General features: G+C 48.0%; 2 protein-coding genes across 2 annotated transcripts; one reads left to right on the forward strand and one right to left on the reverse strand.

Annotated features, from left to right (window-relative positions):
- Positions 1-9,477: 9,477 nt before the first annotated feature.
- Positions 9,478-22,850, reverse strand: LOC144152735 (uncharacterized). Its single transcript, XM_077684148.1, has 3 exons — positions 22,542-22,850; positions 21,367-21,647; positions 9,478-10,325 (listed from the first exon to the last, which is right to left on the reverse strand). The coding sequence occupies exons 1-3, from the start codon at positions 22,770-22,772 to the stop codon at positions 9,596-9,598; spliced, it is 1,242 nt and encodes a 413-aa protein (XP_077540274.1). The 5' UTR covers positions 22,773-22,850; the 3' UTR covers positions 9,478-9,595.
- Positions 22,851-30,910: 8,060 nt separating this feature from the next.
- LOC144151579 (kinesin-like protein KIFC1) lies at positions 30,911-57,262 on the forward strand. The gene is made up of 15 exons (XM_077682685.1): positions 30,911-31,059; positions 33,718-33,752; positions 34,339-34,449; positions 35,167-35,311; positions 38,077-38,243; positions 38,955-39,052; positions 41,598-41,754; positions 43,995-44,162; positions 46,478-46,597; positions 47,683-47,958; positions 48,717-48,887; positions 52,901-53,039; positions 54,331-54,470; positions 54,908-55,057; positions 57,033-57,262. The coding sequence occupies exons 1-15, from the start codon at positions 31,050-31,052 to the stop codon at positions 57,072-57,074; spliced, it is 1,929 nt and encodes a 642-aa protein (XP_077538811.1). The 5' UTR covers positions 30,911-31,049; the 3' UTR covers positions 57,075-57,262.
- The last annotated feature ends 357 nt before the right edge of the window (positions 57,263-57,619 follow it).

A 57,619-nucleotide genomic window follows, 5' to 3' on the forward strand; every position in this document is an offset into this window, starting at 1 on the left:
CGGAGGTACGACTGTCGTTCAGTCAGGAACTGACGGATGTACCTTTAAGCATTATACCCACAGTTCGTTTGAGAGAGATGGGTAAGAATGATTTTGTGGGTAACGTTATCAAAAGCCCCCTTAAGATCTAAGGTGAGGACTACCCTATCATTACTTGGATGCTCGATCGTCCCAATGACGTCACGATGGAGTTGTAGGAGAATGTGCTGAGCAGAGCGATGTGCACGAAAGCCGTGCATAGTGTCGGCAAAAGTGTGCTGAACCTCGAGATAATCGGAGAGCCTATCTCTTACCATTGTTTCCATATGCTTCCCCACACACGAGTTAAACGAAATGGGGCGTAGATTTTCGATGTTGATAGACTTGCCCGGTTTGGGAATAAAAGTTACCAGAGCCGTTTTCCAATCAATTAGTAGCTGTTCGTGCCCCTCCCAAATTTGATTGAGTAGTCGAGGAGGTGAAGGTATGCTGTGCCTGGGAGGTTGGCTAGAAGCTTAACCATCACTTGATCCCGACTCGGCGCCGTTCCTCGCTTCATGTTCGACAGGGCCGCCTTCAGATCGTGTTGTTCAAAGCAACGATCCAAGTCTGCGTTCTCCGAGCCTGCATATGAAAACGCCGATTCGATGGAGTCCTGCGGGTCACAGATATATTTATCCCTAAGAGCCTGTGCCAATTTATCCGCGTCACCCGCGTAAGCGTGGAGTGCGCGTTGAAGATGTTTTTGCGTTTCTGTGCGCGTTTGGCTTGGGTCGATGAGGGCCCTGAACAAACGCCAAAAAACATGACTCAAATCGCCCTTTCCTTGCGCACCGGGCCAATCCCGGAACGCGAAGAAATCCGCGTCTTGGGACTCTTCATACACAAGAGCAGGAAAGTCGACACAACCCTGCGCAAGTTACGTATGGTCGGGGATCAAGTGGGCCGCATGGTCCGTCGGGTCTCAAACAAGTGGGGGGGGGGGGGGGGGGGAGGGGGGTCTCAGAAGCCGCGATGCTTTGCGCCTCGCCAACTCTGTCGTGACCAGTCTGATCCTCTATTCGACACCCTACCTATGTTTGCGCAAATGTGATGTGCACACGCTCGAAGGCATTCTCCGCAAGATATACAAGCGCGCCCTCGACCTCCCAATCTCAATGTCTAACCAGCGTCTTGCAGATTTGGGCATGGCCAACACGTACGGAGAACTCAAAGAGGCCCATCTCCATAACCAGTACCTGCGGCTTACCAAGTCGCACGCTGGGAGATGCCTCTTACAACGCCTCCACATCTCCTACACATATCAGCAGAAGAGCGAACCACGATCCCAGAGGACTCGCGTGGTGCGTTGGATATACAGCCGCTGCCCCAAAACATGGCCTGGGGGACTCACGAAGGCAGGCGAACTGCGCGGATTACAGCCTTGCAAGGACGCTATGGGTCCCGGCATGGAGTATTCTACACGGACGCGTCTGGCCCTCACCACGGGGGGTGGTACACGGCAGCCGTAATCCATCAAAACGTGCCTGTTCAAGGGCTCACTTTTCGAGCACCGGACATTTCTCATGCGGAGGAAGTCGCCATAGCTCTCCCCGCAGCGGACCCTGCATCTTGAATCATTATTACCGATTCGCGGAGTGCGTGCCAAAATCTTACGAAAGGTCGCATCACCATTCGCGCTGCTCGAATCCTCAGGGGCTGTTATTATATGAACCGCCCGAATGCACGTTCCGTCATCTGGACTCCAGCTCACGCAGGACTAGGTGGTAACGAGGCTGCCGATGCCTCAGCCCGCGCGCTTTATTCCCGGGACCCTCCTCGCCCTCCATCTCTTGACGATCCAGTACCTAACCCGGTTAGCTCATTTCGCGACATAACAGCGATGTACAAATCGAACAGGCTCCGATTTCCGCCTCCGGTGCCGGGCCTGACTAAGGCTGACGAGCGGTGGCTCTTACGGCTATACACTAACACGGTATTGTGCCCGGCGATACTTAAGCACTTCGATCCGGCCTTCTCCGGGGAATGCCCACACTGTGATCATCCGTTTGCGGACACGTTCCACATGGTGTGGGCATGCCCATCCAACCCGGCAGTCCCCCCAATCACGTCCGCTTCCCCCCCTACCCGTGAGAGCTGGGAGGCTGCCCTGCTCGGCTGCTCGACCTTGGAGGGCCAAAGAGCCCTCGTGGCCAGGGCGCGCGCCGCCGCAGAAGCCACAGGGGTCCCGGACTAGGGACTCCTTCTAGAGTTTGTACAGGGTCGCCCTTAAGGCAGCCCCTATTTCTCACTTGTACATAGCCTTAATAAATGTGTTTCACCCCCAGCACCTTCCTTCGTCGCGCGCACTCCTGAAAAAGCTTTTTGCACAGGCTATTGCAAAGAAACCAGTGGCGCTTTGTGTGGACTAGAAATGGGCGAATCTATGCGCGCTAGTCGGAAGCAAGTAACTTAGTGCGCATTCAGTCTTAGCGTTTTCTCGAAAAGCTCGCCTAAAGTAGCTGTTCGTTATTTTTTTCTGTTAAAACCTTTTTTTCATGCACTATCAAGAGCACTGCTTGCCGACAGATATCTGTGTACCGCCGCGGTCTAAAAACATGCTGTCTGCAATTTACATAAACGCATGATCGGTGTCCCCTAAGCAGCATGACCTCAGCGTGTGTTTCTCGGAATTCGACTTTCTGTTCGATGTAATTATGTTTCCCGAAACCTCGTATAATGCCGAACGTTCTGTGTTCGTTATGGAAGAATACAATCATTATTTTGTCAGTCGATGTGGGAAACGTGGTGGTGGAGTCACAATGCATGTAAAACAAAATATGTCTTGTGAATTGGTGCATAAATACACGTGTATCACTGCAGATTATAAAATTTTATGCGTGAAAATTGAAAACAACTTGTACGCTGTGCTTTACCGCCCCCTTTCTAGCAATTTCGCGGCTTTTTACGAATTCTGGGACCAACTGTTTGACTATGCTTTAATTCAGGAATATGACATGTTACTTGGTGGTGACTTAATCGACCAGATTTAGGGGAAATCCCCAAGGTGGAGTAAGTTTCTGTAAAGGAAAGTTGGACATCCACCTAATAGCTTTCCTTTGGTGACTTTAATGTGAACATGCTGGATAAGAATGTTCATTCTCGGGAGCTCAGTTCCAAAATAGCTGCTTTTGGGTCTAAGAATATAATTACAACACCCACGCGTGTGACACCGACTGGGCAGACCACTCTTGATCTCTTCATAATTAATAAAGGCATTGAAATACATGCCGCGGGCACAATAAGGTATGATATAAGTGACCATTGCCCTACTTTTATTGCGTACCTGAATGATTTAACACGCAACGCTTGTCCGCTTCGCATAAAGTACAGACTCTTTTCGAGTACAAATATGAACTCCTTCCGAGGGGCGTATACTGAATCAAGATTGGTAGGACGTTTACCTTAACAATGCCGTTATTTAGAGCTATTCATAATTTCTGTCAATGTTTTTCTGTCACTATGACGAGTGCTTTTCATATGTCCATGCGAAAGAAAAAAAGAAAATACGGAAGCCACACTCGCTCTCGATGCAGCCTTAAGCTCTTCTCCCAAGAGTCCCAGCTGAGTCCCCATTGCCATTAAATTCTCAAGATCCATGGTGCTGAACCTAACATTACAGGTGCACTCGTGGCTCACTGACTCCTTTCAATGGATGTTAAGGAATTCTGGCAGGCTTGCCACTTTTTCTAATAAATGGGCCCAGGATTGGCGTGATAGAAAGCCTGTATTTCTTAAATATTCGCGTAGCACTCCACGATGGCATAGACGCCTTTACCGTGGAGGAACAACGCAGGACATATGCACCTCACACCAAGGTCACAAAGTCCACAACGCAATCAATAGATGAGCGCCCATTATGGGATCCATCCATGAAATCACGATAGACGTTGTAGTGCTCCAAGAACCACACAACACGAGCAAGAATGATTCGCTCCCAGAGCTTTCCAACGCAACACGCAAGTGCAGGTGGTCGCTATGTTCCATGTCGGACTATGCCAGTTTTTGAAACAGCCGGATGGAACGCTTTTAGGCTTGCAGCATGCTTGCAAGTGCACACAATAGATTTTTATCCTGATTGTTCTGGCGAATGTCTTCAATTCTTGATGTTAACTTCGACCAATTGGTCACCTGAACATCATTTGGTTAGAAGGAAGAGTGTAATCCATCTCCCTTTACATATGTCGGAGTCAGCTTACATAGAAACCCTGAATGGGTTTCTATGTCTGTGAACCATTCTCCACGATTCGATCGGCATCGTGATACAAAAGGTACGTCTAAACAGCGGTTGTATGTCGTTCAACGTAAATAAGATATCCTTCTGTCGTTTCATAAGGACAGCCGGCGATCCGAGGCTAAAGCACCGAGGCTCCGACTTCGAGTGTTGGTGTTTTAGCTTTCTCAAAGTGGTGCGCATTAAAACTAGTGGTAATTACTAGCGGACCAGTTGCGATTTATATGTTATCCAGCTTCTTTCGATGAAAGTGAGATGTCGCGTGCATGTACGTACCCACAAGAGTAAAGGGGCGCTGGCGCCTTCTGATGGTGAGACAGGCGTATTCATTACCCCTGGAAGGTTGCACGAGATGGTAACGTAAAAGAATTCGGTCCTGATGATGACCACGACTTTGCTGAGCTCTCGACGTGTGGCTGATAAAAAAGATCAGAGACAGATATCCGCTCCGGTTTAGAAAAGCTCGGTTCACAGATGACTAGTATGGCTACCGACTTTATAAACACCAAATGGCGGAGCTCAGAAATTTGTGACACCACCCTTCTGCAGTTCCAGTAAAAGATAGAAGGCTCCTTAATTTCCGCACTCAATGAAGAACGTACTCCTGACAAGGCACGCGTTTGTCCGAGGAGTGAAAGTACTGCATCCAGGGCCTCCAGTATCTGCAGTGTATACTTAGAAGGTCTATTTATAGTAGTGAGCAGTGTGCGAGTAGCCTTCATTAGGGACCTCAGGACTGCAACAACGCGTGGCTACCTGTGGTGTTGAACGCTTGGACTAAATCGTTGGCACGATCGGTGGCAGTAGGGGCCACGCATCAACCGAAGGCATTTCGTGAACCTCCGAGCGCCCGCTGCTCAATACTATAAGTGGCGCCTGAGATGGCGAAGGCGGCGGTGGTGGTGAAGTGGTTATTGTTCCACTGGTGTAACGAGAGATTGTGCACAGCCGTGAGTTAAAGAATGACCAGCCGTCTTCGAGGAACTCCGGCGACGAGACTGGTAGCGCTGTCACTGCCATATCGTCGCGTCGGCCTCCTTGTGCGTATATGTGGTCTCCTACTATCTGCTTCAGCACAACGACTCCCCTTTTCAGACACGGACACATCTTCGATTAAGCATCACAAGACCCTTGGCAGTTTTTCATACTTTAGGGAATTTCCAGTGGAATCTCGCATATATATCAAGTTTTTACCGGACTGAAATATTTTCTGCTTGTGTCAGGCACAGGCTTTGAGATCCTACATTTGTGAAAAAAACTACTGCGTATATTAAAAAAAACAGTTTACTGCCGTTCTTCTGTGTGAAGGCTGACCAGCGGCCGGACCAGCAGGGTGCAATAGAAGAAATTCATGAAACATTGTTTGCAATTTGTGATTGAAGGTATACGGTATACTCCTTAGTTAATTTGTTTAATGAAACTGGACAACCGTATGAAGCTGTTCGTTTCCCTCACGTAAATGTATTGACAGCAGGCGAGAATTCCAACTTCAGCTGTGACCTACTTAATGGTGAAAAGCAGATAAAACCTGGCGTAATGTTCGAGTCGTTTCCGCTAATAATTGTCACATTTGTTTCGCGATAGTTTTGATAAAACTAGCTACAGCCGGTTTTTGTATCCATACACTCTTCACGGTGCCATGTAGAGCATACGGAACTTTTGTAACATCTATAACGTCACTGTAAACTAATTATGACAATTAAATGAAGCACAGCGTAATGATGCAACCGCCCTGGCGACGAATTTCTTTATGATTTTTTAGGACCGAGATGAAATCGACATATACAGAGAAAACGCCAGAACGTTGGCTTTGCCGCAAGATACATGCTGTCAACGCGACTTTTTTCTACGCACCCTGCCGACGTTCGCAGCTACTGATCGGAACCTAGCCTGTAACACTTCCCCTTAAAAACGTTCACAGAGACACTTTGCTTACTTGCAGGAATGCGAATGCATTTTATTTTAAGCTGTGCGATCCTCAATGTAGGTCCGTCGCGGTAGGGATACGTCTGGCGTATAATGTACGTGTCGTAACGGTTGAGGTGCCGTCGATTAGGAATCGTTCTAGCGGCAGCGAGAACTTGCGTCTTTGTAGGCCTTGCGTCATGTTTTGTTCGGTTGCATCTTCTTGCGAGCCCCCCCCCCCCCCCCCCCCCTCCCGTGGTCGCCCAAGTTTCACAGCTGCCGCTGAGAACTGTGGACCTGAGTACCGATCTATAAGGCCACAGCGCATTCACTGGCCATTTTGCAGGCGTATAGCGTGTTTGACAGCTGGGCAATCCGTCGGCTCCGAATTTCATTTCCTGATCCAAATACACCGTGTTTTCTTCCATTTTATTTTCATTGCGCGGCCTGCAATTTTTGGAACCATATCTCGCTCGCACTGACCCCCAACTCCATATCTTCGCGCAATTGAGTATTTAATGCTTCCGCAGTGATTATGTAAAAAAGCCATGCGGCCCCTGGACTCGCTTGTGCGCTGTGGTAGGTAACTGTTTAGAAATTGCTAACATTCAAACCAAACATATAAAAGCTAAGTTACTTCTCAGATGGGACCTGAAATCAGTAACGAAAAGTTCGTGTATTTTAGGTCTTCATACAGCTCACAGTGCTCGTTGCACTTCGCAGTAGGCACCAAATACCTTTAAGAACGAAATGAAAACGGAGTACATCTAAGTTAAACTTATTTTTTGTTTGCTGCCGCTGAAAACGAAAACGTAATAGCATAACGCAGATGTGCCACGGAGATTACGATGCCGCTCAGGAGTCCCTCAACATAATTCACTTCCAGCGTTTTTCAGTCTCAACCGGTATTACGACCGATAAAGATTGATTCGAAGGCTAGAAAAAACAGCGGCCACCCGTTGTCTCAAGTTAATAGCCTTGGCTGTACAGAACTGAATTAAGACCGTACGCCAGCATAAGAAATAACAATACCTGTTTATGATTTGAACATCATTTAAACGCGGGAAGTTTCGCTACCGCGGTATTCGGAAAGGCATAGTCGGTTCCGTAGAGCGTAGTGCGGGACAGCGCATGTGAAATAAACCCGTCTTGTCGCCACCGTAGCTGACATAAAGGCATCACCAGGTGCTTTAATATTACTTTCCATTCCTAAAAGCAGCTATGGCCATTTATTTTTGCCATACGGAGCGCAAAAGCTGTCAAAAGCCATTTCGCGGACCGGCGCAGCACGGACGGCTGTTACTTTCAACCATCGGCTCCGCGCGCCGCGGTGCGGCGGAAAGCGCCGAAACGGCTCCTTCGAAATTACGCTATCTCCGGCCGAATGGGACGGTCGGAGCAACGGCGCGCCGCCGGCAGCCGATCGCGGAGGCCGTGGTTTGGGCATAGCCTCCTGTAGGTTATATAGGAGGCTATGGTTCGGGTCGCCGCTGTTACAGAGGATGCTTTGGCTGCCGGGAGCGCTGTTGGCGGCACCGTTCGTGAGGCGCGCGCATAGCGGGCGCCGCTCGGCGCGCGTCGCTGCTGCGTCATTGTTCCTGTCGTGCCTCTGCCTTCGGCACAAACTGCCGCGTCATTGTTCCGTCAAACTGCTAGGCGCGTTGTGGGCTGCGAGTTTATTGGCCGGTTTTGGTAGTTGGTCGACGGTGGCGACGGTTGGATTGCCTGGAGCGGCTGTTATCCTTCAAGTGGTCATGGTTTGAGGTCAATGAGCGCAATGAACAGAGAGTGAGCGGAGTGTCGTGCGAGATGATGTTGCCTGTCTCACAGAGGGAAAAAAGCTGCTCGAACACAACATTGTTATACTGATAACTTTATTACGTGATAAAATGTATCAATGTGGTCAATGTAACTCAGATAAAGAGAACATTTATTCGTCTGACCATTCCGTCGACCTTTACAGGCCTTGAGCGAAAACCGGCAGTTATCAGGCGCCGCATAAAAAAGCTCCTGGACGCCTCCAGGGAAGTAAAGGCAGTTAGAGAGAACCAGAGGAAGATTTACAATTAGTCGATGACACTGCGAATTAAGGAGGATGAAAAAGCGAATTAGGAAGAATAGTAGTGAATTAAGAGACATCCAAGGTTAATAACTGGGGCAAAGTAAATTGTGAAGACACGGGAAGTAACAAGAATCAGTACGATCTAAAAAGGAATTAAAATAAGGTGCATTTCTGAGTGAATAACGGTAACTTCAAGTTAATAAAGATGAATCAAACTTACCTGGAAGATGTCAAGGTGTGGTAAGCTGAAACTAAGCGTATTAAAAATGAATACGAAGGGAAATAAATTGTGAGGATTCAACACAACTAACAATGAATAGAGTAGTCAATTAAGTTAGATAAAATGAATAACATGTACGCAACCAAATTTAGATGGGCCGAAGTGAATTACGAAGACAAAGCAGATGGAGAGGAATCAATGCGAATCAAGCATAATCAGAAGCAAATAACTTTAATCAAAATAAATTAACTCGCAGCCCGCAACGCGCCATTACACGTAGCAGTTTGACGGAACCATGACGCGGCAGTTTGTGCCGAGCGCAGAGACACGACAGGGACAATGACGCAGCAGCGACGTGCGCCGAGGGGCGCCCGCTAGGCGCGTACATCACGAGCGGTGCCGCCAACAGCGATCCCGGCGGCCAAAGCATTCTCTGTAACAGCGGCGGCCAAAACCGCCGGCAAAGACAGACAGACAGACAAAATAAAGGGCTATAAAGTAAAATAAAAGCCCAACCCGTACCACATACGTATCCCGGATGACGCAAATTAAAAATAAACAAACTGGATCAAAGTCTAAAAGAGGTGTTAAGAGACAGGAAAAGAAGAAAGAAAGAAGAAAGAAGAGCAATCTATCACGCTAAACCAAGCCAAGGGTGGGGAGGCAGTTATTTTTTATGTGAATATAGCTGATAATGTCAGCGTGGCCGCGCACGCGCACATGCACGCTATCTCGAACCCGATGTCGCATCGGTGTCACCGATAGGCGTCGCCGGTGGAGCCCGCGGCACGCCGATCGAGTGTTATAGAGCTGTTGCTGTCTGTACGTCCTTGTGACATTACGGTTTTTACAACAGAAACCCCTCATACTATGGATAAACTAGGGGGGTATTACACCAAATCTGCATCAAAACCCCTGCATTGCTTTCATGCACACAGCAGTTGGCCAAATAAATATAAAACGCGGGTGGTACGCCTAGTTGCACTTACTTGCCAGAACGCTAGTCGAAACCACAAAGAAAAAACCACAAATCCTCTTACTACATATTTTATTTGTTAAGAGCTACTCAGACTTCTTTATTAAGTACCTTGGGCTTAAGGCAAAAGTTTAGCTGACATTGGAGGCCGGCCTTTCTTATAAAGTACCTTGGCTTCAATCAAGAGTACATCTTAGATGTGAACATCGCTGTAGTAGCGTCGTTAGGCGGATGGACTGAAGGAGCACGTGGCGCTAATATGGGAACAGCCACAGGAGTTTCGTCCTGGTCTTCAGTTTGGGAATAAATAGCAATGGCGATTGCCAGAAGCACAAACCCTATGATGAGCACGGCGATTATAACAAGCCATGTCTGTAAATTATCCTCTGAATCGTCCTGGTCATCGGTCCGGTCTTCGATCCGGTCTCCGCTGTCACCATGCGTGCCGCTGGCAGTGTTCGCGGCTCTCGTAGCACTCGTAGGACTCGTAGCACTCGGAGGACTCTTAGAACTCGTAGGACTCTTAGGTGTCGTAGGACTTTTAGGGCTCGCAGGACCCTTAGGGCTCACAGGACCCTTAGGGCTCGTAGGACTCTTGGAACTCGTAGGGCTCATAGGGCTCGTAGGACTGTTAGGGCTCGTAGGACTGTTAGGGCTCGTAGGACTCATAGGGCTCGTAGGACTCATAGGGCTAATAGGACTCTTAGCTCTCGTAGCACTTGTAGGGCTCGTAGGGCTGTTAGCACTCGTAGGACTCTTAGGGCTCGTAGGACTCTTAGGACTCGTGGTTCTCGTAGGTGAATGACTAAGGCTTGTGCAGTGCCCGGTACTCGAAGTCTGTCCAATGCTGGGGGTTAGAAGTTTTGCGGGTAGCGGAACGACGACGGGCCATTGATTTGAAGGCTCTGACCTGCAGCAAAGGATGAGGACGGCCACAGGTTGCGGCATGAACACTCAATGAGTAATGGTTTTACTAAGAACAGACATAGCCAAATGGAGGGGTAAACAGAGCGTGCTTCTTTTTTAGGTGCTTGAAGGAGGTGGGAATTATTTACACAACCGCAATGGGACGAATAAATCTCATGATTAGCCAACTGCAGGAAACATAGGGCTACAGGACGGCGTGTGCAGCCAGCAGATAAGGTGTGAGTGAATGGTGCCAGTCAGTGCAAAATTCAACACCTCAGCAATCACAGAGCCATTTTAATTGTGACACCATGGCGTTCTTGCTTGTATGCAGCCGTGTCTGGTTGCGAATGTTTTGCAATGAAGAATGGTTCGCCAGTGAAATTCGAGAAGTTTGACAAGAACGAATGATTTTATTCCTTGTGTTGAATCACAGAGGATCTAACTTTCGTGCGTTCAGTCCTACACAATGCCCTTGGTTTTAGACGATTGAGTGCCGAATCTTAGGAGAAATGGCTGCACATTTGCGCCTACGCCCGAAACCCTGTCACATTAAAACACTTCGAACAAGGGCGTGGTTTTGTCCAAAGTCACGCTTGTGCAGATGAGGCTGTTATTCGGCAAAGAAGGCCAGCTTCGCACAAGCGACAGGTGCATACATACGGGGTTCATAGATGACGACTGCTGTTAGTGCGACCAAGCGCTTATTAATGAAATCAACAGGCAGACACTGTTGATAGGGCGGCCCCTTACTGAGGCGTAAAGTTGGAGCAGAGTATCAAAACAAAGAATTAAACTTGATTTTAGGACAAGTTAGCTTAAAATATAGGCTGAAAATGTTCTCGCTGTTAATATAAGTTGACATGTTTTTCCTTTGTTTTCGCATACACCTCGTTTTGTTACTCTCAGCCTCTCGTTCAAATGGCGCCAGCACGGCATGAGTCTAATATTTTGCGTTACAACAGCCGTAGTCAAGCAAAGTGCTTTAAAACTTTTTAAAAATTTCGTATTTCCCTTTCCCCATACAATTGACCAAAATAAATTGGGGTACAATACTCGCTCCAGCAAAGCTATGGCAATTGTGTCTAAAAGCCAAATCATTAAAAAAAAGCCAGTTTCTTCCAAAAGTTATTTGGAAAAGCCCTGCTACAGCTGACGGACCTGATTCCATTCCTGACGTTACCCGAAACATTGCGACGCTTGTGTGCCGTTGTCATCTCTCTTTGGCAGCTAAAACAGCCTTCGCCAATACTAATAGATTATTTTACACAAGGTAGCCCTTGCATACGATTTGCGTGCCGTGTCATTGGCTGCTAATTCGTGTCACAATGTCGAGAACGCACGGAACAAGGCATTCGCTCGTTTGAGCATTAAAAATGCATTTCAATGCAAAAGCTTTCTCGGTGGGACTGACGGGATCCTGTCAAAAACTAACGGATTTCCCCCATAGACTGGTTGGTCGAACGAAAAGCTCTGATAAGATCTCCGGACACGGCGCGTGCGTGAACCTGGGATGGCATTATGAGAAACTATTAGGTAAAAACGAGAAAAAAGGACGGGTCCAGATAAGGCAATTCATGCATCGATCGTGAAGAATGAGTACAGTAGTATGCCTTTATTTCATATGTTACGTATCGGCACACATTTTGACCGTTAGTAGATGCGTTTGCTTAGTGCGCGAAAAATCGTCAGACGGTTTCGTTCACCGCTTGCGATTTGGGTCTCTGAAAGTTTGACGATAGATTTGACTCACTTTGAGCGAAGTTTGGACGCACTTTTAACGAATGTTTTGACGCACGTTTGGCACTGTTTTGACATTAAAGAGCTTTGACGCTTCTCCCAACTTTATTTAGAAAGGAATGGCAAATTTTGTGAACAGTGCCAATACAAGGGCGAATATCTTATATTATCCACGAAAATTACAAGAAGGCTTCGCATACAGTAACCGTGCACTTGGAATGTTGCTGCAGAGTATAGCTGCAATGAAAACACGGTAATTTATTGACTCCCAAAGACAATGGCTATTGTAAATAAGAAGTAACTGTTGTAAATGAAAACTTAGCGAACTGCCTCGAAAAAAGTAAAAAAAAATCGGGTAAGCCTGCACTCACGCGCAAGACTTGAATGACGAAGCGGTTGTAGGTGAGCATTGCCGGGCACATAGTTAAGTTTCCATATCACTGTTTTTTTTTTTTTTTTTGCATAGTTGCGGTGCTAATAATGGTCGTCTTATGCATCGAAGAGGTCGTCGTATTCTTCGCGGCGAGTGGTGGATGCGAAGTAATACTCAGCATTGGACCCTTCCACCAGCTCTTCGTCATCGACTCGAGGCAGCGGTGGCGGGATCGGCAAGGCGTCTCGGGAAGGAACGGGACATTCGTAGCCATGCCTGCAATTATCCACAATGGCTTCTAGGGAATGCGGCGGCAGCGGTGACCTCTCACAAGCAGGGTGTCTTGTCAGCTTTAGCTATAGCACTGGAGTTTTTTTATATGCGAGGTAGCGCTTGACGATTGCCGTGAAGTTTTCGTTAAAAATTTTCTAGAGCCACTGCGTGAACCGGAGACCCGGTTGTCGCCACGAGGAACGCCCTCACGAGTGCTTGGCATATCCTTGATATTTTTCACTGCAACGGTTACGGCTTTTTAAAGCAGCTCCGCTTTTAAACATGCAAATGCAGTCGCTTTATTTGTGCGATTGGTGAGGTTTGCATAAATTTTTAGCGAAAATGGCCCCTGTCTGGGCGTTCAGCTCGCAAAAACCACCACGGCGCTGGCTAAATTTATGGGAAAGATGTCGGTGATGACGGTACTGGCTTGAGCCTGTGCAATAGCTAATGCCGGCGGCGTTTATTGCAAGCCCTTTAAAAAATTGGGACCATCTCCCCGCGAGGGGGACTCGAGTAAATGCGTCGCATAGGGGGTGGGTGTATTGCGTTAACGTTTAGTGTTTGGGGAGTTGGTGGTAGTGAATGCGCTGTATCAGCAGCTTCTTGGCGTAGTTTGAATGAGTCAAGGATATAAGGCGCGTTCGTAGCCTCCCATTCTGTGTCGGCTTTGTGGCGCAGTGGGTAGAGCACCTTGTACATTGCTTTCCGCCCGCAGGGTCGAGGGATCGAAACCAGGCGCCGGATTGTCTTTTTTTATATAGTGTAGGGGGAGGGGTGCGGACAACGACGGTGCGGACTACAACGGACGTCAACGCGGGTGACATCGTGAGTTACTGAAATGTTCTGCATTTAAAATCGGTGCAGCTCGCAGTAGTGGTGCAAGGATGGAGAAACAGCGTGTTGTGCCAGAGCGCCTGGCCCAAATGCGTTGCCCGAGGCGACGCGCCGAGGCTGTCGACGCCTCTCCCTTTCGTCGCTGCGGCGCGGCCGAATCCCGCATCTCAGAACGCTGCGGCGCGGCCGAATCCCGCATCTCGGAACGCTGCGGCGCGGCCGAATCCCGCATCTGAGAACGACCAAACAAGGGCACGTCGCTACGCCCGGAGGCGAAGTCACGGAGACGGCGGGGGCATCGCCCTCCCTTTCCCCATTGGCGGCGCAGCTGACTCACCGCTTCGCTACCATTTGTCGGAATTCAAACTTCAGGCAGCGAGAGCCCTGATTGGAGCTACTCGGGGCCACAACGAACTTCCCGGGCTATAAAAGAAGCCCGGAGGCTCTCATCGTCGGCATTCCTCGGCGGCTTCTCTCCGGCACCAGTCTCTTCGGAAGCACCGAGTGAAAAGGGTGCTGTCGCCTTTGTGCGAGTCATGTAACGTTTGCTTACCCTGTATATACTGTATATAAATGTTACTTCAACTCTTCGTCGGCTCGAGGACTTCATCGCTCTGCTCTGCGCCTCGTCGATAGCGGACGGAGCAGGGCAACGTCGCTACACCTCTGACTGCGCTCGGATGGCCAGTCGAAACAGTGGAGGCTGCGGTGAGAGGCCCCAGTCCCAACAGCAGTGACAGCGTCAGGATGGCTGATTCCCGACATCGGTGACGAGCTGGATGCGAGTCACAACCTTGGCGACCGCCCTGGGATAGTCATTCCGCACACTGGTGCCAGCGGTGGGATAGTCATTCCCAACAAGCGGGGTTGGCGGTCCCTCTTACTTTGTGGAGACCTGGCTGTTGCGTTTCACGCTTGTTTCCGTACTTGTCGCTGACTGGCAGGCCTGGATCGTTTCGTCCGCACGCTTCCACGCCTCTGCCAACCTTGTCCGCGTTCGCCCGCGCTAAAACCCGCGGTCAAGGCCCAGTGCAAAGCCTGCGTACGCTAAGGAAACGCTATGCGATCGTAATGGTATGACAGCTCAATCGGATAGACGCCGGTTTCGTAACGCGAGGGACCCTGGTTGCATTCCGCCCTCGGGAAGCGTTTTTGTTTCTTTCCAATTGGCTGCACATCTCTTTTTCACATGCCGCTACTAACCTCGTACCGCTCGCGCGTTTCGGGTAGCCCAGTGGTGAGGTCTGCCGTTTCACGGCCGAAAGGTCTCGGGTTCGATTCCTGGCACCTCCCTAACCGCTTTTTTTTTTTTTGCGGCGCGCACTCCGAAAGCCTGCTCGGGGGCTGCTTTCCTCCTCGCCAGTTTTCTTCGCACTTCGAGAATTTTTGGTGCTACGGACAGGCTATGCTCGGCCTAGACAGCTCCACTGTTAAAAGTGCTTTGAGTTACGAATTTGCTTTGTGTAAGAAATTTACGTAGCAATATTGACGAAAATCGAGGGTACGAAGCGGGTTGAAGAAGGGGGCCCTAGTCGATACTTCATAAATTTTCCGCCCGTTGGCAATCTTCATTCACCGCGCGCGTCTCCTGATTAGTTCTGATTTTTGTCACGGGCTTCCAGGTGACCAACGTTCGCAATTTCGATGTTTCAGAGCATTTAATGGCACTAGGTCTAAGTTTGACCTGCTTTGTGATTTGTCGTTGTTTGAAAGTTATGGCGAAAAGTACTAAACGGGAAGATGCATTCACCCGTTTTTTCATACAAATGCCAGGCGAACAATGCCAAAGTCTATGGTCTTTGCTACGACGTCTCGTCGCCGTTCAATCCATGTATGACTCCGAACAAATTACAAATTGCAAACTTTTGTGCGCGTAAATTTTGTGGAGGCCATTTTTTTTTATCAGCGTTGCCCAAAACAGACAGGTCATCACGAATTTTGAACAAATGAAGGAACTCATTTCTCGTCTTGATTGCTGGTCACCCTGAGGAAAAGTACGTGCACAAATTTATGTTATGGCCTTTTTGGTTTTATGTACATTCATGTAGACCACTCCCGCCACCCTGAGGAGCCGGAGGAAATTTGAAACGCACGACGCTCCCACGTGACCCCCACAGGGCGGGATGTTGACACTTGGTACGTACGCCAACACCAGGGGAGAGAGAAAGGACACCAGCCACGCCGGTGCTTAGACCGGAAAATTGGGGTGGTGCAACGTTATGCTGACCGACGCTGGTCACCCAGTAGTAAAAATGGAAAACGTTTTACTTCACGCAAATATGAACCACACTAACAGCAAAAAAGCACGCAAAGAAACAAAAGCACACGAAACAACTCCTGGCGCTTTAGACCATCATGCATGCGCTTCAAACACTTGCGGAACTTTCGGAATTTTCGCTCCCGCACAAGAAAAATCCAGGTAACCCTAGCCGTGAACAGCGACCGTGTAACAATTCCTTGAAAAGTTGTTCGTGTAGTTATTAGCTCACCCATTTCTTGAACAAAGTTTTCATTGTGTCCACGTGGTCTGTTTAAGAGACAGTACTAAGAATTGCACTACGCCACCGCTATCTATAAAAGCATTTTATGGTGAAGCTGTTTATGGCCAAATTTCCGTGGAGTCTTTATGATGTAAGCAAAAGCTCTTAAAGGGACACTGAAGTGATATGTAAACATTGCGGGATTACTTGCGCAAATTGTAGTCCGGAGTCCCCAGGCCATGTTTCGACCACTCTGGGCGTGTTTACGCGATTTTATTTAGTAGAAAAATTAATTCGAAAATGCTGTCCTCCTCTCTTTACGCTCGCCCATTTTCTGCGGTGTTTTCGTGTGACGTCGCGAGGAGCCGAGCTCACAATTGGCTGCGCTACTGCACGGCTCCCCGGCCTTCAGACAGAGTCAGTCGGCCCAGCGTTTCGTCCGCCGGCCGCCGACGGGTCGTCGCAATTCGTTCGCTCAGTTGAAACGAAGCCAGGACACGTTTGTGAATGGAAGAATCTACCTTTCTTTACTTGGTTAGTTTGTACACTGTATCTAGCTTCAAGTCAAGGTCGCTTCACACAAGCGCTGCACAAGCGCACATGCGACGCTTCGCTGACTGGTACGCCAGTAGGAAAATATAAGGCCTCTTGAAAGCAGGAGAAGAGTCAGCGAAGTCAATATAGGTACTAAGGAAATAAAATCAACTGATATTTTTACCGTACAGCGTAAAACTAGGGTGCGGGAAGCACTTTTTTGCGCTGGGCGAACAAGCACAGCGGTGAGCAGCACGACTACGCATCTGCGAACGCTTTTCCGTCTACGAAATGCAATTGTTAGACGTGAGCTATTGTGGAAACTCGGGGGACGCTTACTGCACGAGCGCAATACAACAAATAGTCACCTAAGCTGCTTGAAATGAAAAACTAAATAAAAGTGTAAACTGGTTGTACAACATATACCTTATATTACCAAGGCCAGCGGAGCCCGCTCCGTGGCCGAGTGGTCTGGGGCGCTATGTATGTCACCGCAAGTGCTTTGCAAGTCACGAGTTCCAATTCCCACGGGTACGTGCTTTCTTTTTTTTTTGTAAGTTAACTTTTTCGTTTTCCGCCGATGTTTTCTATATTGAGTTCGCCTTTTTTGGGGCCGCAACGTTCATGGCTCCACGAACTAGTTCACATAACGCGCGCAGGCTGGCACTGGCGCGCTAGCGAGTTCTCGTTGGCGTGCTGTTGCCATAAGCACCGACTGCTTGCGGGCAGTGGGCACAGGCCCGAATGAACAGACCCTTGGCCTGGTGCGAACACGCTTTTTACGATACAAGCATGAGTGAGGCAAGCTCCAAATATGGGGGAAAAGCGCATGACATTTGGGCGTCTGCGGGTACGCGGAGGGCGTCCATGCACTGCGTAGGCCTCGGCTAGTGAATGCTACGATTCCAAGCCGTCCTGGGAGGCTTATCTTTATGCATTTTTACAGCTGACAACATGGCAGAAGCGCGGTACGATGATTACTGAGTTATTGAGAATATGCATCCAACAACGCCACCGGTTGTGTTTTACAGAACCGAAACCGAAACCGAAACTGGTTTGGTTGCTCACCTTGGGCATCGTCCAATCACGGTGCCCGCTCCTCCCAGCGTCACAGCTTTAGTTGGTGCGGCCGCCGCAAACCGCGCATGGTAGTCTTTCTTCTTTCGCGCTTTGTAAAATAATTACCGATTTGTCAACCAGATAAACGATGAAAAGTGTGCTAATTTGAGCCAGTCTACGCAGTTCAAGCAAAAACGGGAGCTTGACAAATTCACTTCAGTGTCCTTTAAGAGCAGTCTTGTGTATTCGACCGCAGGAAAAGTTGCGACAAGCCTGTTTAACGGTAAGTATGGTCTCAACTTGAGTTTGGGTAAGCGCCAAGGCAATGGCCCCTTCCTCCGCGAGTAGGGGGTTGGCTCGGTCCAGTGATACACTGGTGCGGTGGTCTTGGCCAATAATAACGGTCGCAACTGCAGTCCGCCTTCCGGCATAGAGGGCCGCGTCCGTGTATGGCACGGCAGGATGGCTTCCATACTGATTTAATATAGCACGGCCTACTGCTTCTACCCGGTCGGTGTTATGCACTGGGTGCGTGTTTCGCGATAGTAATGTGACGCCTGATATCATGCGGGATGCCTGTGACTTGGGGTGTTTGGTGTTAAAGCGGAATCAATAGTCCTAGTCTCGAAAGGATATATCTACCGGTTTCTGTAGTGCCTACTCTTGCGCTCTGGTGGGATAGATGTGCCTTGATGAGTTCATCAGCTGTGTTATTGACTCCGAGACAAAGCAATGTTTCGGTTGAAGTGCTGACTGGTAGGCTCAGAGCCTGCTTGTAGGTTTTTCTTATTATAGTGTCCAGTTTCTTCAGTTCCGCGTGATCCGCGAGATGACGAAGGCCTGTACGAGTCGGAGTGTATCAGATTCGCCCATGCCCCTTGTCGTAGTTGTTATGCGCTTGAGAATGTGTGTGACTTGCTCCGTCATGGTCTTGGTCTTGTTTATTGTGCTATTTTCTTGTCAGCCTGAAAGGTGACGCCCAGTATCATGATGCTTTGAGCAGGGGTGATAATGTGCCCATCTATGTGTATGGCGATGGTGGGTGCCCCTGAAGATTTCTGTTTGGTTGGAGACACGAGTGATAGTTAGAATTTTTTAGGGGCGCAGCTAAGTCCGCATGACCTGGCGTAGCCATTTACTACATCCGCTGCTTCCTGTAAGCGTTGCTCCATTGCTCCCACAGAACCCGTGGTGGACCAGATTGTAATGTTGTGCGCGTGGAGGCCATGATTTACATCCTGAATAGAATTAAGTAGTGCATGGAGTCCTATGACAGCAATGTTAAAGAGGAGGGGAGATAGTACAGCCCCCTGGGGAGTTCCACGTCCTTTTACTGCAAAGGGGTCCATGGTGTGGTCCCCTACTTTGAGGATGGCGTTCCGATCTGTGAGGAAAGACTTGACATACTGGCAGGTCTTGACTCCGCAGTCCAGGGTGTTTAGCTTCGCAAGGATGGCCGTGTGTTTCACATTGTCAAAAGCACCGTTTAAATCCAGCGCCAATAAAGCCGTCGGAGAGTTACGGGTTGCGGGTCTCATTGCTTCTTCTTTGAGCTGGAGCAGTATAGCCTGCGTTGATAAATGAGGACGGAAACCCACCATTGCTGGGGGCAGTTTTCCCGTATCTTCCAGAAAGGATTGTAGTTTTTTGAGGATGATGCGCTCCAGGAATTGTCCTACGCGCGAAGTAAAAGATATGGGCCGGAGGTTCTCTATACTGGGTGGTTTTCCTGGTTTCAGGATCAGCCAAACTTCGCGGTCTTCCATTCCTAAGGTATTGTTCCTGCCTTCCAGATATTGTTAAAGTAGTTGGTGAGCTCCAAGAGCGACGGGTCGTCAAGGTTGACAAGCATCCTATTAGAGATTTGATCCATTCCTGGAGCTGTGTGTCTTCTCAAAGTCTGTATGGGTGCGGTGACCTCGTACAGGTGGATGTCTTCGTCAAGCGCCGGGTTTGGTGCTCCTGAATACGATGGTAGGGGTTCTGTTGGATGTTTCTGAAGATACCTGTTCTTGAGGGCGATGATCAGGTCTCCCATGTCTCCAGGAAATTGGTGTATGATTTTGGCCATGTTGCGTTGGGACTCTGTTTTGCTAGCTGAGGAGTTGATCAAGTATCGGAGGAGCTTCCATGTTTTTGCAGTGGTGAGGGTGCCGCCTAGGCCATCGCACAGAGACAGCCAGTTTTCCCTATAGAGAGAGTTGGCGTACTTCGCAGCTTCTTGTGTTAGCTGTGCGATCCGTTTTCTTAGTCTTCGATTATGTCTCTGCCCCTTCCATCTCCACTGCAAACTTGTCCTCGCTTACCAGATGGGCAGCAAATGAGAGTCGATGCACCGTGTGGCTGTGATTGTCTTCATTATGTTGGTGTTTTCTAGGAAATCCGGATGGAGTTGTTTGATCCAGTCCTGTAAGGACATTTCGACTTGGGTTTCTTGGGCAGGTGACCGGTTGCTCCGTTTCTCTCTGAGCTTCATCCAGTTCGTGAGGCGAGCCCTACCTATTACTGCTTTGTAGTCCGATCCTATTACAGTGGTACATATAATGACGTGATCGCTGCCTTGATATTTGCCCGTGTGGATCAATTGAACTTGAGGAACGTTTTTCGTAAAGTCAGATCGGGAGCTGTGTCACGTGTGACGCTTGTGCGAATGCGTGTAGGTCTGCTGTGGTCTGTGACAATCGTGAGGTTTTGATTTTCTACCAGCGAGTGTAATCTAGTGCCTCCTGGGTTAATGTATGCGTAGCCCCACAGAGGGTGAGCAGCGCTGAAATCCCCTGTAATGACAAGCGGGTTGTTGGCTGCTTTGAGTGTCGCTTGTTCAATTGCTTGCTGAAGAATTAGTGAGGAGCTTTTAGGCCTGCAATACACATTCAAAACGTACAGCGAGTGGGCCTTCTTGTGGGCTTGGGGTGTAATTTCAAGTAGAATGCTCATTGCTTCGTACTGCTTAAGTGGGTGTTGAAGTGGGTTAAGTGGGTTTTCTGACCAGTGTGCAGGCTATTGTCTGTGCCTGTATTGTACGTTATGTATCCGGGAAGGCGAACTGGTGTATTGGCTTCTTGCAAAGCTATAATTGCTGGTATTGTCGTGGAAGAGGAGATGTATATAGACAGGGATCCATATTTCTTCTTAAAACCTCGGCAGTTACACTGCCATATAGTTAATCCTTGCCCTTGAAACAATGTATTATTGGGTGGATGGAGGTCCATCTTGATTGATGGGTGCACAGGGACACGCGGGGTTAGCGTTATCTGTTTTGGTGCTCTTCCTAGTGCGGGTATTAAAGTGGACTTCCTCGAAAACCTGAACCCGCCCCTCTAGTCTCGTAAGGTGGGAAGTTATTGTTTGAGAGTTTCCATAATCTGAAGGCTTTGCGCACTTTGGGCTGCTTGCAGCGTGTTGATAGCACGTGCCACATCCCCTTGTGCCTGCTCTTCCATTGCGTACTGTGGGAAGAGAAAGCTTGAGTTATCCTCTGGCCGTAATAAGTTATTCGACTGTGGAGCATTTTCTACTGCTTGTGGCGGTATGGTCTCGGCGCGCTTGCGCTGTTCTGGGGAGGTTATGTGTGTGTTTACAGAGTTGGACGCTTGTAGGTAGTTGTTTAGCTCTTCCTTCATTGCCGCTAAGTCTGCGCGCATGGCTGCTATCTCCACCCTAAGCATTGCATGTTCTTCAAACGAACGTTTCTCTGTTGGTGTGCGCGAGTTATGAGCTTTGGGATCGACAATCCTTGCCCATCTCACCTGATGCAGCGATGTCTGGGAGTTTTGGGAGCCTTCTCGGTTTCCTCTCGTGGCGCTTGAGGAACCGCCTCGGGAGGAGGCCCTCGACTTGGACTCCGAGCGCAGCCTGCAGCCACTCGAACTCCTGCCTGGTCTCTGGATCCGCCTATCCGCGTTTGGGATCTGGAACGGGAGTGGTCCTGGTTTCTCCTCGGTCGCGGGGACGGGGACCTGGACTGGCCCGAGCGGGGTGGCTGGCTGTTCGACACCTGCTTCCGCCGATTCGCCGGGGGCAGGAACCGCTGTGGGCCCGAGCAATTCCATGGTTGCTTGCACCTCATACCCGTGCCACACGTACACGAAAAATGACATTAAGCGCTTAATGTCTTAAGTTTGAATGCCATTAATTCGCTGCTACACTAATGACATTCGCTCTAATGTCATTTTTGGTTTAGGAGTTCCGCACAACTCATTCGCCTTCACGAACGCCTTAAATCTGGCTACTCTCGAACGCGATGTGCACGAAATGGAACCAACGAAGCTCTCAGCACCAAGAGTATTGACGCAGACACAAAGCTGAACTTCGAAATAAAACGATTTTTGCGACCTCTTGGTGGCGAAGTTCTGAAGAAGACGAAGTTCACTGAAATAGCGGCAAAAGGCAGAATGTCGTGCTACTTATTGTTTTGAATATTTCAGATTTGGCTACCGCTGGCAGGCGACGGCAACTGCTGAAGACCCTTTCAGAAACGGCTCACACCATCTGTTTAGAAAAAACTCCCTTTCTTTCACGAAATAACTTTTAACCCTTCTAAGACGTTTTCTTCCACGTTAAAAACTTCTAAAATATGACTGCATTTCTTTTTTTTTGGTCATTATCACCATCATGCCAAACACATGTAATGCCTTTGCGTTTTGGCGTGCAGCACGGATCGCCCGAATAATGTCATTTTTCGTGGACGTGTGGCACGGGTATTAGCCGTGAAAGTGACATCACATCAATTCAGCACTAGAAATGCGCTCCCTTTCACGTGAATTTTATTCTTTTTACTTCAAGTTGCGATAGGAGTCAAAGGCTGCCAAGGAATAGAGATGATGTGTCCGTCACTATTAGGGGTCCAACAAGCGGATCTGGCTTGTCTGCAAAAAGGGGGAGGCGTGGGAGAAGTGCAATGCCCCCCTCAGAGTGAGGTTACCTCGACAAGGAAGGCGCGCTTCTCGTGGTCCGAGGCGATGGACTTGACGGCCACATCCTGTCCCCGCCAGTGACCCTTGCGCACCAGGCCAAAGGTCCCCTTGCCCACCACCTGCGAAGAGGCAGGACAGGTGACGAACCACCACCCCAGCCTCTCTGCCATCTCAAAGTGCATTACATGCAAGCACTGACCCCTCCAGGAAAGAACCAATGGGGCAGAGCATGCCGGCATGATGACATACACGCATACCGTTTAGCTGGTGGTACAGGACTGTTTAGAAGCACTGCTTTGCTCTGTCTCCTTTCGTTGTTGTGAGGTGCCAGTGCACCAGCTTCCATACCTAGCAGCTCCCTTCAAAGGAGACCAGACAACCCGCTTAGTGCCCTCGTAAATGAATATTCCTCTGTAAAGAAAGGTTTTCTGCGGAACGAAATTGCTATAAGGCATGCACTGCCCAATTTTTTTTAATAAAGCAAAGTTGTTTACGTTGCCTACATGGTACCTTTAAACAACAACAAAACAATCAACAGCGAGATCAAGGCGCTATGACAACAATAAAACACAAACATTGCAGCAAAATCTGTGAGCAGAATTACTGCCAGCCCTCTATTAATTAACTCCAAACAAAGAAAACACAGCGCTAAGGCATGCCGAGTTAAACGTTTCCTCTATTCCGCTGCTTTCATTTTGTTTGTTTCGCACAGGAAGACGCGTCGGGTCTTTCGCAACGTATTCAGGGACAATCGGCGTTTCTGGCGCCTAACGCAGTTTTCCCCAAAACCTTTCGCGACACAAGTAGCAACGAAATAACCACAAGGAACCCAACAATTCTTGCAATCAGAGCAAACAGGCGGTGATTTACATACCTACGCGCCGATCTCAACTTTGTTGAATTTGCTGCATCACTTGGTTTGACGGCAAAGCGCGATTATGGCGGTGTGCGGAGCCTGCGGTAGCATAGACAAGAAGCCATGGCTGGAAGGGAGGTTTCATAACGTAACAATAAAAGGACGATGCTATATGTACTACATAGTGAAGTCCCACCGGAAATTGCTATACGCACTACCCATATAGCGCCATCTATGGGTGCTGTCATGGGTGCCGAGCGGCAAGGGAAGACAAGCTTACATTCAACCAGGCCAAGACAAATTGGATGGGCTTGAACGTAGACGCCACCGTAAGCCATACGTTCTTGCTCCAAGGTAAAAAAATTGAGCAAACCTCAACATATAAGTACCTCGGCGTAACAGTACCGACCAAATTACCTCGAACAACAAGAAAAGTCCCTGCTTGCTAAATCTAACCGCTTAAAACGCCGTGTTTGGAATCTGGCAAGGCACTCGTACAACCCCTACATAGTGGGACGCACTCTCTGGAAGGCACTTGGGGTACCAGCAGTAACCTACGCAGGGGACGTGCTGGCCTACTCCACCCCAGCAATGAAGTGCCTTGACCGCCACCAAAATGAACTGGGACGGTGGCTACACGGAGGAAACTCAGCCACGGCAACAGCAGCGGTCACAGGGGAGATGGGCTGGTCCCCCTACGAAATTCGCGAAACAAGGTCCAAAATCCTGTATGCGGGGCGCCTGAAATTCATGCCAGAAACAAATGTGAGCAAACGAATGTACCTCCACCTGCGCTACAGAAACATCAAAACGCACTGGATTAGGAGAATCACAGCACTGGAAGCGAAATACGGCCGGGACTCCAAGCGACACGAAACAAAAAGTGCAGCAGCTTGGGACAAAGTAACGATAAAGGAAATAACAGAAGCTAGCACAAAAGCCTGTAGAGCGGCAGTAGCAAAAAAGCAAAGCCTCACTCTGTCCGCACAACACACTACAGAGCCACAACAACGGCCGTTCTACTGCGGAGAACGAGAAAGCGGCTTCTTGTTTCAAGCTAGAACCGGGTCGCTCCTTACACAGCAGCGCCGACACGATCGAAATGTTCGGGTCCGACCCGAGGTGCCGGCTGTGCGGAGCCCCCAGCAAAACAGTGGACCACATCCTCTACGAAAGCCCCAAGATGCCCGTAGACGCCTCGGCAGCCAAGGTCCTAGCCGAAAGCTTGGCTCTGTGCGGGAACTCAACACAGGACCGGGCCAGAGAGGCCGTGCTCACGAAGCAACGCCTCCGCCTCTGGGAGCAGCACTGCCGGCACGCTGACGCCGATAAACTCTGCGACGCAGCAGCTAGCCAGCAACGAGCGGCCACAAGTCCACAGACTGCAATGCCGATTAGACCAACAAAGATACACGCTACACAGTGTCAGTGTCTTCGATGAACATCGGAACTATTCGGCACACTCGTACGCGAAAGTACAGTAGTTCACTATAGCGTAGCGTCAGCCTTTATTTAGTGACGCTAGTTCAGTATAGCGAAAGCAAGCCACACGCCTACGAAGGTCAGCGCCGCCGCCGACTCGACATGACTCGGAGCGTATTCTCTAATACAGAATTTCCACCACATGGACATTTCTTATTTCCCTTTTTCCAGTACAGACCTGGACTGTGACCGGCAGCAATAACTTGGGACACACCTAAAATAAAAGAAGAAATCTCGTAAGCGAGAGAGAGAGAGTTGATGCTCGAGATGGGTTCTGAAGGGTAGACGACTTGGACGGTCTCCCTCCCTCATCCGTCAGCCAGGATTCCTTGGATCCTCGCGGCGGCTTCGGCCATCCGGACTGCTGTCAGTTGTGCCTCCGGTGTGGAGATGAGCAGAACAGTCTCCCATTGTTCTGCAGTCTTAATTTTGTAGCTTCTAAGTGTATCTACATCGAATTTGCTATTATAGCCATTCGTATTTTTTTGGAGCTTATGGCAGGACCATATCATGTGGTGTAGGTCGGCTCTGCTGTTGCATAAAGTGCAGAGGTTTGAGTAAAGGTCTGGGTAGCAGCGGTTGAGGGAAACAGGGCTCGGGAAAGTATTCGTCTGCAACCGTCGCCAGTGACTGCCTCTTTCCTGGAAAGAGTGGGGTGGGCCCAGTGGCGGTCCCAAGGGGGGGGCGAAGGGGGCGGTCGCCCCCCCCAAAGAGGTCCTCAGTTTCTTATTTTTAGTTTTTTTAAGCATTCCACTTGCGGGAAGTTAAATCCCAGTGGGTTGCACCGCATACGTGTACACACGCCTCCATGGTTATCACCACCTCCACAGAATTGGCGCAAGGAGAGGAGCGATTCTTTATTCGCCTCGCCCCCCCCCCCCCCCCAAAAAAAAAAAAAAAAAATCGCCCCCCCCAAAACCCATCTCTGGGACCGCTACTGGGTGGGCCGGTGGATATTTGCATCTGGATAACCTGTAGTGATTTATTATATCCCTGTATGTGACTAGCCTGTCTTAGTGAAACCTCGTAACGTGTGCTTGTTCTTGGCTTTCCTGCGACGTCTTGTGTGGGCATGATGGTGGTTGTGGTGGCGTCGTAGGCAACACAGCTCGGTTGACCAGAGCTCGAGCGGTTGCGTGGGCCAGTTCATTCCCCTGTAGGCCGCAGTGGGCCGGAGTCCATATCAAAAGAATTTTTCTTTGGTTAGGGGTCTTCTCTAACAACGAGGCTGCTGCACGGGAGATCCTGCCTTTCGAGAAGTTAAGAATGGCGGACTTCGAGTCACTTATGATTGTGGTTGCGCGGGCAGAATTTATAGCAAGGGCTATGGCCATTTCCTCTCCCTGAGTGGGATGTTTGGCCGGCGTGGATGCTGACGTCACTGTGACGCCGTCATTGCTGACTACTGCAATTGTCATGGCGTTGAGACAAGAGCCGCCGTTGTAGTAGTCGGCTGCGTCAACGCAGACAATCTCCCGTGGCTCACAATGGGTTCGGAAACGTTTGTCAAGGGCTCGTACTCTAGCTTGTCTTCTTTCCACATTTAGCTCTGGATGCATATTCCTTGGTAGTGGCGGGATGCGAATGTATTTTCGCCATTCGTGTGGGAGGTCAACTTCATTTGGGAGGGAACTTCCACTTCGGATTCCTAGTGACTGCAGAATGTGTCTTCCCGTTTTGCTTTTAGATAGCCGTTCTAATTGGGCTGTTGCGCTTCAATTAGTTCTTCAATCGAGTTACTGATGCCTAGTGTTTCGAAGCGTTCGTTGGGTGTGGTAACAGATAATCCCATTGCTTGTTTATAAACTTTCTTAATTAAGCCATTAATTGTTACTTTCTCGTCATTTTTGAGCTGTAGGAAAGGAATGCTGTAGGTCTTCCGTCCCCTACTGGAATGCTCTTCCGTCCCCTACTGGTAGGACGGTAGATGAGCAACTCGGATTTTTGAGGAGAACAGTCCAGTCCTCGTTCTCGAACATAATTTTGCACTATGTCTACTGCCTTTTGTAGGGTGTCTTGAATGTGGCCATCGCTGCCGCCGCCGATCCACAGAGTAATGTCGTCGGCGTACAGACTGTGGTGAAGGCTAGTGTCACTTATTTAGTGACACTAGTGAAGGCCTTTGATGTTGCTTAATCTCTCAGGCAGGCCTAAGAGTGAGACATTGAAAAGAAATGGAGAGAGCACAGACCCTTGAGGTGTACCCCTACCACCCAGTTCATCTCACAACCTAGCTGCAGCACTGTGGAGGCTACATTGTTATCAATAGTGCGCCCACTGAGGGCGCCTAATCCGCCGTGAAGGGGGTCCTGAAAGGACACTCCCTTCTCCCCTCTCGGTAAGTGGCACCGCACGGCCCCGGCGCATTTTGTCGCTTCCTTCGCGGTGAGTTAGGCGCCCTGAGGGGGACAACAATGTAGCCTCCACAGTGCTGCAGCTAGCTTGTGAGATGAATATAGTATCGCTTCGTGTCTGACGCTATCGAAAGCCTTGGTGAGGTCAAGACCTAAGATTGCCCTTGTGTCCAAAGGAGAAAGTTTGTCGCCGTCGATTATTTGATGTTTGATTTGTAATATCCTGGGTAGAAAGCTTCGCTCTGAACCCTATCAAAGTGTGCGGATATAGGTCATTGTCGTCCATGTAGTTGCTGATACGGTTAAGAACGACGTGTTCGAGGAGCTTGCCAATACAAGATGTTAAAGAGATTGGTCTTAAGTTGTCAATATGAAGCTTTTCCCCAGGTTTAGGTATCATGACTATTTTTGCAGTCTTCCAGATTTTTTGAAGGCTGCCTCTCAACCAGCACTCGTTCATGAATTTAGCTAGCGCAGTGAGGGAAGGCTCGTCGAGGTTTCTAAGCGTCTTGTTGGATATGCCATCGGGTCCCGGCGTCGACTTCGTCCGCAACTTTTGAACCGCACGGAGTTCCTCGACGGTGATTGGTCGGTCAAGTAAGGTGTTCTCTGGTCCGGAGTAGTCCGGGAGCTTTACGGGGGTTTGGAGCCTACGTACTTGTCTTTGATTGTATGAGCTCGGCATTTGTCCCGTTGTGCACGTGGAGAATCCTGTTTAAATTTAATTGCTGCACGGTTTTACCAGACTCAGGATTCATAAGGCATCGCAGAATGTTCCATGTTTTGGGGAGCCCGATCTGGATGTCCATGCATTCACACGTTTCGTGCCATGTATACGTTCCCATTCTGCAGTATGATTCTAATCTTGTACATTGTTATTTTGAATCAGAAGTGGTTTTCTTTGGGTGGCAATTCCTTTTTCCTAAAAAAATGTAGTTCTTACTGTAAACAGCACCAAGCAGCAAAAAAAGGATATCAGTTCTAACTAGGGAGGAAAAAGGTTCACGTCAATTTATAAGGCTATGTCAAAGACTACGACAGCTTCTGTATGCGGTGTGGTTCCAGTTGGGCTAACAAGTGATTTGCAAAAAAAATTAGACACCACTTCACACTTTGTGGTCGCATACAGTTCTGCACCATCTGCCCCAATTTTCTGCGACTGGCAATAAAAACTGGCTGCTTCAAAATAATAATAAAGAAATTTCTTAGCCGCATTTACATTCAGGCAAAAGGTATTGTGCAGCCATTTCATGTAATAATGGTTGGTATAAAAAATCGTGCTCAATCGGTTTTTCACGCAAGTTGGTTTCAAGAATTGAAATTAGGCCAGTAGGGCAAAAAATAACACAAAATGAAGAAACAACGCAACAAAAGTCCTGGGTTTTGCCATGTATATTTTTTTGCTCTTTTTCTATCATGTATAGAAGGAACACAGCCGTATTGCTAATTATATTGCACCTTTGGTTTTACAGGTCACCCAGAAAGGACAACACCAACTGAAGCTGAGGATATGGTGTAATAAAAATTTACTTTATATTGTAAAACAATGGCAGTGTTGATGTCTTCTTAAAAGTGTAAGAAACAACAGCCTTTCTTGGACCTTCTGCATGGAGACTTATTTTTGGATAACCTGAAAACAATGTAAAATAGTTAACTCCTTTCTTCTTGTCTTCTTTTTCTTTTTGGGTGGAGGGTGCTTCTATTTTTTTTTCAGGTTGTTTTGAGTTGACTGTTTTTCACGATTGATTCAGTTATTTAAGCATTCTGGAGTAGACATATTCTCATTACAACTGAGCAGACGTCGCCTGACGTTTACCATGCTAAGCGTCACACGGGCACCCTGCATGCTCACCATGAGCACAGACAAGTTGCAGTGTATGAATGAAGATAGTACAGAATTCTTTGATCAGCCACCACCTAAGAGTCACACACTGGAGCAAAATCATGGGCATCTTATGCGCATAGAAACAATAGCAGTTTCCCTGCCAGTTGGAAAACATACAATTCAAACAACGCTGATGCTAATCAATACAATTCCTTCTGCTTAGAAATGGCCTCTTTCCCGTATTTTCTAGTTTATAAATGTAACATGACGCTTGGCTGCAGCAGCTCTGATAAACTAGAAAGTGTCAACAATGAAGAGATGGGCATTGCTTCCACATAATTTACAGAAATAATTTATTTTTTGCCATTCGTGATGTGAAATGTCCTAGGCGAGTCTTTGGATCTTGGTAAGAAACTGTTACAATGCACAAAGAAAAACGTGGTGGACAAATGGCACTGCTAGCATGTGACATTATGTACGTGAAAGAATGCAAGATAAAAGTTCTATACATCTCCCTGTTTCCTTTTCATGTGTCTGCATGTTGAAAGCGCCTTTATTTACCAAAAGAAGGCCGAGTAGGAGGAGGGGTGTGAAACGTTTAAAGATCACACTGTAAAAGAATGTGTCCTAAGCGTTTCTTAAACACTATGGATGAGCTGCTTTACATCAGAAGCGTTTCTTACTATCACATTTAGCCCCGGTGACTTTCTTGCACAGCTTAACCGCCATGCGGAAAAGCCAACTTTAACAGCTCGAGGCAAGGTGTACAAACACATATGAGCACAGGTGCACGTTCTCCCGTTTGTACTCAGGAGTTCCTGTAGAACATGCTTTAGTTAACTGCTGCGTAGTCAATTCAAACTGGTGTTTTGTGCGCCGCCGAAACCACAACGCGCAAAGAGACACGGGGCAGCATTGTAGACATCTCACTCAGGGATCTTTAGAGTTGATCGAAACATCGGGTACGCACAGTAATTTTTCGCCTTCATCGTAACCTCAACGCAGCCTTGGCTGCCGGGAATCGAACGCGAGACATTGTACCCCCTGCAGCCATGAGAGACCATGCGAGATCTGCGCCTGATAAATCTTATTAAGGCCAATAAAGCCGCCGTGGGATATTATTTAGAGTTGGCAATACCCAGGACCGTGTGTTGTGCACCGGCTGCCTGCGTAATTTCTGTTCCTGCCTCGATTAAAGGCTCAAACGCGTCGTAAACGGCCCTGTGGGCAGCCATAATCAATTACTACAGCGCAAGCTTTGCCGTGACCGAAAACAGGTACGTTGCTGTTCGTACGGAGGTCGCGTCAGCCCGCCACCAAGCAAGCTCAGAAGTGTTTCTGACAGAGCCTCTTTCGCGATGGTCGATCTCCTCCACGAACGGCCCGGACCACTCGAGGGAGCTCCCGCTGTGGAAGCTGTCGCTGCTGTCACCGGAGTACGGGTTCATGGTACACGTTGCGGCCGCGAGCCCGAGCTAGGCAGCGGGTCGGCCGCTTTTTTTGCCGAACAACTGACCGCACGGGCCGCCAATCATGAGCTGAAAGCGTGTCGTGTCGAAAACACACGGCTCACTACGACCACGGGTTACCGTAAAACACAACAGCCATAAACAAAACGCCGATCAGCATGCGATCAGCCGATCAACAGAGCCACGTGATAATGCCCATAGTTGCAAACATTCTTGTTCTGCTCGTGTTGACTTTCGAGCAGCGGCAACTCTTGAATTATCTGTATAACGGTTGTGTATTCAAATTTAATTTTAGAATTACATAAAACAACTAAAAAAATTCTAAAACAGCGAGAGTAGTTTTTTTTGCTTTTTGGCGTTATTTGGAAAGCGACCAATGGTAGCGCTCTCAGCACTAACCAATAAAACGACAGGCGGTGCCGGAATGGCCGCAGAATTTTAAACTGCGGAGCCGTGGAGTGTAAACCGAGTGGAGCAGTGCAAGTAATTCCAGGGACACACATAGAGGAGACTGCACATTCACACTTCTAATGAGCCAACGTAAGTGTTTCGTTATCGTCTGGTTTATTTTAAAGCGTGCACGGCTGGTTTTTACCTACGCCTGCTTTCAAAGCGGCGAGCGAGGAACGATGCCGGCCAGCCGGTGGACTAATGCGGTGGTGGTTTAGGCTACTGTACCGTCCTGCTGTGACGCTAGCAAAGCATATTTGTGGATGAATTGGTGTCTAATTTGCTATTGTGGGCTTGACGTCTTTTGTTCTTGCCCAGGCAGGTTTTGCAACTTCGTGTTTGGGCTCTTGGCGCCGGTCAGTTTTGAATTGGCTCTGTTCCCCGGAGCTTTCTTGCGCAGGCTGTGCCGTTCCAGTTTTCGAAATCCCTACAAGTGTCCCAAGTTTGTGCTTGGAGAGTTGTGGGGGCGTGTTTACCTCCCAGTGGATTAATGACGTTACCTTTCGCCTCGCTTGGATAATGCCTCACGCGTTTGAAAACAGCACGTCCCGTGAACAATGTAGGCTTCCCACCGCACGTGCCTGCTAATTCCATCGTAAACCACGTTTACGTAGCTATTAGTTGAGCGAAAAAATTTTCCTTTCTACCTATACGTCTTCAGTAATTCGCCTCTGTAACGGCAACCAGTGAATCCGGGTCGACCGGGTCTTCGAGACCGTGTTTTTCAAATATATGCCAGTTTCGTGCCGTGTTCATACGAAAACGAAGTTTCGCTGCACTACGAGCAGATTAGTATGGCTAATATTTGAAGTATTTGCGAAACGAACGAAGCGTTGCTGTGCCGACTTCTTCGCGCCGCGGTTTCCAAGCCTGTTTACCTTGCCACGCCTTTCGACTACGGGTGGCTCTCCTGTTACGGCCTGTTTCGGCAGGTCTGGACGGTCGGCGAATTGCACCATAGTTTGCAGTACGCGCTGGTGACATTCTCGCCTGCACCTTTGGGGTTTCGTCAGTTTTCTTTGCCAGGGCGCCAATATTTGCTGCCATTTTGATTTTAAATATTCGCACACTGTAAAAAATATCATTTCAGTGGTTAATATACAGTACGGTTTGTTGAGGGCGGGGCGTGCTGGTTACGGCCGAGAAGATTCGGCTGTTGCGTTTGTTCAAGCAGGGTTTCATTCAGCTGTCTCGGATGTCTGAACTCCACTAAATCTAATTAGGTGTTGGTCATGAGGTGGTTGATACTGCACTGAGCATCTTAACAAGGGAATTGAGTTGAGCCCTGCTTTGCGAGTGAACCTTGTTGAGCAAACGCATAACTGTAATGGAGGTTTCAAAATTGGGTGTGTTGGTTTCAATTGAAGGGGGCTTGCCCAATCGCATTCTTCTGGGATTTACCACTTTCGGATCAGTGGGTTTAAAAAGCATCGTGTACCAACACCAGAAGGTTTGCCAATATATAGACATGTTCCTAATGTCCTAGTTTATTTCTTTCAGGAATACATCGCTTTGTTGTTGAAGTTAAAAACGTTCTGCAGGAATTCAGAGAATTGTCTACTAATGTGTAGCATTCTTACGCCACTTGTCTTGAGTGCGAGTTTTTTGCATCCAAATTTTTTAGTATTTCCAAATTTCGTTCGACCAAGTATCTCCATTTATGCTGATATAACGATTAAAGGTGGAACTGCTAGATGTAATAAACCCCAATAAATCAAACCCACGAAATAAGATGCGGGCACAAGAAATAGAGTACGTGGCACTTGTCTGTTATTCCTTGTGTACACATCTGTTTTGCTTGTAATTTTTTCCAACACAAAACTATTGTTCATGCTATTCTGTTTCCATTTATTGTAAGATGTTGTAAAGGTACAGGGCATGGTTATTATTGCAGAAAGAGGCCTCGAAGTGTGGCACTGGGGAGGAACCTTTTGTAAATTAACAATGTAGTTAATCGTAGCAGCAATCGCAACAGAAGGAACTTGCAAAATGGGTAGTACCATATTTTCCAGTGTATAAGTCGCATTTTTTTTTTTTTTTAATTTTCGGCGGTGCGTGGCGGCCGCATGTGGTCCGCGCTCGAAAAGGTGCCTATGTGTTGCGTGATGTCATTGCACATTAAGAGACACAGCTCTATGATCTAAATGAATGAATTATTTGTTAGCGAGTTGGAGGAAGAAGGCTTTTTTTTGTTTTGCCTAAACGCAGTCTGTAAGTACATGCCATCAGTGTGTATCAAAAACCAGTGTTAAGAAGTTAGTTCTGTCTAGACTTTGGACGGTAGAGGTGGCGGTCTTAGTGGCTACGGTGCCATGCTGCCAAGCTCAAAAACAAGTTTGATTTCGGCCGTGGTGGCCAATTTTCTCATAGAGGTTAAAAACGGAAACTCACCTGGGCATCAAGATTTTTGGGCATAATAAAAAATCTCCAGGTAGTGCAAATTAATCCGCAGCCCTTTACTACTTGCACTTGATAGCTTGGGTGTAGCACTACTATGTTAACCCCCCAGATTCTAAAATTTAGAGGCTGGCAAACATTCCAGCTTGCTGGTTAGGTAGGGAAATTGTGCATTCCAACCAAACCATGGAACTCGAAGAGTAGTGTCATAAGTAAGCCAGAATCCTGTCCAGAATCCAGAACATTATATGTACACTCTTCCAACTGGCCAGTGTCTTCCACCTCTAATACTTTCTCCAAACCGTGGTCTGTGTAAGTCCTCTAAACTTGCCCCAATTTTTCTTCTTTCAGCACAAGAGCCGCTGCCTGGTGAGGCAGACCAGAAGGTGAGCCTTTCTTTTTACCAAATGCCGTCCATTTCGCAAATACAGTCCAACATCGATGACAAAATAACCACTTTGAACTGTTGCTACAATGTTCAAACTGGCGCTGAAGTTTCCTGTAAATCTGTGCTTGAAAACCAAAAGGACTAGACTAAAAACCAGGCTGCCTCTTTTCTGTTGACTGGGACGACATTTCTGGTGCCACTATTCCAGAGTAGATGCATAATAGCATGCTCCTTCTTTGTATGATTCAGTGCATTTCACTGCACTCGCTGGAATTGTCAGTTGCATTATCTTTTGTTCTTGCACAGACACACGAGCAGTGCTGCTTAGCACTTCAATCTGTATGCCAGGTAGTCTTAGTCAAAAGTCACTTAGCCACACAATTCGAAGCAAAACCTTAACTTCAAGTGTTGCCAAATTACTCAACGACAGAAACGAGTGCTCTTGCCACTTTTCTGGCGTACAATATTTGTCCCATTCGAGGGAAAAGCGTGTGTATTGAATTCTTTGTGTCCTATTAACTCCTTCCTTACTTGGCCTGCAAACTTGTGGCCAAGACTGTACGTACTTGTTTGCTTTCCTGCAGGCTGCCAACCCAGCACAGCGGAGGCTTCGGTCTCCCACAAAGCGACCAGCAATGGCAGCGGTGGGTGGGCTGCGCCGCGTGGCGAGCAGCATGTCAGTCAAGGAAAACCAGGTAAGCTACATCTATGCCGTGCCAGGCGGGAAATTTAAATCTGTGTTGACGCACTTTCAATGCAGCTTTATTATTGCTTGTTTGGTAGCAAGCGGTTGTGTTTATTTGCCTACGAACTGGCGAGTAAAACGAATCTGCTGCGGATTTATTGTATTGTTCTTTATGTGTGGAATTTGGAGGGAGGCATTGTTGTGTATCAAGCGTTTTTAAAGCTGCTTACCAAAGCATTCCAGGTGCATTTTGTTTCCACCCATAACACTGTTTTTCTGAGGCTTTTCTTTGTAAGTCTACTCCACCCATCATTCCACCCACAAATATTTGTGCAAAATTAACATAGCTTTATTGCTTGTACTCAAGTGTAATATTAGTCGTCTAGGTGTTTTTTTTGGGGGGGGGGAAGAATATAGGCTTCTTTTTTTCCTTAGTGCACCTACTTACTCACATACTACAATTTTGCACTGGGCTCGCATATCCTCTCCCCACCCCTTAAATCTTGTGCGCTTCTCACGCGAATTTTTTTCAAGCGCTTGCTTAACGATGTTTTAGTCTCTATTGTGTTTGTCGCAACCTGCACTTCCTCGAACTGTTCTCAAACTGCATGACAAGATTAATGCGGCGCAAGAATACCACTACCTACGTGGCAATTGACAATTCTCAAAATGTGCATCTTTCTGGGTCCCTCTCGGCACTTGCATGATCGGGTGTTGTTGCTTGCAGCGCCTGGCTGCAGCCCCAGTCCAGGCAAAGCGCCCTCGGCCAGGCGGCCCCATCCCAGTGCCCCTGGGGAAGTCTCGGAGGAACATTGCCGGCTCTGCATGCAACGTCCCAAGTGCTGCTGCAAGCACCGGTGCACGGCCCAAAGGTGAGACAGCTGCCATGTTCAAGTCGTGCTACACGTGCATAGCCTCGTGTACGGAGTCCCACATGCTATCAGTTACGCTTACTTATGTTTTTGTTGTCCGGCTGCACCGAAGCGAAGGGAACGAAACGAAGCAAGTGTTTTCCTCCCCTTTCTTTTGTACGCCGCGCAAGCTGTCCGATTTGATAGGGAGAGCAATTCACCCTGTCGTCGCTAAACTAAAACCTCTTTGATCACCTGTGTTCTGCATCTAATTCGACGGTTCCCGGAAGCTTTACGTGAAGAGGTAAATGCTCGCAGAGTAAACGCCGTGGCATTCCCTTCGCCAGAACTTTAGGGCACATTCTCCCTCTTGCGACTTAGCACGTTGCGTGGTGGCACCGCAAAGCAATGAGCCGGCCGTCACTTCTCGTCGCTTTGTGACGGCGAAGCTGATGACTCTCGGTCCGAATTCCCTCGACATGCGGTGAGGTCGCAAAACCTGATAGCCACTCATGGCCACAGAGTGATCCGACGTAGCCGGAAGCAAAACGTTTGTTTACATCTGGAATTCCCAACGGCGTAGGTCGGGCCAGCAAGCAACTTCACGTGCACGTCCGTTCTTTGCTCACTGGCTCCAGTGCACGTGTGCACGAATCAACGAACAGTGTGGGACTCGTCAGTGTAGATAAGCGCGTTTCAATTGTAAAAGCGAGTAATCTTTGTATTAGCTATATGGGTGGGTAGCAAGACGGTTGGCTGACGTGCAATCTTTTCGTACCTCAATCGGTGAGTAGCAAACACCGTGGAGTTCAGAGGCGTCGGAACTTTTGTCTTTGAAAAGAAGCGGGATTTGACAGTTGGGATGCGAATGTTGTGGCACAGTGCCGAGGTTGTGGCATGAAAGCAAACGTGTGTTTCTTCCTGCAATGTAATGTTGAAAAGAGCCTGCTTGAGTTCGTTATTTTTGGCTCCTCCCGCCCCCTGCAACGCTTTCAGCACTGTTCCAGGTTAGGTAGTAGCATGCACTCTGGAGTGGTTTCTACCTGTTTTGTCACGCCAGTGGAACGTATTTTTCTTGGAGTGCAAATGGTGCAAGCACCAAGGAAGTCGTACAGGTCAGGTAGCAGCTCCGTTAAACGCAGTTGCATCATCGCTTGTTGTAGGTGTGAGCACCACCTCATCACGCGGCGTGCCAGAGCCCCAAGTGCAAATGTACCTTTACTGTGCGTGTCGCTTTCTTGACCACTTTTTCTCCGCTTGTTTACTTCCTATCTGTATTGGAGCACAAGTTTGCTCCAATGAACCGTTTTTGTTGAAAGAAAGCTGCATCGTTCTTGGCTACGGGGCAATAGCATGCTGTTGACTTTTATGCTGAAAGATCTGCTCACGCTTGTCAGAATCGAGTGTTCCTGGTGTAACATGCAAGAGGCCACTTTCTAAGTGATGCCCTGCCCTCTTTTTGGGTCTTTGTGCACTCTACCCTCTTTCATAAATGCATTAATCTTTCTTTTTTTTCCCTGTCGAAAAGTGCACTGAGTTGAGTCATTGGGTTAACAAACTGATACTCACTGGCCTATGTGGCTGCATATAGATTTGTAGCGGCAAGATGACAAGGAAATTGAGTAACTGACATGGGGAACTTCTGGCTCAACTTCTTTCAGCAAACGGAACTTCACTTTATCTCGCCTTCTTTAGAACGAACATGACATTGAATACGCCGGTTCGTGTGCATGTTTGGCTTGGCGGGGTGCAATGAAGCCAACAAGCTTTAAAAATGAGTGTCTCGGAGCTTCACAATGCATGTCAAGCAGTGGATCGTCCTTTGTTAATCATTCAAAAAAACTTGATTTTATACGCTAGACAGTAAAATTGTGCTCGGAACTGAAGGGAATAATGAATGCTTTGATGTTTCAAATGTTGGTCACACGCCTGCGAGATTCCCACATACCTCAGTGAGTGGATATCTAGTCACTGTTAGTACAGGTTTTCCCACTCAATTTAATCCAAATTCAATTTAATATAATCCAAGTGCCAGCAAATTTAATCCCATCACCAGTCAAATTAATCCAGCTGTTGTTAGGTTGGTTCTTCAGGAACGTTTTGTGCGAAATCAGGCACAGTTTTGAGGACTTTGTTGCGCGTGGCGTGGTGAAAACGTGGTGTTCCTTGATCCATATGTGCTAACTATCTTATGCAAACAGCTTCATGGACATTTACAAACACGCACCGACCGTTGCTGTGAGCTGATCGTCTGCGAAAGCGCCGTCGATAACACACGTCAGAAGTATCGTCTGATCTTCGAGTTACAGTGCCTTCAGAAGCTCCTTTGATAATGACACATTACTTAAATGCCCTTTGCATTCTGATTTTCAATAATTGAGTGCTTTTCTGCGGCGTTAAGCATTATTTCCAAATTATATCATCTGCGAGATACTCGAAAATATTGCCTGCTGGCGACAGAAGTGTCATCTGCTCGCGAAAAAATACGCTGACAAATCTGCTGGGGTAACGGTACGTGAGCAGACGATACTTCCAACGATCTCGCAGACGATCGCCACACACCACCTACAGATCAAACGAGATCGCTCTCCTGGTCTGCGGGTGTTAGTTAATATCCATTTAGCTGCACATATATTTTGCATGTAAGGCATCGAGGAATACCACGTTTTCATTCTTGGATTAAATTTGCTGGCGATTGGATCAAATTGAGCGGGAAAACCTGTACTTTTCCCGTATTGCACTGCTTTGAGCTTGAAATGGAGTGCCCTTCCTTCTTTTCCGAGCAGCAGCAACAGCATCGGGAGCGGTGAGTGGATCCACAGCAGCCCTGGCACCCTCTGCAGCCAACAAGCGCAAACCGTGGGACCTCCAGGGACTCATCAGGGACCTGGAGGAGCGCATGCAGGGCCTGTCTGGCGAAAAGGAGCAGCTCAGCCAGCAGAGCAGCGTCCGGGTAAGCCCGGCACTTGCTCCCGCTCTGCACCGTTGCAGCAGCCGTCCACTTGCATCTTCCGAATCACTCGCACTAATCTCAAAGTAAAGAGAAAGACTTCTTTATTGCAGCGGATAGTTGTAGCCTAAATGTGCAGTGTGGGCGATATTCTGACGTGTCCATTTCAAAGATGTGCTCTTCATGTTTCTTTGAAGTTGCGACGTAATCTCGTCCAGACGGAAAGCTGGGCGATGTTTTGTGCCTTTTGCAACGTGGACTTAAACCGACATGGCGTGAAGGTTGAGGTGTAAAAAAAAAAAAAATGGGGCACTACCCTGTTCGTTTACCCCTCAGGCTTAATACTGTGTTGGTTTTGCGCCTTTTTGAACGTAGATGTAGTTTTAGTTGCAAGGTATCTGATGTAAGCAAACTAACCCGTGCCTTCTGACTAGGCAGATTTCATGCATAATCTGCTCTAATTACAGTGCTCCCTTGCTGAGATTTTCTGAAAAAAAAAGAGGCCAAGTAAAGATGTATGCAGTACTTGTGTTGATCTTGCGTAACTGTACACATGTTAGTTAGTTCTTTTTTTTTTTAGTTTTGTTTGCCACTGTGAGGAGTACTGCAAGCCTGAAATCGGCATGTTCTCCAGTGGCATCGTATCACTTCAACTCCCCCTCTGCTCTTCCTTCTCTCGACCAATCCCTCCTTGGCTTTCCATGCGCCTTTCAGCTGCAAGAGGTGGAGAAGCTGAGTGCAGCCCTGCAGGCAGAGCAGGAGAGGACCACGCAGCAGGCTGCCACGATAGCAGAGCTCGAACAGGACCTCAGGTGGGTGGCGCCCTTCTTGCTGGGTCCTCCTTGCACCGGCAATGCCTTGTTTCCGACTTGCTTGCTCATTCAAACTCTTAACTCGGTCGCTCACAAACGCTGAAAGGGACCCTGCAACACTCTCCGAGCAGTGCAAGTAAACCTGCACAACGTTTAGCTTACACTTCCAGGAATACCTGAGCCAAACATAACACGTGCGTGTGAAGCGGTGAGCACTCAAATCTCCAACTGCCCTCTCTTCAAGTCTCCTCATTATGCACCCCTGGCGTGGCTTTAACGAAGTCATTGAGGCCATGGCTGTCCGATTGGCTGTCATTGGTCAACTTCGCGACTGATTTCTCATATTTCCTGTGACGATCTGCCGTCATCAGCACTGTGTATTAACCTCTTCTATGCCAGATCCTGTACACACAGCTTTGCCATTTATTTTGCGTTTTGAGTGCGTGCGGAGTTTGAGTGATGAGCTCAATACTTTTCTTTCAACCAGACCACTTGACAACAAACATTTATTGTTTCAAAAATTCATTACCAGCCCGAGCGCGTGCTTGCGAGCGGGCAGTCATGCCGGCTTTTTTGTGGCACCAGACCAGAAATGGCCCCTTCATGTTGCAGAGAAAAGGAGAAAACTCTCCAGCCTGTGATATATACCGTATTTACACGATTGTAAGACGACTCGAATGTAAGACGACCCCCCCCAAAATCGCATCTCAAAAAAAAAAAAAAAAAAAAAAAAAGGTGCGCATTTTACACAAGGGAAATTTATTCACGTGGTTGCGGAGGATTACTCATCGTCGCTGGAGTCGTCCTCGCTGGTGCTGCTGCCGTCATTGCTGCTGCAGTCCCACAGCACGTCGTCGTCAAGTGTGAGTCCACACTTCGCGAACGACCGCACCACGGCATCGCGTGGTACGGCCGCCCATGCGGAGAGGACCCACCCGCACACAGTAGCCAGGGAGGCTCTCCTCACACGCCCGCTTGGCGTAAGTTCGCGGCTTCCTGACGAAATGACGCCAATGACGCGCCCGCTTAGAAAATTGTATCACAAAGAGAAGCTCTTCCGTCAACTACCAATACCCCCCTACGGCGGCTCTTCCATCGATTATCGGCGCTCCCTCAAGAGCCGTGCGCTCGTCATAAAGGCACTCGTAATGCGCGCAGTAGATGCTAAAGAAAGAAAAGCTTTTGTATAAGCACGCGGAAAACTATGCGCTTTGGGTTGAGCGGGAAACTATTCGAGATGACAATCGAAGCAATCGGCAGCAGCCACGCGCGATCGTGATTAAAACAACATGGCGGCTGACGGAAGCAGCCGCTCGCAATTTCCGTGAGCGCGTTACTCGCTTTCACGAAGCATTTTGTTCGTCTCTAACACGACCGGCTTTATCGTCGGGGTCTGTAATAAACAAAATGAGTATTAGCGAATCCCTTTATTCAATGCACGGTGCAAACGTAGCCACTATCGTATCACGTTGCTTAGTACACTTCCGAACGCGATAGTGGGAGGTTAGCCGCTCTAGGTCCAACTTACAAAAGGTGCATCATTTTTATTGACGCCAGAATGTATGAAATGGTTACCGTAACCATGGAAATGAGCGTGCAAAGCCGTTCACACCTCGAAGCACCCCTGATTTCTTGTCTCTCCTGTCGTTGCAAGCGGTACATGGTTCGATTTCGATTCTAAGACGACCCCCCAACATTGGATTGTCAAATTTGAAAAAAAGGGTCGTCTTACAATCGTGTAAATACGGTAGAATGCCGCGAGCCGCCCCCCTCTCTGAGAGAAAGCGCGCAGCTTTTGTTGCGTAGTCCGTGGTCGAGTTGAGAGGAAACAAGTGCATTAAAGATACCCAGGTGGTCAGAATTAATCCAGGGCCCTCCACTACAACGCACCTCATCGCCCGCGTAGCGTTGGTGCAGTAAGCCTCATATTCTATTAATTGCTGTTTAGATGGTATTCACAGCCAAGTTTAGTGGGCAATTTCTTAGATTGGCAACACCGGAAACGTCATGGCGGGGCCTGCTGTCCCTGCAAATGCACATCGCGCCCACAGCCCACAGGAAACAAACGCTGGCATAAGTCGTCTGCCCCGCTTAAACCCGATTCTTGGCTGTGGCATCAACTCGTATATTACCCGCACTCGCATTATGTAGTGGTGCTTTCTGCCCTCGAGAACTTCGCATCAGCAGAGAATGAAACGGTAAATGTGAAAGAAAGCGGCGCGTTGTGTTCGCCTGCAACCACGAATGTCAACACAGGTGTGCTCTAATGCATGGCTGAGCACAAAAACCAAGCAGTGCTTCTGAAGGAATGTTCCACGTGTACACACCGATTTATATACAATGGCAGTGTTGCATTTTGGCAGCGTGTTGCCAAAAAGTGCACTGAAAACTGCTTTTGTGTGCCTCCGCTGGCCTCGTGTTTGTGCTATGGCGGTTCTTCTCTTTGCCTTGATGCAGCAAGAAGTCGCCCCTTGCGTTACATTTGTGGTGGTGTTACAGTCGAGTAAATGCGGTAGTCCCATTTTGTTCCCTCCCCTCCCTCCAGCCTGTGGAAGAGCAAGGAGCAGGCAGCCTCCACGGAGCTCAGCGCTGCCAAGCTGCAAGTGGCCACCCTGCAACACTCGGTGACTGCACTGGACCACTCTCTGGCGGAGGCCACTGGCGCCCTGGCAGGTCTGCGCTCGGAGCGGGCTGCCCTGCTGGTGAGCGATGCACTGATCACTGCTTTGAAAAGGGTCGTTTTGACGTTCTATGTTTGCAAAGGAAATTGCGTGCCCTTCCACCCTGTGAAGGATGACCAGCAAGGCTGGGCGCAGTCCAAGGAGTGCACGACACCAATTGCCTTTGTTTGTAATTTCCAATCGAGGATACTTCCCAGCTAATTGGCTGAATGAAACTTGAAAGGATTAGTTTTATTCAAGCGGACCAACGCGAGGCTGTCTTCCCTCTCTTCCATATAAGCCCACGTATGAACAGCAGGCAGAATTCCAGAACTATAACTTCACTGTGAAGTACATACTTATGTGAAGTAGACTAAACCTGGCTACATGTTGCAGCTGTGTTAGCGGTCCATTTCAGCGATTTTTTTTTTAAGATATTTGAATTTCAATTTATTTCCAACGGTGTGAAATACATACAAGTTAGTATACACACAAGGGTACCAAAGTCAACAGACTGCAACGGGACCCTTGATTAATTAATACAAAATAAAGAATACACAGAAAGCAGCAAAACAAAAAAAACAGTAGCTTAAAACAATGAACATAGCTTAGGCAGCGCTAAAGTAGAATAAAAAATGTGAAGAAATTGGTTAAACAAAAAATGCGAGAAAAAATACATGTTGCACATTGAATTAGTATTGTGCTAGCAAACAAGGTAAAAAGGTTGACAGCAAAAAATACATTAAGTATACCCTTGCATTACACATACCATCTAGCTGAACTCTGAAAACTTGGGCAATGAAATGAACAGTAACATAGCAATACAGATAATGAAAACAATACATTCATCATTTCAAGAATTGCGTTTTTAGCAAGTGTTTGAACGAAAAGAATGATGATGAAGATTTTAGTTCTGCTGAAAGACTATTCTGCTGAAAAAGCGGATGTCATCGGACCATAGTTGGTACGTACTATGGGTAATAAGTAATTTTCGTTGGCTGCAAATCTGGTGGATTTGTTATTTTGTAATAGTTCCCTGTCAATCAATTGGTACGGTGCATTAACACGCAGTTGAAACAAAAACGTGGCTATGTTGTAATAGAATAAATTTAACCGATATGACGTTCTGTTGAAGCAAAACACGGGCGTTAGCACAGAATGAGCTGTTAGTAATGATTCGAAGAGCCTGATTTTGAATATGTTGTAACGGTGCCAGATGACAATCGTAAGTGTTACTTACATTATGTTGAGAACTACAGAGCATTCACGGGATACTGAAAGCTGAAATTTTTTCGTATTGATGCAACACGCTGGTTGGACATCCACTTCCATTGTGAGAGTAGCTATGTACAGCTTTGCCATAAAATGCCTCTGGGCCTTTACTTCATTGCGAGAGATGTGGCAATAAGCATGTGACTTGTGGCAGAAGTCAGCTGTTATGTGAGGACTATGCAGCAAGATGAGTCTGAAGGAATGCCTGTTCTTAGCAGAGCTGTGAGCTCACACTGACACTTTTTCCTGTTTGTAGTAGTCCAAGAGTTGGAAGACCCAAAACTAGTCTTCAATGACTTGCTGTGCACTGCCATCAACACTTCAAAGCAAAGCAGTGAAAAGCATTCACTGGTGATTGGTAGAGGAATTTCGCAAAAAATAATGGTGGCCCAATTTGCAGTTGGCCACGACAGTTTGCGTGTGGTTGTCTGCAACTCTGCTTTGAGGTGAATCCTTGATGCGCATCCAGGATTGTTGATTGTGCTCATTCGTTCTCTGCTGTTTCGTTGCTGTGGGACAACTTTTGCCTTCTTCTCTGTAGGTCTTGCAGTTTAACAAATAGTCCAGGAGTTTATTTTTGGATTAGACTCGTTTACATTCCTTCTGAAAAGCAGATTTCTACTTTGAAAGGTGCAAGTTCATGTAGTACACACTAACCTTCACTTATTCCGGTCACCATTTGTAAAGGAGCGGGGTTGACCACGCATTGTCGAGATCGGGGTCTGATTCGCTTATCTGATGAACGGACAAGTTCATTGTAGTCTTCATCACAACTGGAGGTTGACCAAGAATCTGTTTCCCGTCACTATTGCTCCCATCATCTTCATCGATGCATATATAGCCAGCAGCCCGAACATTCATCACTGCCAGTTTTGACAGAGGAAGAAAGTTTGGCACTCACTCTGCCTGCCACCTGTTTAACCCAGTTGGAATGTTTCCACTTTTCCACTGGTGTCGTGATGAAAACTCCTGTGCGACTGATAGCGGGCATGTGTGGTGGCCTCGGGCAGTCGGTGCAGGAGTCCCTGGAGTCCCAGCGCTCCACGTTGACGGCCGAGAAGGAGCGGCTGGAGTCGGCCCTGGCTGCCTGCCAGGCCCGGTTGGCAGAGCAGCAGGAGCAGCTCGATGCTGGGGAGCTCGAACGCCGGCAGCTACACAACACCCTCCAGGAGCTGAAGGTGAGGCGCTCATTTTAAGGCGAGAGCTTTCTTAGTGGGACCGATGGTGTCCTGTCAAAGAACTAATGCGTTTTCCCATAAACCGGTTCATATTTTGATATAAGACGGCGTAAATTTATTCAAATTCAATTTTATGTAGTTAACTAACCTAACAACAACAAAACCTCAATCAGTTTAAAAATATCTTCTATACTTTTTGAGTTACTAGACTAATTACCTTCACAGAGCCGTCCCAAGATTAAATAATTAAGCAAGAAGTCAACAAGACTTTTACGTCAGCATCACTAGGAAGGTCTATTCTGTGCAATGAAGCTATTTGATTATTGCTTTATTTCCTTCAGGTATCCAAAAAAAAGTTCCACTTTCTTTTTCATATGAAACTATTTCCGATTTCAAAAAGGTGAAACTTTTTGTTCTTTCTTTATGCCTAAAGGAGGTAATGCAATCTAATAGCTTCCTTGCACAGAATAGACCTTCGTGGCGATTCTGACTCAAAAATCTTGTTGACTTCTTGCCAAATTAGTTAACTATGCTGAATGCAAGTTTCAGGTAATTGGTCTTCTAACTTAAAGTATAGAAGGTATCCTTAAACTGATTTCAGTTTTGTTGTTAGAGTGGTTAGCTACATAAATGCTTCTAACTTGATTCCATTTGGTCCATAAATAAAAAGTTGTTTTACTTGCCACATCGCCCCTTAAAAATGTCTTTCCATCAATGCATATGTGTTTAGAGGTAAAGCAGACTTTCAGGGTATCGGCGTAAGCTTGGACCTTTCTAAGCTGGCTTCCCCACATTGCCTGGTCTGCAGTGAAGCATGGCCTTTTACGGAGGGAGTATGATTACAGAAAGCGCCTGCAACTCTTGAAAGCATCCCGATACAAATTGCAAGACGATAAGCCGCAAAGACGACTCTGTATGCATGAAACGGAGCTTCTATTGTGTTAAATCGGTCAGTTAAAAATCGCGAAAAAGGAACGTTTCTGGATAAGACAATACAGGCATCGATCATGGAGAAGAGTACAATAGTATTCCTTTCTCGTGAATCGCATATCAGGATGCATTTAGATTGTTCGTAGATGCATTTATGCATTTAGATTGTTCGTAGATGCATTTACTTAGTGTTTGTGAGAAATTGTTGCTTTTGCGCTTCTCTCGATCTTTGGAAAGGGATAGAGTGATTAGTCTCACTGAACGACAGTGGGGTTGGGGTTGTCGAAGGCCAGCACTGGCTGGTCGGAAACCTTTCCCATTTCAGTCGTGGCGTAATGGCCTTGCGAGTCCTCTGTCCAATGAGATGTCCAGAAAGTTTGTTGTCACTGCCAAGATGTCTACTTTGAGCCAGTCGGGGGCTCGCTCGAGCCATACTTTGTTTAACGACCTTGGGTGGAATTCTCTTTTTTGTCCGTTTCATGTCTGTTTCAGTGTACGAACCCAGTTATCTGCGCTAGCTACAGCAAAGAAATGATGCAAGTCCCTTCCGTGAGCTCTCTAAAAGATGGTGTCGGAGCCGTGGTAGGCTTTTGTGCACTGAAGCATTGGTTTCACTGGTCATTCCCAGACTGGGGTCATGGCCCTGTTCACACGTTCCCGGTTCATATGAGTACCCCGTTACTACGCTCTCAATCGCGAAAACTAAAAATGCCCCTAAGCGTTGTGTTTTTTTCTGGTAAGTCTGTGCAAAAGTTCAAAAATTTTATCCAGCTGCAACTGGATGACTCGTTTTACAGCGAACAAAAAAAAACGTGGCGACGTGCGTGCTGACTGAACCTCGGCACGCAAGGCGCAATAAGCAGGCTCCGAGCGATGGTCATGCTGCCTGGGTCACCGTAGCGGCTTTCTCGCAGTGCTGGGCTTGCGGGAGTCACTTGGTCACACGGCTGCTTCTAGCCAATGTCGCCTGTATAACGACGTGCCAACGTGCGAAACGCTAACCTTGGAAGAAATAGTCATGGCCGAATCGCACCATGAAGCAGCACCGGCGCTGGACGTAGCCTCTGACAAAGATGGCGGCGAAGGCAGGGAGGAAGAGGTGGCATCTCCGGCGGCCACACATGCTGAGGCCGTAGTCCGCGTGGAAGCGGTGCAGAGTTACTTTTTTGCGCGAAGGACAATCCCAGTGCGGACAAAAGTTGGAAATATTTAGAAATATAGCACTTGCTCTGAAAGGGCCACAGCATGCGCTAGCAGATGGTGACAGACGTGTACAAGTGAAAAAGGCATTAAACGGTCAGGTTTGTCTCTCGATTGTTTTTTTGAAGTGTCAGTGAGGTTCTGCTGCATGCTGACGACTGTGGCTGCCTGCTGCCTGGGCGCAGGGCAACATCCGGGTGTTCTGCCGGCTGCGTCCGCTGCTGCCCTCCGAGCGTCCCCCTCAGCAGCCCTTCCTGGCCCTGCCAGACCAGAGGACTGTTGAGGTGCTGCGCACGGACCTCGAGGTGGGCGCCTCTCTCCCCCTCCACTGCCTGCTTGCCTCCTTGGGCACGCCAGGCTTCTGTGCTCAAGACAGGGGCCAGAGATTTGGTAGCCTGCTCCCAAAGGCTGCTGCAAACAATGTTACTTGGTCGTTCTTGGTTGTCGCAACAAAAAAAGAGGGTCATTACAAAACGGCAACATTTCAGAAAACAAGGGACTCTAGCAGTGCACAGCTGGGCTTCAAGGCCAGATATTTGGTAAGTGGTTTCGGGAGGGCAGTGTATATACTGGTAGGTAGTTTGCTGTCATTTCTTGTTAAAAAAAAATTAGGGGCATCACAGGCTATAATATTGCTCATAATTTGAAAACCCGGGGCTATGGCTGTGTGCAGCTAGGCTTGCTTATCGAGGGTTGAGTAGGGCCACCTTGGATGCATCTGCATGATCAAGATGGGTAAAGGTGGAACTTCTGAGGCACGAGCATGTCATTGGCTTACTGTGAAGGAGGTGAAAGGCGTTCCAAAAGCCTCCAGGTGCATGACCCTGTGCATTGTGGGTAACCCTGTGGCTTATGGTGAAGAAGCAGTTAACGAAGTGACATGCATATATGAGTATCGCTGAATCAAATACTGCGGCGTCTGCTTTCCTCCCATTTGTTTTTGGTCTTTTTTCTGGGAATATCGGGTTATGTTGACAATGCTACGAGACAAGAACAGTCTTCAAAGGGCACTGAAAAGTTTCGCCGTTTCCCCGTCAAGCTTGCTGATACAGCAAGCGAAAGAATAAGTGTCAATGGGCTTTGTGTAAAATACAACCCAAGGTAGCAGAGCATGGCCATGCTCTAGTAGCAAACACTAACCAATAAGAACGCATGCTTTGCTGTATCAGGTGTTGCGGGAAGGCTGGCCCCCAAGCACGGAGTCCGCACTGTCGAGTTGGTCGAGTGACCGAGTCTCTTTGCTTCATGTGACAGTGTGGCTTAAGGAGACGCACTCATTCACGGCAAATGACCGGTGCTGGCTACATGTCTCAATCCTCTTCAGAGGGAGAATGGTGCTGGCGACTGCTTTCCTTCCAGTGGCGGCAATGCTTTGCACCCCCTCGTGCAGACGCAGCGGCAGACGTCGCAGGAGTTCAGCTTCGACCGGGTGTTCCCCTCGGGCGCCAGCCAGGCGGAGGTGTACACGGAGGTGTCACAGCTGGTGCAGAGTGCCCTGGACGGGTACCACGTGTGCATCTTCGCCTACGGCCAGACCGGGGCGGGCAAGACGCACACCATGGAGGGGCCGCCCGGGGAGCTCGCCCTCGAGGACGACCAGCGGGGGCTCATTCCCCGAGCTCTGCACCAGGTCTTCCAGGTGGCGCACTCGCAGCCCCACTGGACGGTGCGTCCCTCCTCCTCTTTCTCTCTTTCCTCTTATCTGTCTGCTCGCACACTAACTTGTCTTTCTTTCTTTCTTTCTTTCTTTCTTTCTCTTCCTCTTCTTCCTCCTCTCCCTACCTCTTCTGATCCTGCGAGGTGAGGGTGGATGTAAGCCGCTGTCAGTAGCGCGTCTCTACCGGGGCTCTCAAATATGCCCTGTATGCACGGCTAGTCGGGCCATATAATTGGCTTTTGGCCACTCCACTTCTTTTAGAGCAGATTACCTCCATTCAAACATTGGGTAATTTCAAAGGAAAGAAAGTTTGTGGTTACTCCCCCATATCTCTCCCTCTCTCTCTCTCTCTGGAGGAGCTAGGTGGTGGATTTGTAATGCATGCATGTACTCCTTGAAATGCTAGGAATCGGACAATGCGAAATCTCCTTCCCAAAGTCCTCTGTAAATATGTGGCTTCCCAGAAAACGTAGGGGTGGGCACTGCGCTTCTTTTTTGGATGCAAGTTTACATTCAAATGGGGTCCCTGCTATTAATTTTGCTCTGTCAGCACACTGCTGGACTACGCTGCAGTTACAAGTCTCGCTGTTACAAGGAACACTTAAAAGCACATTTTGCTCGTAGAATGCTCGAAACATGGCCCTTCTGCCTTTCCAGCTCAGTGTTAGGGAAGCGTAGCATTGCTGAGGAGTTGGTGCATGGCCATGGGGAAACTGTCTCCTCCCTCACGGAGGATCCTGATTGCACCCCTTTCCCCCCTCGTGCAGTACACCATGGTGGCCAGCTTCGTGGAGGTGTACAATGAAACCCTGCGGGACCTCCTGGCCACCCAGCAGCCCCAGCAGCAGCAGGCCTCCCTGCAGCTCAAGATGGCCCACAAGGACGGGCCCGTCACCGTGGCTGGCCTCACCGAGGTCCCGGTCACCTCCGCCGAGCAGGTCTGCACTCTTTCTTCCCCTTCCGCACTCGCCCACCGGTGCGGGGAGGTCGAGTAGGATTTTTAAGGCGAAAGCTATATTACTCCAGGTACGCACCCAGAAAGCGGCTCACTCCATCAATCCGACCTCCAAGGTCAGTCAAGGTCAAACCAGCGCCTCGCGCGCTTAAATGGAGTTCTACAGGGTGCGGTTTGGAGGGGGGTATAGGCAAAGTAAATACGCTTGCTGTCAGAAAATGATACTAGGAGGCTCGGGCTGCATGAAACTTCACTGCTCATTCGTGCTTGCAGCACTGACTGCACTAAGCAGCGTCTGTGTTTTGTCTCGCAGTGCAATTGTCTGCACATTCACTGCACACTCTCAGTGCGTAAGCTGGGCTTTCACTTGACCAACTTGATTTAACCGCGTTCAACTGCAGCAAAAGTTTTTAGCTTTCACAAGTGTCAGTTGCAGTTACTAGGAGTATTGACCTCCAAGCAACCCTACCTTCTGTCGCACGTCGAATCTGTCATTCAAAGCGAGTTACGTTAGACTTGACCATGCAGGTCTATACGGTGAAAGAAATGTCGGACACCAGTGTTGGCTAGCGAAGTTGCACAATTGCAAGATAACAGCCTAAATGCTTCTGTAGTGTGTTTGCCGTTACAGTGAAAACAAAACGAAACTTTTTAAATAAAACAGTGTCTCGCTGTTCTCGGTGGCATGAATACACCTCGCAAGCATACACAAGTCTGCAACAAATCCTACTTTGATAGCAGCAATGTGGCGTACCTTTGCAGTGGCGGTGTTTCCATCTTTCCTTTGTCTAAAAAGCTTTCCTGAACGTCGCTCGACAAACTTCTCTTCGGTTCTTTGTGAAACTTCCTTGTTTTGTGACAGGCCACTGCTGTGGAGTCTACTCATTTGATTCAAAAGTTACTGAAAAGGTGTTCTCGGAGCTCATTAGCTCTCCTAATGCCTTCTGCGTCAAATGTCATTCGGCATTCTCATGTATCTCCAAACAAATTGCATTAGCAGGTAACACCATTAGATCTGCAGTGTGACAGGGGAGTTAGGTTTCCGAGAGTCCAAGAGTCCTTGGATTCAGAAGACCAGCTAAGCACAGGTAACATCATATCTCTGTACTGTGGCCCACTTTTCGTGCCAGCTGTAAGCAGTTATTTCCTCCAGTTCCTGCTCTACGTGCGTCTACAATACATTAAAGCCCTGTTGGTACATACCCTTCGAGGATGTGCTTTTAGTTAAAACAACACACTGTATTTTTGTGGAGTATGTGGTCTCCGTTCGAAAGGAAAAGACCTCAGTTGGAACACCTTAAACCTCTCTGACAGGGCCCAAAGACGTGTGAAAGTGGAATTTTTTAGATCCACCACCCTTGCGCATGCTGCCACAACGAATGCTGGCAACTATGTTGGTGAGCCGAGCAGCAATATACTTTCAACTGTTTGTGCTGCTGAGCCCAAGGACGCGCTTTCGATTCCCAGCTTCTACGGCTGCTTTTCTGATCGGGGTGAAAAGTGGAGATGCCCATGTTGGAGATTTTCCGCACGTTAAAGATCCCCAGGGTGTCAAAATTAATCCGGAGCCCTCCACTACGGCACGCCTCATAGCCCTGGTGTAGCGTTGCCGCATTTGCAGCCTTGGAATCGATAACCAAAACTAGTGTACGCGAGGTAAAAATAGGTACCGTATTTTCTTGCATATAACCCGCCCCTGCATATACAGTCTAGTCCACTTATAACGATATCCAAGTGCCAAGAAAATCCCATCGTTATAACCGATAATCGTTATAAGCGGGTCGAGAAAAAAAAAGCCACAAGAGAGATCAAAACATTTTATTAGCATGCAAGTGAGGTAGTGCAACTACTCGTTTGCAGAAAAGCCATAGTCAGTCAGCTTTGAGTGCTTCACGCGAAGCTGACGCACATCTTTTTCGAGAGCATCTAATTGCTCCAGGCGATTAGATGCTCGCCGCAGCGCCGCAGGCGAATCGGCCATGGCGTCCGAACGTTCAGTCCGACTCCGCAGTGAAACTGGTGAAATGTTGAACGGAGGCAGATGCGGAGAAAAAAAAGCACTCAGTTCGGCGCGCAGAAAAGGCGAGGGAAACTTCCGAGCTGCGAGCAGTGCGAGCCGAACTGGTCGAACCAGCCGAACGTTGGTTCGGCCGGAAGCGCGGACGAGGCCAAAGCAGCGGCTCCGGGAGGGGAGTCGGGAGGAAAAGTTGCTCCTCCTCTCGCTTGGTGCAGTCGACTCGTTTTCTGAGGGGTAGACGGGATGCAAGGCGCGTCGCGTGCTCTCGGCGCCGAGTGCCGGCGCCAGCGCCGGCGGCAGCTCGCATTTTCGGCGCACGCGGTAAGCGGATTCAATCGCTATATCCGATATCGCGGCTCGGGAGCATCGTAATAAGCGGGTTATTTTACCATAGAAAGCATACAAAATTGGACGGTGCAATCGTTGTCTATCGTTATATCCGATATATTGTTATAAGCGGTATCGTTATAAGTGGATTCGACTGTAGTCCGCACCCCCACTTTCAGTCCGCCGAAAAAGAAAAACATCCTCGCGTATTGCCTGCACATTTCATACAGGAAATGCTGCACTGTAGCTACTGCTCAAGCAACGCATCATACTATGTAGGCAGAACAAGTGTATATTTAGCAAGTAGAATACACTAACCGCAAGACGAAAGTCGTGATTCACTAATAAAATTCAGTTGTATTTTTCTTTCTTGTTTTTTCGTCCTTGTCCTTGTCCTTGAATGTTTTGTGCAATCGCTGCCATTAAAGGCTTACTCAGTGTTACTGCAAAGGAGCTTTACGGCACAATGCGCATTGCTGTGAAGCTGCACTAAAGGGAAAAACCCCTCGTATTATGCGCACCCCTGCTTTGCCAGTGACATTTTCGCATTTTTGGTGCGGGTTATACACGCGAAAATACAGTACTTAAATACCTAAAATAGTGATATAGTGCAGTGTTTTCTGTTCCTTTATGTGGTTTTAGAATTGCGCATTGAAAACAACTTTTGGTAGTGTCTTGTTTAGAAACAACACGCCGCCGCCTTTCAGTTGAGTGCCAAATTGAAATGATTTCCCGCAATTTGCTGAAAAAATCCTTGTGTTTACCCCACTATACAAAACGCTGGCTTTCAATGAGCTTGGACATAGTCTGCTAAAATCAATTGTCTGTCCCTTTTATTAAGGGGGACATAACTCTTAAAACAATTTCTTTTAATTTTTAACTGAACTCTAAGACTTGTCAGTCTTGCTGCTTTTTCCCCGCGCATTTCAAATATGCCATTATTTTCCGAGTACGGCAATTGCGTAGTTACCAAGATGATGAGAGATAATTTGTCGTTTTTAAAGGAACAATGTTGGCCATAAAACTAATCTGTCTTCCAATACTGTGAACCCTGGTGAGTGCAATAAGATAATCTGCTCTTTGATGCACCACTTGGAACTAATTTTACTGCTCATTAAACCTTCGTGTTTGAAACGGGCACCCTAAATGGTTCCTTGCTGCCACTGGTGCCACCAAAGTTTAATGAGCTGTAAAATTAGTTCCAAGTGGTGCATCAAAAATCAGATTTTCATATTGCACTAACCAGGGTTCATACTACTGGAAAATATAAACATTAGTTTGATGACCAAGTTTTATGACTAACACCAACATGTCTATCGTTCCTCCGAAAGAGTAATTATCTCGGCAAGTAATTGACTTGCACAGAAAACGAAGGCATATTCGAAATCGGTGGAAGAAAAGCAGCAAGACTTGCAAGTTTCAGAGTTAACTTAAAAATTAAAAGATTGTTTTTAAGAGCAGTGTGTCCCCTTCCTAGGAGGTTTTCTCTGTTGTGTGTATGCGCAATTTGTGTAAATGTCTCGGCACAGAAGCTGTTTGGCAAAGCTGGCCATGCGAGTAAGCCAACTTGCCGGTGCCTGTGCTTCCCCAGGCAGCACTGATGCGAGTCCCCTTGCCCCCCCCCCCCCCCCCCCCCCCCCCCACCCCTGCAGATCACACAGCTCCTGCGGAGGGCCCGCAAGAACCGGGCGGTGGCGGCCACCAAGTGCAACGAGCGGTCGTCCCGGTCCCACTCAGTCTTCCGCCTGGACATCGTGGGCCAGAACACGCACACGGGCCTGGGCTGCAGGGGTGGGTGCTCGGCTCTGCTTTCCCAACGGGCTGTCTTCAGTGGCACCCGAAGCGAAATTCCACTCCCTCTTAAATACGAGCCTGGAATTTCCTGTCTGCACCCACCACCCTCTATACACGGTGTCCAGAACGGCGCCCTGCCTGCAGCCATGTCGGACGATGCGATGTCTCTCGGCATTGCTGGCCTTTTTGGAGGCGTTTCTCGCCATGGCCTTTAATGGGCGGGGCGCACTTTTTAAGGCGAATTGTGCAATTATTTTGGAGTCTTGCTGTGAATTAGGAACTGTAGGAGGATTTGTAACTGGGCTAGTTGGTTCATTGCATGAAATTGAACAGCGCAGGGATGTCACTAGGAGTAGAGGTGACAAACACGGGCCCGTGTTTGTCGCCTCTACTCTTAGTTTTGTCCCTGCGCTGTTCAATTTCATGTGAATTAGGACATCTGGGATATGTATATTGTGTGCCAACCCCCAGAGGCTGCCAAGTCCCGAAAAATAGCCCATAGAGCTTCTTTTAAAGCACTGTTCTGGCTGACGCCCATGGCCAAACTTGTGTTTGCGCGTTTCGTGGCTGTTTGATTGCTTTTTTTTTTCTTTCTATTTGTATGTACACAGCAACCATGTATATCAGGGGTGGCAATGTGCGGCCCCCAGGCCACTTGCGGTCTGCACAAGTGAACTGAGACGGGCTAGTTAGTGCATGATGCCACTTAAAAAAAAACAGCGCCAAAAAACAATACAACAGGGAGTAAAGAGTCGGCGCAGTGGTTGTCTTTACTCCATGTCGTATCGTTTTTTGGCGCTGTTTTTCTAAGTGGCCACTCGCGGTTTAGAAGTATTATGAGGCCCCCGGCACGACGTCAGAACTCCCTTCCCCTTGCCTCTTCTGAAGGACGACACAGCAATTCCAACATTAAATGGGGTTAGGCGGGAACAAAGAAATCCTCCTCCTCCAGTTGGCATAGCTTAACATCACATATAGCCAGATAACGTCCCCACTACCTTTCTTTGCACCGCTCCAAAAAGAATCCACAACTCCCTCCCCGTTTCTCTTCCCTATTTGCTGTGCAGCCCTTGCCGTGTCTGCTTCGTACCCCTGATATAAATGGAATTGCTCTGAGCTGTTGGTTGCCACACTTTTATCCCACGAGCACGTACTGGTTCGTTCGCACACAGATTAGTGGGCAGTTTTAGTTTCATGTGCCTGCAGAGTTCACGTATGCAAACGTGAAAAGTGCCCCAGACAACGTGTGACGGCGCACTCTTCGACCCCCCCCCCCCCTGTGTCCCAGGCCGTCTGAACCTGGTGGACCTTGCCGGGAGCGAGCGCCTGTCCGAGTCCCAGTCGGAGGGGGCCCGCCTCCGGGAGGCGCAGAACATCAACAGGTCGCTCGCCAACCTGGGCAACGTCATCCTGGCACTGTCCAACAGGGTGGGTAGGGGAGGGGGCACGTACCTGTCTTTCCCACTGCCGCAAGGTGTCGGCCTGGTGTGCTGGTTCTCTGGTCGCACTGGTAGCTTGAACGGAGGATCCCTCCCTAGTGGAATAACAGCCCCTTCACGAGGCATCGGCAGCGTGAGCTTACGCTTGAAAGGCTTGAACGCTGCCCTAAAAAGCACCCAAGTGGATTGCAAAGCAAAGCGCCAAGGTTGCAAAGCACTTTTGCAAGTGCAAGGCAGAAACAAGGCTTCTCAGCCATTTAGCCAGACATTCGTGCTTTGTTAAACCTCTGTTTGTGTTTGTCTCTGTCTTTCTTTCTCTTTGTCTCCCTCCATGATTGCTGTTTATAGGTGGTAATTGCCAACTAGTTATTCTTCCTTTTCGTTAGTCTCTGCTTCCTTTGTGTTGGCCCCCTGGACATGGTGCAGGCGGACCACGTGCCCTACCGCAACTCCAAGCTCACCCACCTGCTGATGGACAGCCTTGGTGGCAACAGCAAGGCCCTGATGCTCCTCAGCATCTCGCCCCGCGAGGAGAACATCGGCGAGACCATCAACTCGCTCCGCTTTGCCACCAAGGTGAGCACCCGAGAAGCTGCGAAACGTCCGCGAGAGGCAGTCGACAGCGCACCCGGTGATCCCCTCGGAGCATTGGCTGCTTTCTGCCCTTTGAAGCAAAGAAACACTTTCACAAATGGTGTTACCATTCTGTGGCCCTCATTGACCCGAGTCCCACTGTAGCGCTTTCACCGCTACACAATGTTTGTGAAGCACAGTCATGCAACTGAAATGGGGCAGTTTTTATTGGGTGAGTGTGTGGGGCATGGGTGCTGTTGTGCATGGCCAACTTGTGGCCTGGCCTTGCATTCATAATCTGTCATTCATAATTCGTAGAGCTATTTCGGCATCAAAAAGATGCCTAATGTGGCTTAAGGGGAGACGCGGGTCTTAGAATACCGAAGTTTGGCCAAAAAGTCTTTTTTAAAATCTCCATTTTCGGAAAGTAGAGCTATTTTTTTTCTCCGTCCAGCCAAATATCCAGACCCAAGAGTACGTATCTGCGCCATATCAATTTGTATCGCCCACATCTGCTGAAATCGACAGATTTGTCGTGAAAATGTTTTTTTTTTTTTTTTTTGCCGTTGTTGTTGTTGTTGACGACTTGTTCCCCGCGTTCTACTTGAGCTATGGCGTCCGTGAGGGTGCTTTCCTACGGTGCGTGGGAAGCATATTCATTCTGTTATCAACAATGCCACGTCGGGTCCGCCCGCATCCCAGTGCTCGCTTCCTCGTCGGCAGGTTACCATACAGATGAGCGATTTGAGACGGGTAAATGTTCGCACTGTGCACAACGTGCAGTGGTGACGTGATATCCGAGTAGATTAATCAGTTATCCCACCTAGCCAAGCGCGTGGATGTCGCAGAATGGTGTGGTGCATTCCATTACTACTCCCTCCGTTACAACTTATTGCGTGTGATGCGAATCGACGTGGAGCTGCTTTGTTACGTTACTGCTTCATTTCTGGCAAGCAATGTTCACAGCTGTGGTACTCAATCGTCACCTAAGCCCTGTTTGTCAATTAGTGACGGCATGCTGCCAACGGCATGTAAATAGAAGCGGCTTTCTGGCTTTGCTTCTTTTCAATTTTTTTTTTTTTTTTTTGCCAAGTGCCTTTCGTATACAAAGGATTTTATAATTTTCCCATCAACTGATTTTAGCAAACTTGGTGTGCTCGTGTTTAGCCAATAGCAGGCTACATGCTAAAGAGTTTCTTTATCTCAGTAGATAAAACTGTTACTTCTACTAAAACTTCAACTGCGATTTTCTCGTCTTCACTTTTTTTTGCGTATGTGCCTAGGCTTAGGCGTTTTAAGGTTGTCTTTTTTCAAAGGATTTCTGTGAACGTTATACCGTTGAATTCGGAAGGAAATGAAATGCATGCTGATGCTATTTTTATTGGCTCACTATGCCTCAGGTAAATGTTGTGAGTAACAATATGACCTCGAGTTTTCTTAACACCGCACTCTGCTTAATTGAGGTAATTTTAAGGTAATAAATAGTATCGGCATGCATGGCACGTCCTAACCTGCAAGTACACGCCATTTACTTTTTAAAAATTTGACTAGAAAGCCCCTTAACAGCCCGTAAGAAATTACTTGGTCAGGCTTCGGTATTTTCTTTAACTCAAAAAATAATTGTGCCACTTCAACACTAATTACATCTTTGAAATGAAGGCAAAACACACATGCACAGTGATTTTCATTATAAACGAATTAATAAAACATTACTTCAAGACCTGTGTCTTAAACCTGTGCCAGGACCAGTACTCTCCATGCATCTTCACATAAACAGTGTTTTAAACAGTGTACTTGGCTTTGAAATTTAGTATCAGCGCTCCCCTTCCTGCACGTTATTCCAAGCTTGCTGCCAGGTTTTGAGAACCCTTCAGGGCCTCCTTGTGCTTTGATTGCATTCATCTCTGTGCATCGGGCAGCCTAACTGAACCACCTGAATGTAAACCGTGGCTTGAGACTTGTCTGTTCGCTCTCCCAGGTCAACCAGTGCCACATCGGGACTGCCAGGAAGAACATCTGAGGTCACTGCCTGCGACCAGAAAGGCTCCACAGTGTTTTTAATCGTGACTTTTTCAATTTTTTTTAAGAACCCCCTTATTTTAATATGCTGACAACACAGCTTTGGCTGAGCACAGAGCTACAATGCATGGGATATATTTTAAATGTTTTACCACTTCATTGTAGGCAAGATTTAGCAAGAAGCGCAAATTGGGACAGGTGGGGTGGGGGGGGGGGGGGGGGGGGGGGTGAATTGTACATTGAAGTGTGATCGGGCCTGATATAATGCATCCTGTCAGCTGATATGTTGAATGACCCTGTGCAAATAGACACCATTCGTCAAGGCGTGCTCGTTTTATACTGCTCGTAACTGTACTTTTATTTTTTGACTGAACTTTTGTGTCAAGAGAGTGAATTTGACTTCAGCTGCATTGCCACTTCTATTGCATGCCCCATTTAGCAACTGAAGTGTGTTTGCACTACTACAATGTCATATTGCCAGTTTCATAAAAAATTTGTTGATTGATTGTACAGTTGACAATGAAAATTTTAGTACAATGGAAAAAA

The sequence above is a fragment of the Haemaphysalis longicornis genome, unplaced genomic scaffold, assembly GCF_048455015.1.
Source record: "Haemaphysalis longicornis isolate Haplotype H1 unplaced genomic scaffold, Haemaphysalis longicornis Haplotype H1 scaffold_9, whole genome shotgun sequence".
In the NCBI taxonomy this organism is placed as follows: Eukaryota; Metazoa; Arthropoda; class Arachnida; order Ixodida; family Ixodidae; genus Haemaphysalis; species Haemaphysalis longicornis.

Bases quoted from the DNA above. Each gene is read 5' to 3' on its own strand.
- LOC144152735 (XM_077684148.1), bottom strand. From the start codon at position 22,772: ATGCCGGCATGCTCTGCCCCATTGGTTCTTTCCTGGAGGGGTCAGTGC. The intron at 21,648-22,541 runs GTAACCTCACTC...TCGGGCCCACAG, and splicing joins AGCGCGCCTTCCTTGTCGAG to CGGTTCCTGCCCCCGGCGAA. The intron at 10,326-21,366 runs GTGAGATGGGCA...CCTTTGCTGCAG, and splicing joins CCCAGACATCGCTGCATCAG to GTCAGAGCCTTCAAATCAAT.
- LOC144151579 (XM_077682685.1), top strand. The intron at 33,753-34,338 runs GTGAGCCTTTCT...GCTTTCCTGCAG, and splicing joins CTGGTGAGGCAGACCAGAAG to GCTGCCAACCCAGCACAGCG. The intron at 48,888-52,900 runs GTCTGCACTCTT...CCACCCCTGCAG, and splicing joins CGGTCACCTCCGCCGAGCAG to ATCACACAGCTCCTGCGGAG.